The sequence below is a fragment of the Trachurus trachurus genome (assembly GCF_905171665.1).
Source record: "Trachurus trachurus genome assembly, chromosome: 13".
Taxonomy (NCBI): Eukaryota; Metazoa; Chordata; class Actinopteri; order Carangiformes; family Carangidae; genus Trachurus; species Trachurus trachurus.
Window position 1 is genome coordinate 12,293,224 of NC_139892.1, and position 60,948 is coordinate 12,354,171.

The 60,948-nt window shown below is 43.2% G+C and overlaps 2 protein-coding genes across 4 annotated transcripts; both read right to left on the bottom strand.

Annotated features, from left to right (window-relative positions):
- Nucleotides 1-19,807: 19,807 nt before the first annotated feature.
- Nucleotides 19,808-47,691, bottom strand: pax3b (paired box 3b). 3 transcript variants are annotated; one of them, XM_083984425.1, is made up of 9 exons: nucleotides 47,179-47,691; nucleotides 46,440-46,675; nucleotides 46,154-46,283; nucleotides 45,729-45,872; nucleotides 29,069-29,268; nucleotides 28,009-28,174; nucleotides 27,341-27,525; nucleotides 22,675-22,954; nucleotides 19,808-20,071 (listed from the first exon to the last, which is right to left on the bottom strand). In XM_083984425.1, exons 1-9 carry the CDS (start codon nucleotides 47,261-47,263, stop codon nucleotides 20,037-20,039), a joined length of 1,461 nt encoding a protein of 486 aa, XP_083840551.1. In that variant the 5' UTR covers nucleotides 47,264-47,691; the 3' UTR covers nucleotides 19,808-20,036. The 3 variants fall into 3 exon arrangements, with proteins under 3 accessions (XP_083840551.1, XP_083840550.1, XP_083840549.1); XM_083984424.1 differs by having other exon boundaries at nucleotides 27,341-27,531; XM_083984423.1 differs by having other exon boundaries at nucleotides 27,311-27,531.
- Nucleotides 47,692-55,322: 7,631 nt separating this feature from the next.
- rnf228 (ring finger protein 228) lies at nucleotides 55,323-56,096 on the bottom strand (the record flags this gene model as incomplete). The annotated part of the gene is made up of 1 exon (XM_083984667.1): nucleotides 55,323-56,096. The coding sequence occupies one exon, from the start codon at nucleotides 56,094-56,096 to the stop codon at nucleotides 55,323-55,325; it is 774 nt and encodes a 257-aa protein (XP_083840793.1).
- Nucleotides 56,097-60,948: the final 4,852 nt, after the last annotated feature.

Below are 60,948 nucleotides of genomic sequence, written 5' to 3' on the forward strand. Positions count from 1 at the left end.
TGGTAGCTGCACACCCGTGTTCACAGATACAGTAAAATGTAAAAAAAAAAAAAAAAAAACTCATAGAGTGTATTTTTGTGTGGCTGAACGGACCTTTTGATGTTATTTATAAATGATATTAAAACGCAGATAGCAGTACAGAACAGCGTCTGTTTGAGCCAACAACAGAGAGGTAACTGCAGGTCGAAGCCATTACTGGAGCTTCGAATTGAATCTCAGGCGGAGATTGTCGACGGTTTATAGAAATATTTTGTCCCTTTTCGACAGCCAGACAATTTGTGCATTCAGCCTTGTTCCCCCTCCTCTCTGTTTACGACTACATCACCTCTTCCACTTTCTGCTTAAGAGGCTGCCAAGACAAATCCGGCACATCTCGGGCTGCTCAAACTGTGCAGACCTCGGTGAAGTACCTTTTGCCCGATGCCACCACCACCACCACCACCACCCAGGCTCTCTATGAGCCTGCCAGCGTAGATGAAAACATCAGTGCTGCTCTTCTCAGGTTTTTCAAGAAGAAAAATGAAAGAGAGGGGTGAAAAAACACACACACAAAAAACAAAAAACTACAAAGCAGAAACGTCTTTTTAAGTCTGGTGTCGGGACACCGTCGTGAGCACGTCGCTGTGCTCCTCGCCGACATCAAACGGTTGGCACGGGGTTTGCCAACCAGCTGGTGCAGATGGCCGGACTCAAACGGGACATTTTAATGAGAAGCAGGTAGAGCATTAGCAGTCTGGGCAGGGGTTCAGCGCCCAGGAGGCCACAGCAACACACACACACATATATATATATATATATATATATATATACATGCAGTTCTAGCCAGCAGTATGTAGAGAGGAATGTGTATGTGTGTGTGTGTGTGCATGCTTTAAGGAGTGAGCAGTGGGAAATGGAAACCAAGACGGACCCTTGACAACTTACTTCATCCTACAGACATATTCCCATACTCACACACATGCACAGGCACAGGCACACACATGAATACATAATCAGCCCCACAGCCCAGTCAGGCAGTCCTACAGCATGTCAAAGTTAAAACAGCATAAGACAGGCTCATATCTCTGTTACAGTGCTGGGGGGTGGGGGTGGGGGGTGGGGGGAGGGGGGAGGAGGATTCTCCCACTCTGGGGTGTAAAGAGCGGGTTAATGGGTTCATCAGCTCCAGTTATCAGCAGGCTGCCACTGCCACCTAGTGGGCTGCACGGGCAAGACGCCACCCTGCTGTGACAGATGTAGAGAGGGATGTACTGTGTGTAAACAACAGAGGTGTAAGTGGGACGTGCGCGCTATCTGCTGGACACTGACGGTGTTAATGCGAGAAATGTTTAAGAAATTAGAGCTTGTTTTTCTGGGAGTCGCACACGCCATAAAGTCATCTCTAATCTCATCTTAAAGTTAAACAGCTCCATCACTACTAGTATGATTTTTTTTTCCCTCTCTCTACACTGACAGCTCCTTATATATCAGTCTCAGACGGCCATGAAAGGGGATAATAATATTCACTTCAGCACAATATCATGAATGATGATGATGAGATTAAAATAATGTTCAACTTTCCAGAACAGAAATGGAGAAATATCTCCACCCAGAGGCCTGTGCAGCGGCGCGGGCCAACAAAACCAAACAGCAGAGCCGAGGTTCAGATGAAGATTGATTCCGTCCAGGACGTCCAGCTGGAGAAGAGACAGAAATCACTCCTCTAAAGTCAAAGGTTTGACTGTTATTCTCTTAGTATAGAACATGTTACTGTTTACAGAAATCCTCTTAGGTCAGTGGATAAAAGTGTCTCAAGCTTTATCTTAACATGAAACCACCTGCAGTGTGCAAAATGTCATCAGGGTCAACTCAATTTAAGTGTGAGTTCACAGCCAGTACAAGCCAGAGGCATAGTTGGAAAGACAGGATATGATCGAGTTGCATTATGGGAATTGGTATATCCAGTGTTTTTAAAGCTTGACTCGGCCTTGAAGACTGAATATTCTGCCTTAGTCTGTTTTTATGTCTTAGATTTTGACTAGTTTTCTATGTCTCTTGTGAGTTTATGAAAGTATAATATCACCAGAGTCATAACTTGCGCATGTGAGCAGTTCATCTTAAAATTACAGAAGAGTTATAGGATTTTAATTTGATTGTAATTACATTATAGACACTCTCTCCACTCAGGACTGGTGTTGTAGACGTGATTACAGACTGGCAGGTTTCACTTGTGTGCGGCGTTTACACCAAGTGTCCAGCAGAGGTCTGTGTTCAGCAGTCTATATGTCCCACAGAGCACAGCAGCCTCTGCAGCAAGAAACAAGCCTCTGTGTGTTAGTGTTGCCTTCAGGTGTCCTTGTAATTTTCCAGCTCACAAATTTTAACGGGAACAAAATAACACTGCACATTTAGATGCAACACACAGCTCAATGCAGCAGTATGAACTGTGCCAATGCTATGTTGCAACCACTGATTTTATTGCGTGCTTTTATTAGCGGCTGGTGCCATATGCTCTTTAGGAAATACAACTCTGTAATGAAGATTCAGCGTTTTTTTTTTGTTTTTTTTTCCCCATCAGATTCAGATTATTGTCTGAATCTACACCAAAGTCAAATGACTTACTTAAATATCCTTTTTTCCCCTGAGAAAAACCACAAAAGCAAAATCTAAAATTCCTGGTTCAGCGCCTTAAATTAAAGTCAAATCAGGTTTTCTTTGGTGCAAATTAGCTCAGTACTTTTTGCGTTATCCTGCAAACAGACAAAATAAAGAGACACAAGTTAAAGCAGATATCAGCTTCACGGCCGTTTCGGCTAATGCTGCGTTCAAGGCAGGCTTTTGAAACCGTAAGTTACAGCTTCAAGTCACAACTACGACTTGGTAGCGTTCCAGGTAACCCGTAGCTCGTGTTTTTACCGTCCTGTTGTCTGTGAAAGTTCCCTATAACGGCCACTCGTAACTTCCGACCTGTGAACTCGTACCAGATCGAACTGGTATGACTTCACAGGAAGGAAAAACACAAAGTACGAGTTTCTTTGAACGCACCATGAGTTAGCAGCCCCCGCCCTTGTCAGGCATCAATTGGTCCTCGTGCTACGTCACCACATTCACGCGCATCCCTTGGCTGCACACACAGCCCTTCATGCCGTTCTCTCTCCTCATTGGATAACACTTGTATCCCACAAGGAAAATTTTCTCCTCGGGTTACAGCAGAGCAGAGTGACGGAGAGACTCGTGTTTAGGCTGAAATACTTCATGTAAGTGATTGCTGACGGAAAATAGGACTATTTAGGACTTATATTAACAAAAACATTCCACTGATATCTGCTTTAAAGTAAATATCCCTCTTTAATGAAGAAGTCTTGTATAATGAGTATGTAGTGCACAGTTTTTACAAAAATAAATCTTAAAAGAGCTAACTGACAGTGTAATGGAAACACACACAAACATAAACTACCAAAAATAATGTTAGATTATTATTATTATTATTATTATTATAAAAATCACTTTATAATGATGCAGATTCTGCAGAGCTAAAGAGCACAAAATGCTCTCCAAGAGGTATTTTGGTTCCTCCACATCACTGTAATAGCTTCTTATAAAACATTTTAATCCCTGAGAATTGGATTTATAACTTTAATCTGTGCTCTGAACTTCACATTTTAACATTTCCCACTGTCCTTGAATGCAGCACAACACAGAAATTCCTTATAAAACCCCAGAAAACAGAGTGACACCAGGATGTAATTTGAACAAACCTCAGCCAGTGAAAATTGTCTCAGCGATGTTGTTTGTGTTTCATTTGTTTGTAACGCGTCTTAAGTTTGCTGCAGATCTGAGCTCGACTTGAAATAACTTTTCAATTTCTGCGTCTGTTATGTTGTTACTGGTAATGAACCCCCCCACCCCTCTCTCTCTCGCAGTGTTTCATGAATCATCATCGCACTTGTTTAACAGACTTTAATCCGGTTTCATGTATTCTGGATATTTTGGTGGCTGAACATCTGCTCTGTGACTCATGTGAAAGCTTTCATTTACTATCTGTTCATAATTACCGCCCTTTGTTCTGCCTTCACAAGGATCGGATTTATTGGATATATGACACCACAAAAACCAAATCCCGCCACAGCAATTTGATAGATATCAATACGGCCGTATTTCAAAACGCTGTATTTCCTCTGGGAGACTATAATTAGCTGTCAAGTCACAGCGAATGAAGCCGTGGTGGTGGCACACTGCTCCGGACAGGCCCACAGAGGGCACTGCGTCAGAAATCATGGAAATGTTTATGAACTTGATCTTGAACAAGCCACAGATGTTTATCGATTATTATCATTTTTATTGAATACAAACTCTTGCCAGTGCAGTTTGTGTGTTTATTTTCAGGAAAAATGAGAAAGTGTGCAGATATGTGGAGACTCAAAGACCTCCCAAGGACAACACCTTCCAAATCTTATACTTATTTAAATATATATTGAGTATACATTACTGTTAGTGCTGGTTTGTTTGAACTGACTTGAGGAACCGGGTTGATTTTATTATGATAGCCAGACAAAGAATTTTTAAATATATATTAAAGCGATGAGTGTTTGCAGCATTTAATCATTTTATATTGATTAAAAATAAATTAAAAGGAATCTCTAAATAATCAGCATAATTTCTTATCGGTACTTTTTTTTTCTCTAAAGAGCAAAGTGTCAGCAAGCCCGTCACACAAACCTCGATAATTATCCAGAGTCCATAAACTGCAGCTTTTTTTTTCTTTTTCTTTTTCCCCTGGACCCGTCTCCTTTTGTGGCCTGTAAACTTGGATCATATGGGTTCACCATGGGTTGAAATCAGTCATAGTCTGTCTACCTTAAGTCAAGCAGACAGGGATGATGGGCTTTAGGAAACCATTCATTGCAGCAAACATACACTTTTCAGGCCCCATTGAGAAACTGACCTGCTGAAGTGATCTGAGGGCAGAGTATCTGTTGCAGCCACAGCTCACTGCGCCCTCGCGTCCTCTTTGTTGTTTTACTCCTCTTCTTCTTCTCCGTCTTTAAAGGCTTTAAGCTTCATGTGAACCGACTTGCCAGGTTATTACTGCTCAAAATAACACAGATTCTTCAGTTGATTTATTTTCATATTTCAAAAAGCACTAAAAAAAGTGTTTAAACGTAATACTTTTTTTTTCTTTTTTTTTTCCTTTTAAAGTTTGGACAAAATGGAAATCTGTTCAGACATCCTGCTTCTTTCTGCATGACATTATGATCATTGAAGACCACAATGGAAAACACTTGTCTAAGTAGTTGTCAAGCAACCTAAGCTTAAAGTTTCTGAACTAGCTCAGATGTTGTTATTAGAAACTGTTTGCCTCTGCTTGCCTTAGCTATTGTCGTGTATATTGGTGGATTACATGCATGTGCACGTTATGCACGTGCCTCAATCTAAACAGTTTTATGTTAAATGTTGCGTCCTTTGGCGTTTCTTACTTTATCCTGTGTTTCCCAGTATCTGCAGTGCACATAAGAGTGTTTGTTCCCATCTAGCCTCTCTCTATATATGTGTGTGTGTGTGTTCCTTCATCCCTGCCAGCGTTGAGCCAAGGGCCCATCTGGCTCCTATGAGGGCCGCTCCTTCACGGTGCCTCAGCCTGATTCATGGGCGCTGGACAGCCTCAGCTGCTATCCCACTTCCACCGTTTTACATCACATACCTCTCCAAAAGAGCCTGTGCTGCTGCTGTCTGCTGGTGCTGCTACATACCTCCCAGCCCCAACGCTGCTCTCCCACTGACAGACAAGACAAGCTCTGCAGCACGGACGCCATGTTTCTCCGCGTAGGTAGAATCCATTGTTGGCCCGTCGTTAATATCTGTGTCCGTCGTCCATTTGTTTTTACGAAATCCCTGCTTGTTCTTGGATCTGAGAGTTACTCCGCAAAGCCATCATTGTCTTGTCGTCTTGGGGATTACCAAATTTACCTCAAACACAACAAACCCTGAACGCCACACCCTTACCGAGGGACGTGTGTGTGCAAACTACAACCTACGACCTCCTTCCACCTCCTCCTCTGTGTGTTGATTTAGCGTTTTCTCCATCTTAATTCACTCTGCATTTAAATCTCTTTCTTTTCTCTTGTCTTTTCGACTTTCACACTCGCCAACATGACGTAACCGCAAATGCTCGGCTGCCAGTGCGTCCGCGAGACGCTCCCAGGCCAAAACCTCACTGCGTTGGCCGTGGCGCTCGGAGGCGATTCTGTTGCACAACCCCGGAGCCATGAGGCACTTATAGAGTCTCAGATATGCACCCATAGGAGCTGCCCTGTCATCGCACAGCAACACCACAGAGCCGCAGATGAAACGACCGAGGCGGATAAGTGGCATGAATTGCTGCCGATGTGACAGTGTGTCATATACACGGCCTGTAACACACTGTACAAAGACACGCACTGTCCCATCGTCAATGTGCATCATATTTGACTGAGCTAAAACTACTGCGACGTAAATCATATTTTTCCCCTCTCATTTTCTGCTGATTTAGTGACCGCACTTATACTTACTACTTACTCCTTGGCATAAATATAGATTAGAAGTTATTAATTCGTAGGAATATACACACCATCAACATGTAAAAGTGGGAATTTATGTTTGTTTAGCCAAAATTGGTCCAAGTGATTCCTGTCCTGTCTTATCATTATCCATGGAGTCCTTGTTAACTTTATAACAGATTCCTCTACAATGAAAAACCCCATGACCAGTTATTTTAAATCAAAACTGCCTTTTACTATTTATAGATTTAGTGTAATTATGGAAGTCTGTCAGTTTTACAACGTCTGCTCTCATTGTCAGACTCTAAAATTATGTGATGAGTTGGCAAAATATCCACATGGTCCTGCTTTTGTTTGAGTGTTATTATAGCCTACGGTTCCCATGATGCATTGTGTTTGGCTCTGAATTCCCCAGAAAGCATCTGTTTCTCTATTTTGAAAACAGTTACATAATGGATGTTTGTTGTGTGTCTTTATTCATGATGAGTCTCAGTTGAGTCATATGGTCGCTCTCAATACAACAGTGAAGGGTCTTGATGAAGAACCGGTATCCATGTCAACCACACCCCATAATCTCCGGACATAAAAGATGGATTGTTATATTTAAATACAAGTGCACTGGTCTGAATGGGGCTGCCAGTAAAAGCTGAATACTGGAGTTCATGGTGCAATCAGGCGGCTTTTTAATGATGCCAAACATTAACTGGGAGTGACGCTATCAAAAATACAAATAAAATGGAAGTGCCAAGTGGTTAATATGTTAATAAACAAGTTAAAAGTCAACGCTGGATGAACTTAGTCGAAAACAAAAGTTGAAGTATTCAAAAATATACTTTGTTAGGCGTGTAGAGATAAGGATCTTATTATCAATCTCATTATTGTATGTAGATATTTACACAACTATTTCAACAGAACTGGACACAAAATGTGCAAATGTCAGTGTTTTAGCTTCACAAAATAGAAATTCTTCCTTCTGCTAAAGCTCAAGAACTTTCAGGTGATTAAAGGGAAACTATGCAAGTCTGGTCGCTTCTCTTTCCTCTGTTTTGCTAACCCTCCGCCTGGCCATGTGCATTTGTTTACAACGAAGCCAGCAAAAAATCAATCTGTGGAGCGATGGATAACATTATATAACATATACAAAGTTATGACGTGCATATCTCTGTAGTCTTAAGAAAAGATTATCGGTTATGGAGCGCATTTGTGTCGCGGTGCGCGGAAAAGAGAGCTGGGACGGCAGCGCGGCAGTCAGGTACTACACTGATGTTGCAAGGTTGGTTTTCAGCCACAAGACGCCAGGCGGAAAGCAGAGAGCCTCCATTCTCACTCGTAACAAGTCACAAGTCAAGTAGTTAACTATCACAATCAATCCAGAGCTGTGGTAATAATGTAGCATAGCCGCAGGAGAAATCTTAGTTCCTTTTAAAACACATTGATATAAATGAGGAGACAGGGTAAAGATGAAATATAGTGAAGATGGAGAACAGGTGATGGGAAGTTCAACGCTGGTAGCTGAGGACCAGGCGCTGAGGTGGAAACAAGGTGGTGCAGGGTCCCAGGGCAGAAAAAGAGCAGTGGACCCGGAGGAGTGGAAGTGGCTGAGGATTTATGGAGGTCTTCATTGTGGAACTGGTTGCAGCTGGTGGAGTCCAGCTCCATGCAGCACACCTGTCTCCACTCACACACTTTTAACACACTCACACAGAAAGAGTGAGAGAGAGGCAACAGGTTAGACACGAATTACCTGCTGTTCTTCAGAAGAAAAACCCAGCATGTTTTCCTCTGCGTTTAAGTCTGAACTTGAAATATAAGGATTGATGTTTATATTTCTGGGAAGCCAGACCAGCAACCCTCTATTCACTCTGCCAGGCTACGTATGAATTATGGTCTTTAACATTTTTGGAAATGTGCTTATCTGCTTTTTTTTTTTTTTTTTTGCTGTGGGTTATACATATAGGCATGGGCCGGTATGAGATTCTGACAGTATGATAACCATAAGCAAAAATATCACGGTTTCACGGTATTGTGGTATTGGAATTACAGCTCTAAAACGTGTTGTTTTGAAATGTTTTGGTAAAAAGAAAAAACAAAAACTTTTTCACAGTGTTTTATGTAAATAATATATAGAATATTGAATCATTAGTAAATGTGGATCAAGTTAAAATAAATAATTTTATTCTTCTAAATAAAATCAAAATATTGCAGTCCTTTAAAGGAGGCTTTGTTTTGGGGAAATGGGTCCAGAGCAGGTAAACCTGAAAACGCCGACCAAGAGTTGAAGAGTTGTGAAATGAGGTTGTCACAGCCTCACCTCTCTAACCTGTAACCTGAGCCACATTGTGAGACATAACGTATTGACAACAACAACGACCAACTACTGTCGGGTCTGTTGGGCGCTGCTTCTGAAACACGTCCGTTAAATCGGCATCGATTGGCATATTTGGACCGGCCAGTCAACATTTAGTCGATAATGTTTTCGAGGTAATTTCATGCAAAACCACTGATGTGCGTTACCATCGGGGGCAGTTTTTCGGCAGGCAGTCTCTGCATGAATTTACCTCTAAAACAACTCTGTCTCGTAACGTTCCGTTATTATCTCAAGTGTGGTGAATGTGCAGGTCACAACTTGTCCACCAGAGCATTTTGCCATTGTTGGATTGTGTATTTGATGAGTTTGATGAGAGAAACCAACCAAGAAATCCCATTAACCTCTGTAGCGTAGCTCTGAACAGCACAAGGCTCTGCTCCGCCTTTCTAAAAATAGCTTGCACCGACAATTAAAGGTAACGAACCTACTGCTAAAACTGCAGGGATTATGGCAATGGGCCAACTTGCCAAAATGTTGAACTATCCCTTTAAGACTAACATTTTATATCGCATTCAATCTTGCGTCCATATTTTACAACCCTATTCTTCATAGATAAGATGTTTGTTTTCTTCACTAATACTATTACATTGTTAGGGCTAATTTGCACAACAGTGTCAAAGTTCAGCATCAATGGAATTTTTGTACCACTTTTTTTTTTTGGCCCTACCGCTTCGTAGGGCAATATTATTACTCCTAACACCTTGCCACTCTGCAAGGTGTAGGTAAAGGGAATGAGAAATTAGATTTGGCCTGCATGAATCTACAGCCTTAGGCTACTTAGATGAGCAAAGAGGCTACACAAAACTAAGTTAGCTGTTTTCAGCCTGTTTCCAGCCTTTATGCTAAGCTAAGCTAACCATCTGCTAACCTTAGCTGCATATTCAGCACATGGATATAACAGTCATATCAAATTTCTTATCTAAAGCTCAGCAGCAAAGTGAATTTGCAATAACATTACAATTACATCTGTCGTGTGCTTTGTTGATGCGCTCTGCAGTACGACTTTCATGCTCATGTGAATCCCAACAAATCCCCATCATAAAACCCATCACTTCCTGTTATCCAGTAGATTTCTCTCTCTCTGAAAAGACCAACCAGCAGAAAAAGAGCGACTGGGGAACGGGCTATTGACTGACTCTCAGTCATCTGTGGGAGATGAAGTAGAAAAACAGATATGAATTGTTGCTGCTTTTTTGCTTTAAACTGAAGTAAACCCACATGAGCCAGGTTTTTGCCGACACATGTCTCTCAGTTGCTCCAGATGACTGTCAGGAGAGATTAGACAGAAATACACCCCTGCTCAGAAAGTCTGTTTTAACTTGCAACCTTTTCAGCCTTTTCCTGTTTGTGTGCGCGCAATCAACGCTCAACAGTGTCACCTGGATGCTTCAGGATTGTTTGTGGCATGTTATTGTAGCGTGATATTAACACTGTTGCTGTAAGTCGCAGAAGGGGGGTGGGCAGTGCTGCGCTCAGGAGGCACTGAAGTCACCGTCTGGCTTCCGACACTTTCTTCGCCCACAACACAACACACACACACAGAGAGGACATGTGATTTACTCTGGGCAAAGGAAGCCAGTGAAAGTCTGCAGAGCGGCACAGCGCTCGCTTGCTCGCTCATATACTGTAGATGGGACTGGGAGTCACTTTGCTCTTGTTTTGCTAGCCGTCATTTCCTAGAAATTCCTGTCTGCCTTCGTTCCTCCAGCCGCTTTATCTCTGATCTGCGTCACTGTCTGCCAATTACTTTTTTTTTTTTTTTTTTGCTTGTACAGAGAAACACATGCAAGCTGCAACACACATACTGTAGCTTCCGCTGACACACATATAAAAGAAAAAACACTGTACATATTGTTGTCTGCAGTCCTCTACTCTCTCGCCCTCTCTGCTTCCTTCACGTCATCTCCCTCTCTCATCATGTGATTCCATAAAAAATGAATCAAGTCAGGCCTTCTGCCTTCTTCTGTTGGGTATTTTTGCTCGGCTCCACTGCTGTCAAAACAGTCTCTTGGCTGTGGTTTTTTACCCTTAAAGTGATACTCCTCGCGAAATCTGTCATTTCAAAAAAGGAGCTGTCAAAGGTCTGTAGTTACCTCCATCGCGCTGAACAGCAGCTGTGCTCCGTTTTTTTGGACTCGGGTCATGGCGTTCGGTTCCAGCAGTGGCGAGGTTTCACGATGGAAAAAATGGTATCAAAATATCTTCATCAAGCTAATCCTACATTATAAACTGTCTGTCCATATGCTCCGCTCCCAGTCAGGGCCGAATATGACTTAATTTGGAGACTGTGCTGCAGAACAGACGAGTGCGAGAGGGAACGCTGAGTTATTCAACAGCAGCTGTAATTAATATTCTTATAATAAAAAGAATAGTTTGATGCTGGAAAGTAAACGCTCAGCGCTGCCTTGCCAAGAGTTAAAGGAGGAGATTGATACCACCCACGTGTCTGTCTGCTCATAATGAAGCCACAGCCACCAGATGCTTAATTTAGCTTAGCATAAACATTGTGGAAACACTGGCTCTGTCCATATGGGGTCTGCAGGGTTGAGTAAGCCGGGCTGTTTCTTTGGCCAGACCAGCAGTTTCTTCATGTTTCCAGTGTTTATGCTAAAATAAACACACTGTTTCCCCCCCCCCACAAACGTGTTTCGTTAACACTGCACCACATGATTGTAGTGGACAGTCATAATGGACGCTTCCTAACTCGGCTGCTCATCTCGGCTCCACTTTAACTTCTTTCAGCTCATAGTTTTGGCCTTAGTTTCTGTATTGGGAGACTCTCACAGCAGATGGATAAGTAGAAAGGGAGATAGACTGATGTGTACGTCGATTTATTTAAAGATGGTGGTGCTGACAAATTTAACATATAATAACTCCTAAATGCAATTTACTTGTATCCCCACTATTCTTTAGGGGTGTGGGGGGAAAAAAAAAAAGATACAGCATAGTACAGCGATATTTCGCATACGGACACCAAATACCAAGTACCAATCTAAGCAGACAAAGAAGTTTATCTTATTAGAAAAAACTGTTTTCATTTGGAGGCATCACTTGCCGTTGAAAAAAGCTAAGAAAATTGTAATATATTGCAGCATATTGCAACATTTTTAATATCGCAATAATACCATATCGACACACAGGCATTGTGATAATATTGTATTGCAGGGCCTTTGGTGATTCCCATCCCCTAACTATTTTATGTTATGTTTTGTAATGGCTTGATCTATAGTTTGAATCAATACAGTCACAAACTAAACCATCTCTACTAACAGTTACCACTCAGATGGCGACGTCATGTTATTTATTTAGTTATTATTCCACCGTGAGGTTTTTGTGGGTTTCTGGAAAATATCAGTAATTGTTTTTGTTTAAAGCACAGTTGCCTATTGATAAACACTTGAAAAAGATGAAGAGATATTGAAGAAATACAAAAAGGGGTGATACATTTGCATTAAATATTTAAAAACGACCCTTGTGTTGTTATTATTAGCAGCTGTTTATTTGCCAGTCTTGGAGCAAACATTGTTAATTCAGCATCAAACCGTATTCCTTACTCACCTGGAGCGGTTTCCAGTCAACTTTAACCCTCTTCTTTATTACTTCATGTACAGTCCCAGCATGCTGCACGCTTTCTGGCTCACTAAAGCTGATGACATTTGCTAATTTACTCCATAGGTATATAACTTTGGTGTCAAATGACAATGACATTTTTTGATCTTGAATAGTTTCCAGCCAATTCAGTTGTTCCGTAAAAAGTGAAACTCTATATGCGATGTGACCTGTATGGCATCAAACAGCAGATGGACACAGTTAGCAACGAACCAGGGAACATATCAGCATGCTACTATACACAAAAAAAGCTTTTTCTAAGCTGTATTTCTAGTAGGAGTTGGTGGAGACAAAAAAAAAAAAAAACGGCCAAAAGAAAATGTTGGACTTCAGTCAGATGTCTGGAAACATGACTCTAATTGAATGACAATGTTGCTCCATGTCTGCTTCTGCTGGATGTGCTAGATAATCAGCTGTTTGTTTACAAGGTCCCCAGATCCACATCAAGGCTGATAGTTGTGTTTACAGCTCATTTCCACAGTCCCCAAGTGGCCCAGAAGTCAATTCATCCAGATTTAACCATAACGCGCTGGAGCGTATTGAGCGTATGAATGGACAGAGGAGAAATGGACCACTGGAAATTCTGCTGGTGCTGAAGTGAAAGAATTTTTTTCATGTTGGTTGGTTCATTTATTGGGACGATGGCAACTTCTTCCTGTTGGTGGCCACAGTATTTCTCCTTGTTCCTGTTTTAGTTCAAACAAAATAAATCATGATGAAACTTTATTGACTCCCACGGGGCAAATGCAGCTGCAAAGCAGTAAATACATTTGAGATCAAAAGGTATTAAACTTCCCCGACGGACGTAGAGATGCAGAGAACAAGACTAAAAGAGTCCAGTGTCTCTGAGGCTGTTTTTGAGGACAGCTGTGTCTTTTTAGTAAATGCTGTCAACGAACTAACATACACAATGACAATGTTTAACAGGTATGTTTACCACATGAATGCAGTTAAATTTAGCATGCTAAAATTGGCTTATTGAATAATAAATTAAAGTGCAACGGATGCTATCATTAGTTATTAAGTATTTGGTCATAAACCAAAAATATTGGTCATAAAAATATCTGTAAAATTGATTAAATCTAAGATTGTGACCTCATGATAATAAGGGAATTACCAAAATTATTAGCATTGATTTTCAGGGAAAAGTTTCAGTGATGATGGTTATCTTTGCTTTTCATTTACACTTACAAAACTATAAAATTAAGTGATTTTTACCAGGTCTTGTACCAAACAAACATGTCTCTTTATGTCACAATACTGTTGAGACACATTAAATTTGGCTGTATTGCAATTTCGATTAATTTTGCAGCCTTGATTTGAAGTCTACAAAATTTCATACCAAAAGTTTAGGGCTTTGATAATTCATTGACTAATTTAATGACCTGTTGGGGGCGCTAGAGGAAACGTCAGGGGATCTCCAAAGTCAACGGGCTTCGTCCTCTGTGGACCATGAATGTTTGCTAAATTTCATGTCAGTTCATCCGATACCTCGTTCAGTCCGGTCTCAAAGGTAGCAGCGCCGACCGCTTGACAAACCAACGTCGCCATCTTTACGAGAGGGGAAAGGGAAGAAGCCGAAGCCAGAGTAAATAAAGAACGACAAAAAATGTACAAGTCAGACCGAGAAATAAAACGAAACACATTTCTGTCGTCAGGCGGAAACACCGTAGCCCCTGAAACGTCAAACTTCCAGAGTCACCTGAGTATAAAACTGTGTGTGTTTTTAAAATAACCCAACATCCTTTTTTTTTTTAACTTCAGGGCTAATGGGTTTTGAAAGGTCCTCCAAAGCCCCAGAGTCGTCGAGTCGACTCGCAGGAAGCCGAGTGCGCTGAAGGAGAAACGTGTCGCCCACTGAACGCAGACGGTACGGAGACCAGATAGAGAATTTAACAAATGAGAGTGATGATGTGGGAGTGTATCGGTTTACAGTGGTGCATCATCTGTTGACTCACACACATTGATCCCCACATCCTCATCTGTCCGACCCCCCCCCCCCCAAACACACACCCTCAGATGCCCTCCCTCTCTCTCTCTCCTGTCGATGTGTTTTCCGTCCGGAGGTCCAGAGGTTAAGTTGTCCCCAGCATGTGTTAGTGCTCAGGTCAGCAGCAGCCGAGACCTGTGATGACAGAGTGTGTGAACGCTGGGGAGTGTCAGGGGTTAAATGTGTGTGTGAGTGTGTGTGTGTACAGGGGTAGACGGACACCCCGGCCCGAAACACTTCCTTCCACCTGGCGACCTCCTGTGCAGAGCGAGAGACGATACGAGAGCGGCGCAACGTCTTTAAACAGCGGAGGAAGAATTCATGTTAAAGTTAAACACAAAGTTAAATCACTAGAAATAAAGAAATAGTAAAACCAGTTAATGCTTGAAAGAAAAAAAACAGATGGTTTAGGATGAGTGGAGCAAAAACATTTTGATCCACTCATCCTAAATTTTGAGAAATCTGCAAAACAAAAAAGCGAATTAATTAATGTTAATACAGATGTTGCGATACAGATGCCAGCTTCAAAATGCATATACGCAAATAAATGCATCAACATCTTTAAGTATTTAACTAAGAAAAAACTGCAGTTGCTTGCAAATTATATGTAGTTTTGATGTTGCTGTTGCACAGTTTTATACAGTGAAAGATAGAGACTAAAGTTATTTTTCCAATGTGGCTGCACTTAAACATTTAATATTTATTCCTGCATTTATTTAGTTCTGAAGCTGCTGTTTTTCATTGTTCTGTTTACAACTTTATTTTTATACACTGATACACTGAGCTTTAACAGCTATTAAAAGGAAGTCAGTCATTGTTTTGTTTTTAAAGATTTATTTATTCGTGATGACTGTAAAACTAGATAATAAAAGAAGAATCTCTCTGCATTTGTACGTGAGCCAGCTCATAGAACAACAATACATCATATAAGTTTTAGTTTTAGTTGAATGCACCAGTGTCAGATCAGTGGCCGGCATCTGATTTAATAAAGAATATAGAATTAGGTTTCAAGCTGCACATTACTTTCTGTCACTTTAATGTAATTTCTAAATTAAAATGAGTGTTTCTTTAACCCTCCACTGATGCACAGAGGAGTGTGGGTCACATACAAGTCGGTCCTGTCGTAGATGTATTGATAGATTATAGGTGATAGGTGTGTTAATGCCGTCATGCATCTGTTTCTAAACTGCTGCTCACACTGTTCACGTCTCACACCTACAGACACACAAACGCATTCATGTACCGAAGGAATTCAGAGTTTTTCCATTTTATCTTCTTCACCCTGGACTGGAGGGTGAATGTGGAACATCTGGGGTGAACACACACACACACTCATACTCACACACACATTAACACACTGACACGCACACCACACACACTGTGCGTCAGACTCAAAGCTGTGTGTGTGATCCACTTACGCAGTGTGTTAACTACATAATCATTTTTAAGTTAATCACTTTGCATTTCAACAAACGAATCATAGCGCACATGGTAGAGACTTGGATGCAGATTCACACACACACTCTCTCACACACACACACACACACACACACACACACACACACACACACACACACACACACACACACACACACACACACACACACACACACATTAAACATGGTGGGTGAGAATGACAGAAGCAGCTGCTGGCATGATCTGGAGGTCATGTTGGATCACAACACTGAGGAAAAAAACAAATTCTTAAACCCAGGGGGTTGTCTTAGATTTGAGTTACTGGATCACATGGTTGTACAAGGCTGTGAGTGTTTCCTTCAGTGTGTGTGTTAGAAAAAAAATCTAAACCACAGATCAAGTTACTGTGTGTGTGCGTTTGTCTGTGTAATGAGGTTTTAGATTAAAAATGTTTTATTTCTTCCATTTATTTCACTCTGAAGTCTTAAACAAGCACAGCGCAGTGGGAGCACATCTGTCTCAGCAGGGGAGTCCTGAAAAACATCAGCTCACACTATACGCACAACATTGAAAAAGAAAACACAACAACTAATGAACACCTCGATAAATAATTGCACCGTAGCCCAGAGCCAACGATGGTGTTCACACAGGTGTCAAACACAGCAAGAAAAACTATAAACCGCTACAAAACAACATCTTTAAGATTGAAAAAATAACAAATGTTAATTGAAGACGTTTTTGAAAGGTTTAACAAATTGCATTTTTGTCTTTGGGACATTTTTTCCATGAAAAAAAGGTGCATTTAGAGGAAAAATCAGCTTATTTAATTTGGATTTATTTGAATATGGCCGTGTGTTGAGCGAACAGACCTGTTGGCAGCGCGGCGCCCAGGCGAAGGTCCAACAATCCGAAAATTTGTCATTATCTGGCAGTATGAAACGCCATTAAAATAGTTCCATTAACTAGACTCTGGGGTGTATTAAAGGAAATAATAGGCTTTTCAGTGCAGGGGGAGGCTTCATTAATAAAAGTAATGTCTCAGCTTTGGAGCGTTGCAGGTGTGATTTGTCTTCGTCTTTAATGGTATGGACTGATTAAGAAAGCAAACAGAGTGTGTGTGCATGTGTGCGCTGCGCTCAAATGAACCGACATGCAGCGTGTGTGTGTGTCTGCAGGAGTGTTTGTGCACACCACAGGTGATTAGAGCGCCATTGCTTGTACTTTTCCAGTGTGTGTGTGTGTGTTTGTTGGCGTGTGCGTGTCCCAGTGTCCCTCTCTCATTGGCTGAATAATTCAGGCTTAGCAAACAGAGCTGACAAGACTATGAGTGATCCTTCACGTTGTTATTGACTTAGACTTTATTTATAGAGTGTGTGGTCCGGGCTGCGCGAGCTACACACACACACACACACATTAACACACACACACACACATTAACACACACAGCGCCACCCTCACCGCGCCTCGCGAGCAGACACGATTAATCAGAAGAATGTTATAATTAGGGCTTAATACCCTCAGGCTACACACACACACACACACACAGAAACAACACTATATGTGAACATGAACATAATGTATGAATGCATGTGGTTCACAAACACACACACACACAGAGGGGGCCCTGTGTGTGTGTGTGTGTGTGTGTGTGTGTGTGTGTGTGTGTGTGTGTGTGTGTGTGTGTGTGTGTGTGTGTGTGTGTGTGTGTGTGTGTGTGTGTGTGTGTGTGTGTGTGTGTCTGTGTGTCTGTGTGTCTGTGTGTCTGTGTGTGTGTGTGGATGGGTTGCAGAGGGTGGAGTTTTTTTTTTTGTGCTGTTTGTCTAAAAAGCGCTTTAAGGCCTGTTCTCTTCATCTGAGAGGTTGTTAAACAAAAGTCAGTTTGTTACAGTAGCGGGGGTCAGCGGGGTATTAATACACACACCAATGCAGATGTCTGAGCATTTTTACAGCCATCCGTGAGAAAGCCTGTTGTGTTCTGTGTCAAATCTAATGTCTGGTGATCCCCATTTGGCCGGGCCTATTTTGGTTGGAGGGTTCACATGAGCGCCTTCAAAAAGTACATATTTGTCTCCGAGATTCTTCTATAGAGTGAATCACAGTCAGTTGCTTTCTTTTTTCTAAACTCACCACCAAAATAAAATACAAAGACTCTATTTAGTAATTACCAGTGGATGTGAATGAACACACACAGACACACACTTACACAAAAAAAGTGCATAAAACAGCAGCTATTTTCAGGGTTTTTATTTTTATTATAAATAGTAGAGATAATGCGCTCGTACACATGACGTTATGTCACATCGCTTTGTCAAATAATACAAAAAAATATATCAAAGGAATGAAAGGACTGGTTCGTTGTAACATAGACAGATGGACGACAACAAGAGCGCATATGGAGGCACTCTGTAATTTGATGGATAACGGGTTTTTTTTTTTTCGTTTTTTTTGTCACATGTTGAAAATATTTAGTTTTTTTTTTACTTAATGACACGGTTGTTGACATACAATATATTTGTGACAATAAATATGTCCAGAATGCAACAGAAAACTAAATCAAATTTTCCTGCCTTTTTTTTCTTTCTTCTTTTTTTACTTTATAAAATGGAAACACACAACAACAAACAAAAAAAAACAAACAAGAGAGAAAAAAGGTCCCCAAGCAACACAAAACAATACAAAATACAATTTTGGCTTTGTCATTCCTGGTTAATTTTCTGTTTACATAGTTTTTCCCTTGATTCATTCTTTTTTTTTTTTTGCTCGTGACACTGCTGCGCCGACTTAAGTCTTTACAAATGTGCTCCTCTCGGTTACTATTACAGCATTATTAACTATGTTTCCTATTTGTTTTGGACCCAAAAAGACCTTCAAAGGCACACGTGTTGCTGGCTGCACAGATCCAAACCAAATCCAGAGTGTGTGTGTGACTGAGTCGTGTTTCGTACAGACTTTTTTAGAGGCAGAAACAGTTTTAATGGTGAGGTCGACTCTGACAGATACATGATATTGCACTTCTGGTCAGCAGGGAGAGTGGCCGTCTTTAAGTCTCAACTCTCTCTGTCTCTCAAGTGTCTCTCGGTCGTGACTTGTGACCTGGTGGCTTTCACTCTCCAGGAGAGGATCTTTTTAAAGGTTTTTTTTTTTTTTAACCCTGTGATCGATCTTGCCTATCCCCCCGCCTTTAAAGCCACTCGGCCTCTCCTCTACTCTCTCATCTGTCACTTTCCCTAAAGTCGCCCCCTGACCTCCTCCGAGTCGCTCTCTGAAAGTACAAAAGGCCGAGATCCTCACCCTCACCGTCCGAAACATCAATGAGACACAGGGACAGAGAGAGGAGAGGAGGGAGGGGAGAGGAGGGGGGAGGGGGGGGGGGAGTCAGACAGACAGAGAGGGGGAGGAGGAGGAATGTTTGAATGAACTTTCTCTGCAGTACAGCTGTGGTGTACATTAGAGTTTCTTGATACCATAAAACCCACAGATTCGTTTGCTCACGTTTGTTTTCTTTCTCTCTGGAATTTCTCTCCATGTGTGGGATGCAGAGCGCTCAAATAAATGCAATAAAATCAACAAAGCCCTTTTTTCTCTTTCTCTCTCTCTCTCTCTCTCTCTCTCTCTCTCTCACCCCACTACGCAAGATACAGTTTGGGAGGATTAAGTTGGAAATACAAGGAATTTCATATGAAGATTATGTAAACACGTCCGGTGGTCTGCGACGAGGAGAGATCTGGGTTGTTGTTGTTTTTTTTCCATCCATGTGAAGTTTGGTCACTTTTTCTTTCTTTTTTTTTCTTCTTATTTTTATTTGGCCTTTGGTCACAACAACTCCGACCGAACCGACCACCACGTTATAAGCGCTGACACCTCTGCTGGTCATCTGCTATAGCGATGCAGCATGTTCACAGTCACACAGTATTTTTTTTTTTTTTTTTGGTCTGATATTCCTTCTTTGTGGTCCCTTCTTTAATTATTTATTTCTTGTCCATTTTCTCCACCAAAGAATCGATAAGTCCTGCAGTAGTGAACGTGTGTCCTGGTGCATGGTGGGAAAAAGTTTGGTCCGGAAAGATTTGAGCAGATTTTTTTTCTTCTTTTTTTTCTTTTTCTTCCACTGCTGTACACAAAAGTCTGAAGTTTCTGATCAGGTGATTTCAGGCCTCAGATAAGGAAGGGCACCTGGAGAGAAAAAAAAGAAAGAAAGAAAGAGTTAAAAAAAAAATAAAAAAAAACCGGGTGAGATATATGGCTGTAATAAATTTTAGGCCGATATTTTTTTAGCGTGCCACTCCGCTAACATATGGCTGTTGTTAGCATAGCATGTGCTAACAGCGGTTTGGGGTGTAAGGTCAGTGTAGAGAGCTGTGAGAACAGAAGTGTGAAGCAACTGCAGGTTAAAATACAGTGGGTGGGTGGGTGGGGGGGGAACACAAACTGGAACAATATGAGATCGGATATATGCATCACATGCAGCGTCTGCCACAGTAGATTCAATCCAATTTTTATTTATAAGCTGCAAAATCACAACACACATTGTCTCAAGGCGCTTTAAGCTTCCCATCGTGTCCCGACCGAGGGCTGTAGTGATGATTTGTACATCCACTGAGATCGTAAAGTCAAGTCTGCACAAACAAAAGACTCAAATTAACTGTTTCTATTTTCGCAAAAATTGAAAATCAATGCCAAATATTTTTAGTTTTTAGTTATTTAGAACTGACTTTCTCATTTCTCCTACAGTAAAACCTCCAAAATCAAGACACAATATAAAGAACATGACCTCAATTTCTTTAAGAACGCTGATTTTATGTGTGAATTTAAACAATGTAATTTAGTACATATCAATAAAATACTTGTCGGTTACCTACCAACACAAACATACACACAAAGTGAAGAAAAGGAAACTTAACAAGGTCATAACTTAAAGTATAATCAGCCTGTGCTTTAGTGTTTTTAAATAACTGACACTGCAGTCATGTGTATAATAGAGTTCATGTGGCAGTGTGGTTAGTTGTAATGTAATTTATTTTATTTAAAAAATATGACACATATGGTGATTTTAAGTTATATCATCCTATCCTGAACAATTAAAGGTCGCATGGTGTACATATGAAACAGAGTGTGAGGCGCTTTAGGCAAATTAGATATATTTCATATGACAGGTTATAACAGTTTATATAATATAACACACAATATTTCGCTTTTTTTTCTGGAGTGAGGGAAGTGGTTGGTGGCAGAGCTGAGGCTACGTGCTAAATGCTGCTAAAACTCGTGCTATGCGTCGATACACAGTGGACGATGTGGTTTATGTTTCTGCTTCCTGTGTGACTGCGACTGTACAGGTATTTAAAAAAACAAAACAGAAAAAGCACCAAGTACAGAGACTCTGACTGACAGGCGACCTCGGTAAACACCCTGCCCGCCCACGCCTGCTTAGCAACAGAGACATTACCTAAATAAAAACAAACAAGTGTTTAACGCTGTCATTACTGTGCGGCTGCGGCGCGGGCCCGGCTCCTCGCCGCTGCACTGGAACCTGGAGCGCTGCTGCTTCCACGCTGCCTCCCCAGCTGACCTCAGTGCGAGCACCTGTTTCTAATCGCTGCCCTGCCAGAGGCTATTAGGATCCGTCCACCCCCAGAAAGGACCTTTCCTCCGCCGCTCCAAACCCAACCGCACACCAGCTATCCAGTCGCACTGATTAATCACATCAAGATGGACTCGCTCGCTCGGCCTCGTAACGCTGCGGAGGTGTATGTGGGTGTGCGCGTGCCGCCCCGGTGGCGCGTGTGCACGCACGGTGCCACATGCTCGTGGTTTTTCATGTGTGTCGCCCTAATTCTTTATTCTGTCGACTTTGAGATATTTGACCGAGATATTTCATTAGACATTTGCTGCTCTCGGATATTAAGTTAGATATTCATTCGATACCTGCCGCCCCACGGAGCCTACACGCAGTCGGACTCGTTGGACCGTTGCCACGCTCTTTGAAGGGGGCCGCTCGTCTGGAGGTTGCCACGAGGTCAGTGGATGAACCTGATTGGTCAAACCCCCTGTGGACCAAAATTGGAAACGGTGGCCGCTGTAATCACGCTGGAGCGCAGAGCGATGCTGCTTCCAGAGTTGGACGTGGACTTGTTTGAAGTTGATTTTAACCCCCCTCCTGTAAAGTGACAGTAATGTGAAGTGAAAAGAGCCTTTCGCTGCCGGACAGGTAAGTATTCTCCGAGGGCGGCTGCACTTTACCCTGATGGGAGCTGACTCGGCACTATAACCCGACCGCAGCGCTCGGCATCGCTTCACAGATGGAATCAGATCTGCACAATTAACCCCAACACTTGAGACGGCGTGATTGGACCCGGAGAAATGTTCGCTCTCTTTAACAGGCAGCGCTGCAGCTACCTACTGTATGTGCTGTCAGCTGCATGTACGACTGCCCTTCTTTTTATATAGATATTTAGTTTTATTCCAGCGCCTGGACGACTAGAAAAGCCAGATAATCATAAACTGTATTGGCTGATTTGGTTCAGATGTTTTCATTTTAATTCTTTTCAGTGAAAGGCTGCAATAAAACAAGGCAGCAGTTTTAGGTTTTGGAATTGCTGAAGGTCAGAGATTAAAAAAACAATCCTGTGGCGTTATTGTTTTTATGGTCACACGATCTCCAAACCCTGAGACAATCAATCAATCAATCAATCAATCAAAAACACATGTGTACAGCTTTTGGAATATTTGTGTGGGTGCAGAAGTTGTAAATAAAAAAAGGTGGAGTCTATTGACCTTACTTTGTCCGTACTGGCCGTACTGGTAGGACGCCACGTGGTCGACGGTGTAGCCCGGCGAGCTGTAGGAGGGGGGGCAGTAGGACTGGGAGCTGGGCAGGGAGGGCAGGGCCGACATGGAGGGAACGCTGGTCAGACCCTCCAGGCCCTTGATGTGATCCATGCGCTGGCTGCAGCTGGCGGCCATGCCGGCCGGGGGCTCGAGGCCACCCGTCAGAGGGGAGATGGCGTAGTCGCTCTGGGGCTGGTGTGGCACGCCGCCCGGGTTCAGCAGACCCATCACCTGATCCGAAGAAGAAGAATGAGAAAAAGAAGAAGGAGAAGGAGAGAGAGAGAGAGAGAGAGGGAGATGAAGACCACGGAGAATTCGTCTATTGTTGGCAGGACCTGTGGCTAACACAGTTAACTTGTGTTAAGAATGAGCAAAGACAGCGTGTTGGTCACCGTCCATTTGTTTGCTCAAGCAGACATCATCAATTGAATAATGAGAAACAGGATGAATTTCATCATTGCAATGTGGGGTTTGTAACATCCCAGGCCCCAACCCAGACCCGCGGCTGTAAAACGTCTTATTTCTATTTCATTATCTTCTTTTTTTTTTTTTTAAGCGGTGGTGGAAAGCATCGATCTGTTATTATATAAACGGCAAACACAAATGGAAGCACTATAATAAAACTGTAGCACTTCAGTCAGTCTGCTCAACAATCACATTTTGATAGAATAAAAACTATTTAAGTGAGATGGACGGACTGAGAACTTGATCCTATTAGATAAAATAAGTTAAAGCTTTCTTTTGGGGACCTAATGTACAGTCACAGAATGGTAATAAATCGCAGTGTATCACAATTTGTTGGTACAATACTTGGGATATTGCAAAAATAGCCATGTTTGTATTGTAATAATATTGTATCGTGCATCCCCTGATGGATTAATCAGCTGATTTGAGCCTTTCTCAGTCATCTCAGTATCAACGTCTGCGTGAAGACTTTATGCCGTCAGACTTCGCAGGCGAGCTGCAAATTGTCTGGGTTTCATTTAGAAACAATGCCCCTGTATTGGTTGATCCACAGGAGAAAAATAATGTTTATTCAGTTTGTGGTTCTCTCATTTCTATAGGTTTGCTCCCACACAACACTGGAAGCCTTTCCAAGAGTTTCACCGCAGCGCTGCACTCGGGCTAGAGTGAGTAATAAAAGTTATTTATTGTTAAACAGTAAAATGTTGAGCCTCCACAACAGATTTACCACAAGTGTTTGAACCATATTTGAAAGAAAAAGCAAAAGCAAAAAAACTGTGTTTATTTAAATTAGGAATATTAGTCAATCAATTACTTATCAGAACTTCTTTTGGCATCGGCCCCAAAAATTTAGTCTGTGACGAGCGTTTATCGCACATTAAAACCTGTCATTTTTAAGCGCAGCAGCACAGGAGCGTATGTGATATGTATCAACACAGACAGCAAGACAAACACACACTCAGACACACATAGGAAATCCCCCTGTCGCGGACATCAAACGGCTGCCAGCGAGCCCCGTCGTCCCAGACAGAGATAGCACCAGAGAGGAAGAATTAAGCAATTTGTCTCAGATCCACAGCTCCGCTTATTCTAAAATTCCTTTTTGACGCCGCTCCAAAAACCCACGGCCGCAAGATAACAACTTATCTCCGAATGAGATATGTCGACACAGATAACACAAAGGGAAGGTCTGTGCGAGCTCGAAGCCGGCGTTCGGGCCTCAGCGTAGATTTGCAGCTTTGAGAAATCCGTTAGCTCGCCTTGACCTGGTCTTTATTAGCAACCAGATAATCGAATTTGGGGAGGAGGGTGGGTGAGGGGGGGGGGTATTCCTTTAGCCAGAAAAGAACGGAAAAGAGCCGTGGGGCAAAGTGTTTCAACTGGTTTCAAAACAGACGCAAGATACCGCAAGACCCCCACTCCCCCAGCTCACCTTTAACGCTCGCTCAGCTTACCTGTCTGTCATCAAAGTGCTCAGTAAAGCGTTAACAGGGAAGTGAGGCTGGCTTTGTCACTTAGAGAGTAACGCTAACTCAACCTGCTGCCTCCACATAGATATCTCTGTGTATATAGTGTGTATTTATATATATATATGCATCATATCCCAGGTCCTTCTCAGCACAGCAAAGGCCTCCAGGCTCCTCCAGTTGTCCTAATAAGAAGCAGGTACGCTGCTCTTTGGGTCCTCTCGGCCCTCTAAGTGACATATTATTCTACATCCACACACACACATGGTCCTGCTTAAATCATTTCCCAAGTAGGGGAGGTGAATGGAGGAGTCTATGTTGATTTGGAAGAGGGAGCTGTGTTTCCTCCCATGCCCAGTAACATTTTCCTAAAAAATTAACCTGCGTTTGGAAGGTTTTGTCAAAACACAGCGAAAGGAATTGAGAGAGAGAGAGAGAAGGAGAGAGAGCAGCAGCAGCGAGACGCCGAGGACACGTGCCCCTCAACGCCCTCAAATCTGAAGCTGTTTTCAAAAACGTGGGAGATCACGACCGCAGACATGAGGATGGTTTCAACCGATTTTTAACATTATAATCCTCTGAACACACACACGTTTAGACGATTCAACAAGACCGCGAGACGGGACCACACACACACCTGCCGGGCCGTGGTGACGATTTCACTACGGAGATTATCTAGGACACGAGATCTCACAGAAACTCACGCGACTTTGGGGGAAAAAAAACACTCTTTTACGCAGCAAAGAGCAGCACAGACTGTACGTATCTCGTCTGTGACCATTAGCTGCTATGTTTGTGAGCTGTAAAAACTACACACAACATCCGGTCGGTGACACTTCCTGTTCTGCTCGCTCTCTTTAGCTTGTTGCGGCTATTTCTGTCTGGAATCGTAAATGTCAAACATGTTTGATTTGAGATCGCGGCGGCTCAGAGTGGTAAAATAATCACATTATGAGGATTATTTGGACAAATTATCGTTTGTGACAAGCATCACATCTGACTGTGACACCCCGACCGTTAAGGGGGGGGATCAGTCTATCATGTAGCCAGCGTTTACCCATCATCCCTCTCTCTCCCTGCCTCTTCTGCTGGCCTGTCCGTCCACAGTGTTTCACATTGGAGCGCTGCCGTTGCCAGCGGCCTAAATCAGTGCGTCCAGGAGTTAGCAGGGAATGTAAGGAGGGGGTGAGGACGGACGGAGGGGTGAGGAGGTGGGGGCGACTTCTGAGAGACGGGACATTCCTCCTGCGCCGTATGAAATATATACAAATAAATTAGACGCTGTGCTTTCACATGGAGGAATGTGGAGGCAAACATTTTAAGAATGCAATCGCAAAAAGGCTTCCCTCAGGGCTGCAGTGTGGCATCGAGTGTGTCTGTGTGTGTGTGTATACATGACCATGACATCCAGTTGTGTTGTAACGTATAGAATAGTTTGCATTACACAGTGTATATCTGGCGTACATCGAGTTCCTCCGCTCTCACAGACTTGCACAACGAAACAGTGAGAAAATGTGTAAAATTCGTATTTTTAAATAATTAAAAACTACAGTAACCAGTCGGTGCAGCCTAAAACGGAAGGTTGAAAAGTTGACTTAGGCATGCTGCTCAACCATGTCATGTAATATTTGTGTAAAAGATGTTGCAAAATCCTTAACTGATCCTCAAAATGTCATGGAGTGGATCAATTATCTACACTGTGCATGTGTGTGCCTGTAATTATGCGAAACTTGGGCAGTGCACGCGCATCTGTAAGTATGTGTATATCCATGCACGTTGGCGTATTCGCGCCGCTGCGGCCTTCTCTCTGAGGAGTGGTGCCTGCGCCGGGGCTGAAATCTCATTTTCTGCCTGTTAGGACGTCTAACTGGTCTGTCTCCTCCGCCTGTGCCCTGCGTCTAGGTGCAGAGACCTTGGGACTTCATGCCTGGATAATTGGCTGTAATTGTCTTTTCACTTCTCATTTGTCACGCGCTCCATTGTCCCGCGTCCTTCTGGTGTCATCTCACTTTCTCCTCCTGCAACTGTGACCGAAACTACTAGTGTGTGTCATCTGCAGAGTTTATGGGCTTAAACTGGGTGAAAAATGTGTGTATATACTGTATGTGTGAACGTTACGTCCTCCACACCTGGGGTGAAACGTTATTTGAAAACGGTTTAAAAGAAAACAGATTGTGTTGATTTATCACGAGCTTATTGAGCTCTTGATTTACAGTGAAGCCGTGTGCCTTTGACAAGATAAATCACGCGAACCTCAACCGGCTTCAATCTTTGAAATCATGTCCAAATCTAATTCTGCCCAACTCCGATGTGGCAAGTAAAACTATTCTGGTCTGCAGAGCTACGTGCTCCCGAACACAGACCTCTCTCTGCCCAATTAGTGCACTGCAAAAAAAAAAAAGCTAACAAACCTAAAACGTCTGATTCAAATCAACTTAATGTTTTTATAATCAGCCCAGTGCCTGTTTTTGATTAAAATAAACGTGTTAAAGGATTAACTTCTTAGTGAATATTAGTATTTTTATTGAATCTAATCTCACAGTTTGAGCAGATTTCTCCTTAAACGTTCCTCTGAGTCTAAATTTACTAAAAAAGTGAGACTGAAAACGACTTGTTACTGTAAATGGCGCCTTGTATATCAGTGCTGCTGGTGAACTTGAACGCATCTCAGGCTGCAATGTCTTACCTGTGGGTTCATGGGGTTAGCCGGGCCCCCGGGGCCCACGAAGCCGTCCGAGTAGCCTGAGAAGGAGTGGCGTCCCGAGGCCAGGCAGTAGGCGGAGCCTCCTTCGCCCTGTCCCCCGGCGCCGGAGCCCTGGTGGCCCGAGGACGGAGGCAGAGGCTGGGGCCGGTGCACCGTGCTGGGGGGCTCTGACAGTACCAAAGGCATGATGGGAAGGGAAAAAAAGTTAGAGAAAGAAGTGGTTAGAGGCGGGATGTATATGGTTATGAGGCGTTGGTGCTGTGTTGAATTATCAGTTAAACAGGAGCAAAACAGCTGCGGTCCATATAAATATATTTGTAAACATGTCTATAACATGAAAAAACATCAATTTCATGTCATAATGTCTTTCCAGATGAATACAATGAACATCATAAACAAACAAACCTAAAATCTTTCATTAGTTTTTTTTGTGATTTTTCGAAAAACTTCAAATAAATTCTTACGCGTCAGTCTGTGGTGAATAATTTCCACCACAAATTTAAAACATTGAGTTTTCTGGGTGAAATGATAAATTGTCACTGAGCTCTGAACAAAGCTGTCTTTGATTTTTTTTTTTCCTTCAGAAATTATAATTTATTATTATTTATATTGATCCTCAGATCACTATCAACTCAACTCTCTCTATGTACCTTGTGCTATAGATGAGGGGGGGTAGGCGCTGTCAGAGAGCTGGTAGGGGGGGATGCTGGACATGGCCGACGGTGGGAAACCCCCCGGGATCAGGTGATTAAATGCCATCAGCTGATTGGCTCCCGCCTGCTTCCTCCATCTCGCCCGCCTGTTGCTGAACCACACCTGGAGGGAGGAGACGATGACAGCGTTCGATCAGCGTGTGTTTAGTTTACGTGTTCTTATTGGACTACAGAGTTTAACACACATATACACAGACAAATACACACGCATTTACATTTAACAAGGGAAAACTGACAAATATCTAAGCTAGAAAGCTAGAATTAAGGTCGGTAATGCATTAAAAGAAGAAGAAACGTGTGCGTGTGGTTGTGTGTGTGTGTCTGTCATGGCTGGTTGAGTGACATGCCGTGTCCATATGGTCGGAGCTCATGCTGGGCTCGCTTACACTTCCCATATGGAGCCTGTGGAGGAGAATTGACTGGACTCCAGATTAGTAAAAAGGAAAGTCCCGATTGGGCCCCTGAGAGCAGAGGATGAGAGGTGTGTGTGCTTGTGTGTGTGAGCTTGTGTGTGTGTTTGTGCTATTGTGTGGGAGCCAACTCAGACCAGCAGGTTGCCTCTAAATGGTCAGACAGTGAATAAAAGCACAAGGTTAATATTTAAAAATGTTTCATTTGAGTTAAAGGTGAATGAGTGAAGCTGTTGTCATGTTAACTTGACAGTCAACAACAGGTGTGTGTGTATGTGTGTGTACTTGTATAGCTATACATGTGAGGACCAGTTTGAGTTTTAAACCATCAGCGTGAGGACATTTTGGGAAAGTGAGGACATTTTGGCCAGTCCTCACTTTCTCAGACCCCTTCCAAGGGCTGTTTGAGGGTTAAGACTTTTTTAAAAAAGGTTTAAGTTAAGTTTGAGTTAGGTTAAGAGTGATGGTTAAGGTTAGGCATTTGTTTTGGATGGTTAAGGTTAGGGTAAGGGGCTAGGGAAAACATTATGTCAACGAGTGTCCTCCCAAAGATATCCAAACAAATGTGTGTGTGTGTCGTCTGGTACCTGCACCCTGGCCTCTGTCAGCTTGGCCCTCTGGGCGAGCTCCTCCCGGGTGTAGATGTCGGGGTAGTGTGTCCTCTCGAAGGCCCGCTCCAGCTCCTCCAGCTGCTCGGCCGTGAACGTGGTGCGACTGCGCCGCTGCTTCCTCTTCAGGGGCAGATCGGGCTCCGACTCCACGTCCGAACCCTCGTCCGAGTGACTCGCTGCTCGAACACGGACGAAAAAAGACACAAAAAAAAAGGAGGTGGAGGATGAGACTTGGTCAGAAGTTGATCAAACAGGCTCGAAATGCAGAAGTGTAGTTTTTATAACCAGGAAGTTACTCCGATTTGTTCTGTTTCAACGTAACCCTCTTATACAAAGGAGGTGTTTTCTTCTCTGCACACACACACACACACACACACACACACACACACACACACACACACACACACACACACACACACACACACACACACACACACACACACAGACAGTCAGTCTTCCTCATGGTCTTGTGGCCAAACAGACCTCCATTCAGGAGGAATATTCAGAGCCCATAAGGAATAATCCCACTGGACAAGATTCCAGGGCACCACAGGGGGAACGCCGGACTAAAAGCCACACAAAAGGCTAATTTGGATCCAGGGGCCATTCTTTAAGAGTGTGTGTGTCTGTGTGTGTGTGCGCAGATGCAAGTGTGACTACTTTCGTTGTGTGTGTGTGTGTGTGTGTGTGTGTGTGTGTGTGTGTGTGTGTGTGTGTGTGTGTGTGTGTGTGTGTGTGTGTGTGTGTGTGTGTGTGTGTGTGTGTGTGTGTGTAGATGGTAGGGTTTATATCCAGGAGCATTTGAAGAACAAAGTGTCTGTTCAGTCAGGTGGATTCCGGGATACGATGAGTTTATAATGAAGTAGAAATAGTTATTAAACTAATCGTGTTGTTGTGACCAGGCTCCACGTCCGTCTGTGTTCATGTTGTTTATTAAACCTCAGTAATGGAGCTGTAGACAGGTCATCCACTTTTACACACACATCGAGGAAATATATCATCACATATTAATTTATCTTAAATTTAAATTTTCTTATAAATGCTTCTGGTATGGCAGCTGTATAACTAGCATTTCACATAGTAGGCTACATAGATATTTTAAGAACAATTCTTGTGGTAAAAGGAAACATGCAAAACCAGTTTAAAGTTATTTTAATGCCATGAGGAATCATTTATGTTATTGCTACTTCAGAGCTGCCACAGTCAGAATCCAGAGCACAATGTGAATTAATGCCAGTGTACTTTCTATACTGTTGATACCATCCACCCTTTATCAGCTGCTTTGATTTGATTCAACATAAAAACATCTTAAGTTTTTTTTTACAAGTGAATCCTCACATTTGAGAAGCTGCAACTAAAGAATAATTACATTTTGTCTCAATTAATGACATTAACTGTTGATTTACCAGTCGATAAAGCATCTAATGTTTCAGTAGTAGCTAAACCAATGCCCTATATTTGAATTAGAGAGTATGTGTGTATAAGTTGTATTTTTGCCCCGTGCTATCCTAGTCTTGGCTGAGCCTCGGTGACATCATGAGCCTCGACAGCTTTTGTGTTTCTACTTTTCATCTCGCTCTCAGATCAGCATTAACACCATTGTGCTGCACGTCCCATAAACCAGCAGCTCGGGTTTTTAACTCAGCACTTCAAACACACCATTGGTGCCCCCCCACCGCCCCACCCCCCATCCTCCATCCCCACAAGTCTAAAAGTTCACCAAGGCCAGAGCGCCCACTTTTTTTGTGTTACACTTAATTAATTCCCCCTCGGCATTAGGGGGAAGTTTTGTGTGCAACACTGTATTAGTTCCCCCTCGCAAGCAACAATAAAATACAAGAGAATCCAAATAGCTCAGGGCCCCTCATGTGAAACTGATCCTCTCTGCCCCTTCGGCGGTTTTCTCCTCACAACACCAATAGCAGTGGGAGTCAACTTAACATGCATTAGGAGCAAATTGGTAAAGAAACATTCAAGCATGAGGTGGGCAATAAGTAAAATATTTTCAAAGGTGGGTGGGTGGGTGGGGGGGGGGGGGGGGGGCAGGCGGGCGGGAGTGAGAGAAATGGAGACATATAAGCCTTAAGCCTCTGCTGCAATATTTGCACTCGTAGATTGTTAGCTCTTAATCAAGATGTGTGAGTTTTAGCCGGACCGCACACGCAAATAAAAAAAATGGCTGCACATCAGATCAGATAGATGCAGGGAGCTGCAGTGTTTCAGCCGGTGTAGGGGAAGAAGGAATTCGGGGTGTGGAGCGCTGTGGAGGGGTTGGAGGGGGGAGTTTTTTGGGACAGGATGGCTGAAAAACAAGAGATGAGGCCTTTTTTTTTTTTTTTTTCTGTAGCCTCCCCCTCCGGTTCCTGCATGGAGGAGGGCTGCGAGGAATGCTTTCTCGCTCCCCCTGCGACTTTTTTAGCAGCGTGCACGTTCCTCAGCATTTCACAGGGATTTGGGCCCTGGGAAAGCTGAGGCGGCCGGGAAAATCCTTAATCACTTTGGAATTACCTATCGGTTATGACTGCTACCAGGGTTTCAGGACGTTTTTTTCAAAAGAAGCGACAGAGTGGCACCTCCTGAAGTCTCGGGGCGGCCCGGCGGTCTGGTGGTGATAAAGTCCTGGTTTCAGATCCTTCACGGAGGAACTCGGAGCAGGAGTGAGGCGGGGGGGGGGGGGGTTGGGGGGGGCTCATTTGCTCCAGTCCACTCCACTTGGATCGCTACATCACTTTACTGTTAAGATACAAGGAGATAAGACGATGGGCTGTGACGATAGCGACGTCGGTTCAGGCCGCTACACTGATCCTCAGCGGGATGGGATAAAAAATAAATAAAAGAAAATCGCCGCCGGCTTTTAGAAAACATCCAACTTGCACATTTTTCACTTTCACAAACTCGAACTTCGGCCTCGACAAACACACTTTTTTTTTTTTTTTTTTTTTGCACCACCCTCTTTAAACAAGCGCCACCTTCTCCTCCCTCCTCCTCACCCTCTCTTTGTCTCCCCTCTCTCTCCTTCTCTCCCTCTCCCTCTCTCTTTTCCACCCATATTTCTCTCTCTGACTCTCGGCTCTTTGTTGCTCCACAGAGCCGAGGTCTTTGCCGGCGATTTCCACGCTCCATCTGTGGAATCCGTCATGGCTCCCTCGGCCCTTCACAGTGGAGGGCTGTCACCTGCCCCATGGGGGAGCTGAGAGGGGAGGGAGGGAGTGGGGGGGCATAAAGAGGTTCTGCAGAGGGGTTTGGGGGTGGAGGAGGTGGGATAGATGGGGGGTGGGGGCACAGCCGGGGGGCATTCTACATCCCTCCCAAAAATAAAAAAATAAAAAAACCACACAGCCCCTTCCTCCAGAGGGAACTGTAAGAGCACCTGAGGGGGCAACGGGGGCTGTTGTTGTGGATGTAAATGTCCCTGTGGGGATAGAGAGTCTGTCTGGGCATCTGTGGTGGTTTTCGTTGTCGTTGTTGCTGTTGTCGTTGTTGCTCTTGTTGACGTCGTTGTCGTACATCCACAGTTTGTGAGTCCTTTTCTACGCAGGTGAAAGTTCCCAACAAGTCACAGACTCTAAAAGATTCACACTTCCTTTTTCTTTCTGTGACGACGGTTCAACGACACGACGTAGCTACATGTGTGTAACACGCTGTAACCGTCACTACAGAGCTGAGGTTGTGCACGGTCGGGGAGTTTCTGATTCCTACAACTCATACCATGCCACCAAAACACAACTTGCCATACCATTCAAAAAGTACTGCACAGGGAATCATTAATTGTGCTCACCTTTCTTGTTAATTTGTCCTAAACAGCCAACAGTGCGTATCACTGCTTACGTAACTGTTATATTAGTAAATCATAATTTTAAGGGTCTTTAAGGGGCATGTAATGCCTCCCTCCGACCCTCCCAGATCCCCAATTCTTCTCACCATCTTCCTTTTCTCCCGGTGTGTTGCGGCTGTCTTTCAACAAACTTCAGCCACTGAGGAACTTAAAGCTCTTTTGTGACGCGTCCAAAACTCCACGGGGGTCCACGATCAGTTTAAAGTGTTTATTGTAACAAGAATTAAAAAAGAGCCAACAAGCAGTTATAGCAAAAGGGGAAAATAATATGTGTCATTTCAATAAGTAATAATAATGATAATGGTGAGATGGTAAAGTGAAATGACGGTGAATTGACGGTCAACAAAAAATATGAGCTTCTAGTTCTCTCTCTCTCTTTGTGTTCAAAACTCCCGCCACCACACACAATAAATAAAAGAAAATAACCCCACCCTCTCAATGTGTCAACGCAATGACGTAAAACCTAAAGCAAAATGGCAGGCAAAAATATATTTTGGCTTCTACGCGGTGTATGGGACTACTTTATGCATGATTTATTGATTATGGATGAATATCAAAATGAAGCCCTAAGTTTGAGGGGGGCGTTTTTTTAAAGTCTGCTGATGTCATCAGCGTCTGTGTAAGAAACTGCCCGTTCATTTGCATCGTAGTGGAGGAGACCAGAGATTTCTGTTTCTGGTTATTTGTTCCACCATTTCAATCATTTCTTTTTTAGATGTGAATCTAAAATGTGAAGTGAAGTCTGTAAATACATTTGTTCAATGTTGAATAATTTAAGGTATTTCTATTGGGGGTGACAATTCATGTTTTTCAGAAATTGATCCCCTTGGGATTTGCATCCATGCCTAAGGGGTTAAAATAACTTTATTAGCAGCTTAAGTGTGTGTCAACATAGTTGTGCATTGTCAGCACTATACACCCTGGAAGTGAATATAAAAAACATAAATGACCATTCCCACCCAAATTGCAATATCTGCCTATATAAGACTGGATTTTACAATTAGTGAGAAAACCTTTAATTGTCCCGTTTAATTATTTGCTTTTCTCATTTTGTTGGAACGTGATTACAAGAAATCAGATTTTTCTTTCCTCGTCGTTACAAGAAGACGTCTAAAGATCAGTGACCTGTCATATCAATAGAGATCTACAAATAGTAATATAACCTTTAGTTCATGGCAAAATTCACAAAGAGATACTAATGAACATGTTCAGTATGTTCATCAGATCACAACATGCTCCATGTTAGCTCCAACATTAAACCTGTGACTTCCAGGTGATGAATCCAGCTCCTGATCGATAACGGCTTCTCTGACGTCCTTAACTTTGGAAATGAACCAATTAGGAAACTGCAACAACCTGAATTTCTTTAAGAACCAGAATCTAAAACAAAAACATTTTCTCTCGTTACTGAAGCATCAACCCACTGCCTCAGATTCAGCAGCATCGCTCCACCTCAGTCAAAGAGACAGGTGATGAGGAGGATTCACCTGGACGACAGGGAGCCACCTAATCACACCTGAAGCTCGCTAATTAACACACTAAAACACACACACATACACACACCCAAAGACTGCAGTCCTCCAAATACACACACACATGTGCCCAACACTGTGTTTTCCCCCGACTTTATGTACATTTTATATCCAGTTTAGCATCTACCAACCTGCAGCTCAACCAACTGTGGTCAATACTAATAAAAACACACATGAAATATAATGAAGCTTGATACCAAATCTGCATCTTAGCGTCGTATTAGCTCCTTTCCTGACAGGAGGAGACGGCAGCAACAGGAGCAGGAGGAGATGGAGAGATGAGGGTGAAACCTTTTTCCCTTTTACTTCCCAGACTTTTCTCCTTTTTTTTCTCTTTCCAGCCGTGTAAACCTGTGGTTTCAGAGTGCCCCGTTTGCCGTCATCGCCTCGCTATCCCTAAGATCTGATCACATCGATTTGGCACCGTCAAATAGCCTTAGCCAATCGAATTATCCACTCTAACCCTCCTATCGCTCCCTGCCTGTATACATATGCTATATCTTAAAATGCTGTATTTATGGCCCCTGTAAACACTTGACTTCTCTCTGTATACTTTTGCTCCACCTCGGCTTAAGAGGGAGCGAGTGTGTTGGGGGTGGTGGAGGGGTGAGGGGTGGCAGGGGCAGAGGCAGGCGGGGGGGGCAGCTGCTGCTGTAGACGTGGTCTTGGCTCTTGTCAGTTCATCGAAATATGAGAAAATATGAGCCTTAAAAGGGTAAAATTATCTGAGCAGGAGGAAAGAGCAGCCTCTGCAAGATCGCCCGGGAGCCGAGGAGCATTAAGCTGCAAAATAAGAGACGAGCAGTTGGAGGAAAAGGAGGGGTGGAGGGGTGAGGGGGGGTGGTGAGAAGGTGGGTGGGTTGGACGGGGTTAGAGGAGAAAGGAAAACTGTTTAATTTAACCAAACTGAAGCCCTGAGAGGCACACAGTGCACGGGACTCCAAGCCAAAACAACCTCTCCGGAGCCAAGAAAGCCCCAAAATGGCTCCCGCCGCGCAAACGCCATCCCAGGAAAAAGAGAAAAACCCAAGGAGGAGGAGAAGAAGGAATCGGCTGAAGCAGACTGTTGGAAAGAGTTTTTTTTTCTGTGTGGAAGGGGGGTGGGTTGGTGGAGAGTTGGATGGGGACACAAAGGCTTAAATATGTCCACTGAGACATGAGACAGTACACAAGTGTGTGAGAGAAAGGCGATGTGACAAAACTTGGATTTTGGGGGATCTTGGGGGAATTGACGGACCATATGTGGACTGTTTACACCCCTCCTCAGACATCCCAGTAACTCTCCTGGTTAATACTGAGGGTAAATCGAGGCTCTGACACATTTGCCCCCTCCCTCCCTCCTTTCTCTCCACCTACCCCTACACACACACAAAACAAAAGGCAGAGGAGACAAACGCAGCATTTATTTGGGCGGGCCGACCATGCTGCTCCTATTCAGCAGCCGGGGGACTAAGTGACTGGCCGACTGCATTAAACAGTATATAGAAGTCAAGGCAGGCAGATGCTGGGCCGAATAATGGCTTTACTGACAGCTTATGGACCCATCTGCGACTCTTTCTGCTGGGTTAAGAAAAAGATGGTGTGCGTGTGTGTGTGTGAGGGAGGGGATGACGGAGGAGGTTGAACCCACTTGACTTGCTAAGGAGGAGTTTCAACCTTCACAGCTGCCCTGTATATGAGAGTGTGCCAGAGCTGCGACTGTGTGTGTTGTGTGAAAATACAAAAAAAAAAAAGCAATGATGTGCGTCACCACACAAGATTAAACTGTCGTTAATCACAGTCTCGTTTCAGCGCAAAAAAAGTTAAAAAAATGACCTGACAAGAAAAAGAACAAATGCGTTGGATGCGGTCGTCAAGGAGGAGGAGGAGGAGGGGGGTGAAGCAGGAAATTATCACCTGTCATTTGTAGCTATACGTGTGTTTCTAATCCTGTTTCCTGTTGTAGCACCACAGGGGGAAAGTCGACCCTCCGCAGCCCCCTGACACACACACACACACACACACACACACACACACACACACACACACATACATACACTACTACTTCTTCTCCTCCTGTCTTTTAACTCTCAGTGGGGAGCTGGTTGGAGATCTAACAAGGTGAGCAGCCAGCAGGTTCACTGACAGGGAGGAAGTCTGACAGCTTCATCATCTCCACCCCGCTGTCAGGCTGCAGCTACTGCTGCTGCTAATCATCCACTCATGTGACACAAACTACTACACACTCCGTTTCCCCTCAACTTTACCCAAAAAAAAAAAAAAACGATAATGAACTTAAAGGAATAGTTTACCAAAAAATGAAATATTTTATTCCTCACTGTGCATCTAGAGACCCGGGAGGGAGTTCGTAGTCCAACGAAATCCTTATATGAGAGTAATAGCGGCCAACACAAAAAAGTCTATAAAACTACACAAAAACCATTTAATATTTCTCCATACCGCTCGTTTGCTGCAATCCAAGTGTCCTAACAGTCCTGTATTGAATGTATCTCACGGTCATGCGATTAATCGATTAATCGCACCAGGCAAATTCAATACAGGACTGTTTAGGCTGTAAAAATGTCCTAAATGACGTTGTTTCGAGTAAACTCTGGACTATATCCCTTCAGGACACTTGGATTGCAGTGGACGAGGAGTAAGGAGGAATATTAAATGGTTTTGTGTAGTTTTATGGATGTTTTTGTGTCGGGCGCTATTACTCTCATATAAGGATTTCTTGGACTACAAATCCCCCCCCTGGGTCTCCAAGATGCACTTTGAGGAATAAAAAACTAGTCCGGAGTATTCATCAGCATGAGTGTGAGTCAATAATGACTGAATGAATTTCATTTTTTGGTGAACTATTCCTTTAATTTCTATAAGGGAAAATGCAGCTCAAAGTGCTTTAAAAGAAACAAGAACATCAGGACGACAGAGCAGATACTGGTGGTCAGAAACTACTGATACTTGTAAAAGCAAATGTAAGATATAAAAAGCCATAAAAAAAGAAATCTCAAATAAAAGTGGAACTCATTAAAAGCAGAACCATAAAAATAAGATTTGAGCTGCTTCTTGAACACATTAACAGCGGCCGGTCGTCTGACATGTGGTGAGAGCGTGATCCAAGATCTGCTGCAGCTCCACTAAACTTTGAGAGTAGAGTGACCCGAGCAAACGGATCAGAAATCTGAAAGATAGGAAGGTGCTAAAACCTTTTTATTTTCATATTTTTGGCTTAAAGAGTCAATTACATTTCAATTTTGAAATCTTATCAGTCGGTGTAAAAACACTAATGTAATTCACTTTCATCACCTAGCTTTGATTAAGACTCTTGCTGAAGAGTTTTTGCTGTTCGTCAGTGTTTTTCTTAGTAAAGACATTAGAGTGATCCAAGCGTGAAAACACAAATGCATGAGTCAGTTTGTTAGCGTCTTGTGAAGATCTGCTGCAGGCTCTGACTCTCGTCGGTGATGTTGCTAATATGACGAATAAAGTCGAGTTCAGTGTGAAGTGTGACACGTCCTCCCTCTGCACATCTGTACCAATTATATCACAACTTCTGTTTTGTCTTCATTTGATATTTAATATTAAACTCATCCTCAAACAAAATAAGTAAAGAACCCGATCCAGCACGGTTTCATTTATGGTTTTCAGTGTAATATAAGTCATGTCGAGGCCTGTAATGTCGTGTTATAATGCTGCATTCATGTTACAGGGCTGAGGGCGGATCTGTGTTTCCGACCTTCAGCTCTCAGGTGGTGAATGAATGAATGAGTGAGGAACGGTTTGGCAGTGAATCCCTGTTTGAACAAGGAAATACCTGTAATCAGGTTCTACACAGTCAAACAAAGTTTTTTTTTTTTTTTTTAATTAATTAACTTAAAGGGATAGTTCAACATTTTGGCAAATTGGCCCATTGCCATAATCCCTGTAGTCATAGCAGTAGGTTCGTTACCTTTAATTGTCGGTGCAAGCTATTTTTAGAACGGCGGAGCAGAGCCGCGAACTGCTCAGAGCTACGCTACAGATGAGATTTCTTGGTTTCCCTCATCAAACTCATCAAATACACAATCCAACAACTCCAAAATGCTCTGGTGAATAAGTTGTGACCTGCACATTCACCACGCTATGAGATAATAATGCAAGGTTACGAGACAGAGTTGATTTCTAGGCAAATACAGAGACTGCTTGCCGAAAAACTGCCCCTGAAGGCAACGTGCATCAGCTGTTTTGCATGAATTTACTTCTGAAACAACTCTGTCTCGTAACGTTCTGTTATTATCTCATAGTGTGGTGAATGTGCAGGTCACAACTTGTCCACCAGAGCGTTTTGGAGTTGTTGGATTGTGTATTTGATGAGTTTGATGAGGGAAACCAAGAAATCCCATTAGCCTCCGTAGCGTAGCTCTGAGCAGCTCGCGGCTCTGCTCCGCTGTTCTAAAAATAGCTTGCACCGACAATTAAAGGTAACAAACTTACTGCTGTGACTATAGGGATTATGGCAATGGGCCAATTTGCCAAAATGTTGAATTATCCCTTTAAATCTCTTTTCCCAGCCCGACACACACACACACACACAAAAAAAAAGCTTGTGGTCTAATTAGTTAACAAAGCTCTGTGAAGAGAGTCAGGCTTCATCAGTCAGCTGATTGACAGCTGCCTGTCCCGTCCCGTCCCCGTGGCATCAGAGCACCGTGCTGCATTTACTGGCCTCTGGCTGGCCTCTGTAAACTTTGACACTCGACCCCTCACCCCCCCTGAGTAACACGCACAATGACGTCCACAGACATTAGAAGCTGTCGAGCTCCCAAACACACGAATATACGAGACGAAAACACACTCTCACACGCACACATTCTTCCTTACTTTCACACAAACACACTCATGCACATTAAAAAACAACCTCTCTCTCTCTCTGCCCCCCCCCCCCCCAGCTGTTGTGCCTATAGTGCATACTTGCAGCAGATAAAGAGGGGCCTTATTCTAAGGCGAGCCATTCTACTTGACCTTCTCTGGGCCTTTTCACTCTTTCACTCCCTTCAAACCGTCTTTGGGGCTCTCGCTCGCTCTCGGCTCAATGTGACTAGTCCATCACGGGTGAAGGCTGGGGCGCTACAGCGGGTCTTGAAGGGGGGAATACCCCAAATACCCCCCCTCCTCAACTCTCAACTCCACCATACACACACATGCACACATGCCCCCCTCCCTCTCAGACATCACCCTGACTTCAAAGTTGGTGTGCATTCATTAATTGCCCTTTGAATTGATATCAGAGGGTCACAATAAGAGTGTGAAAGGAAAAAGAGGCTTTAATGAAGCATAGAGCAGCCATTCATTTGCAGATAACTATGTTTTCATGCTTGAATAGTCATCATGCATGGGCTTATTAGAAAAAACTCACGAGAGAGCGAGCGAGAGAGAGGGGGAGGAGGAGGAGGGGGAGGAGTGGATGGGACAGAGGGACGGAGAGAGCCCCGGGGTAAGAGGAGAGTGATTTGGTGCTCACCACTTGGCCCTCGTGTCCCCCTTTGCCCTCGTGCCCAGAGAGACTCACTGAGCGACACATTCATGCTTTGAGCGGACAGACAGAGCACTCTTGCTTCAGGCCGTTTAATAGCCAATAGCTATTAAAGGATCCATCGAGAGCTTATTGGTGCCGTCCTTTGTCGGAGCTGATGAGACAGAAACTGTCGGAGCTGCAGCTTCCACTGTTATTTTCATTCATCTCGTCCATCTGTTGAACTTCTTTTTTTTATTTTTTATTCATGACTTAAAGGAGCAAAACCTAAAAATGTTGACCGATAAATGCAACCAAATCCTAAAATTACATGTTTTAATCCTTTCTGGTGATCAACTAATCACTAATCAATTAAAAAGTTTCTTTAAGTGTGGAAACAGCAGAATATATGAGTTTAACCTTCACTTTCTGCTACCATCTCTTGTGTTGGGGTCGGTTTTGACCCGAGTCTTAAATCAGCTGTAAAACACACTAAAAACAATTATTTATTATCCCATTTGTTTCTAAACTCTTGGTTATGTTGTTAGGCTTCCTTATCCATGAAAAGGTCGGTTTTGCACTCGTGATTTCAATTTTTAACTTTAATTACTGTTTTTATCGTTATAACTGGGGAGAAACCGACCCTAACAACACAAATGTCAAGTTTGTGATTTTTTTTATTTTTTTTATTCTGTTTAAATAGAGGCTCCTGACAAAGTCAAAAGGTCTTGATGCAGTAAACAAAAACTATGTGGTACTTTTATGCATTAAAAACCTAAAAACAGGTCGGTGCCGGCCCGAACACAAGAGGAAGGTTAAATCAAAATATGCAAACTGTAAATTATATAAAATGTCACTTTTGCATATTTTTATGTCTGAAAAATTTGGATATTAAAATTTCTCAGACAACAGCTGAAGTAGAAAAGTCAGTCTGGACTCAGACGCCTCTGTAAACACCATCATCCCACTAAACACACTGCTCCTCCTGTGCTCTCCACCCATTCTCTTCCTCCTCCTCCTCCTCCTCCTCCTCCTCCTCTTCCTCCAGCCGCTCACTGGCAGCACTCCAGTTGTGTGTGCCCACATATTACATTTGCAGCACGCCATCCTTCACCCCGAGTGGCAGAGCAGCCCCCGAGTTTCCTTCATTCACGGGCATTATTTACACAAACAAAGTCCTGCTCCGTTTCTGTGACAAAGCCAAACTAAATCTTTATGGCTCTTTCATGTATTGTCTCGCTCACGGTTCCCTTTTGTCCCCCGGCTATTGGCCCGGGCCCTGGATACAATGAGCCCGGGAGAATGGAGGCAGATTGAAGGAATGCACCTCAATAAACCTAATTATGACATGATGACTGCGCTCACCATGGTAGGGGTTTTTCAAAGATCCCGGGCTTATTCAATTAGCCCTTTCCAGGATCCCCTTTCACCAAATAAAGTTATCCCTTTGACTGTTTGCATTGCAGAGTGGAATGTGTGTGTGTGTCTGTGCGCGCGCACACACACACACACACACACACACACACACACACACACACACACGTGGCTGGCCTAAATGGAAATGTATCGGCCCTCAACAAGGCTCCTCTGTATTATCTGGTTAATTTCACCTAACGAAGTATGGACTCTAAAAGATACACTGTGAAAATGTGAAGCAGGAGGGAGGAGGAGGAGGAAGGGGGGAGGCAGGGAGGTGGGTGGGGGGCAGCAGCAGGGACACCGTGACTGTTTTAATCATTAACTTTGTCTCCAGGGTTAATTACTCTGACGCTGGGAGTTTGGGCCGGCCCAGTAACAACAGGCCTGGAGGGTGCTGCAGCGTTACAGCCAAATATATAAATATCTCCCAGAAAGTGGAGAAGAGAGGGGTGGGGTATGAGGGATGGATGGATGGGTGGTTGGGTGGGGGGTGGATGGAGTATGGATTTCTAACTTATATTTTAACTTATTGCGCTGGGATTTGAGAGAAAATGTGGTTTAATTTACTCGTCAAGACAGAATAAGCCTGGTATTATTACATAGGTCATTCAATATTCAATTAAGTGGACAGCAGAGTTTTTACTGAACACTTTAATGCTCTAAAGCCTCCATTCACAAAAGCTGTGACTAATCAGAAAAGTCAGCAACAGGTAATAAAAAACAGGGCCGAAAATGTGGTTTTGTATTTTCTATTATTGATCTGATAAGGCGCTGTTTTGATAGTTTGGTGTTAATTCATTTGCTGACAGGCTCTATACCATCTAAAATATCAGATGTGCTGCTTTGACGAAAGTTGGAAATGTGACATAATATATTTGTCACCAATGCTTCAACAAAGGTTAATAATGAATTTAATTAGAAACTTAGTGGGATTGCAGTGACTTTTCCTTTGTGCGCTCCGGAGGAGGAGGAGGAGGATGCGGCCCAGATATGAAACGAGCTGTGCGCCGCAGGCTGCGAGAAACAGAGGAGGAAGAATAGGAAACAGAGGGAGAGGGGCGGTGTTGCCTCTCCAGATGAAAGTGAGATGAAATAAAGGAGTCGATTTAATCTGCTTGAAGAGATTTGGAGGAGCAAGTGGTGGAGGAGGAGGAGGAGCAGGGAGGGAGGGAGGGAGGGTGAGAGACAGAGAGAGAGGGGGTGAGTTTTGGGAGTTGTGCGCATGCAGCGCAGGACGGGTGGTGGTGGTGGCCGCCGGGGCCCCCATTGTGAGGCTGCATGCGCTCCGGGCCAGACCGGGGCTCTCCGGGGAGAACATTGGTCCCCATTCACCAAAAACACTCTTTAATACACTCCCTCCGTCATTAAATGTGACATAGCACAATATCGACATCATTTAGAAGACATTATTAATGTTGGAGGGGTTGGGGAGGGGACTGGCGACTCATCAAAGCAACAGTGATGGAGCTGCAGCAGGATGCGCTCATATAATAGCTCGTGTTGACTAATTACAGTCTGAATATTATGACAGACGCGACCATTGAACTCCATCAATCGGACAATGTCGTTTATTTTTTATTTTTTCTAATTTTAAATCAGTGACGATAATAAAAAAGGACGCGGAGGAAATTACTGAAGTCAGAAAAACCAAGATCAGCGCGTAAAGCTATTTTTACATCACATATTACAGAGGCGAAATTACAGCGTCTATCTGGGACCTGAGAGTTTATTATTGACTTGTCAAGTTTTATGTTTTACGGACACTCTCTCTCTCCCTTCTTCATAAATATGCGTGCGCGCTCCCGAGCCTGACTGGCACAGATCTGTAACTTTCTGCGCATCTTTAAACCTGCAGTGTCTTTTTTTTTTAAGCGTTTAGTGCACTTTTTTTTCTTCTTCCGCGTGTGCACAGGCCTTTTTGGGGTGGAGGTTGAGAGGGAGAGGGGGGGCGAGCACGCATCCTCCAGCAATACGTGAGTGGATTTCAGAGGCCTCCATTGTCAGTGTGAATGGCAGTCGCGTTCTTTGGCCGACCCCGAAAGGAAACATTTTGTAGGTGAAAACGGCCATTTTCTCTCGGTGAACGGTGCCGGAGCAGCTCGCTGAATAATTCATCCTTCATTGCGGCCTCATAATGTGTTTTGTTGGGCTTTTCTTTTTCTTTTTCTTTTCTTTTTTCTGTGGAGGAGCTCTACTCTACCTCTCCACTTCTCCTCCTTTTTTCTCCGGTCTGAATTATAAACAGGCCCTGCCTCCTCCTCCTCCTTCTTCTCCTTCTTCTTCTCCTTCTTCATCTACTCCATCTATACTTCTCCTTCTTCTATCAGCCGCGGCCCAAAGCTGTTTCCAAGCTGGCCTTTTGTCCGCGCGCAGCCCAAGCGTGAGCCCCAAATAGACTCTCGCGCCTTTGTCTCCCAAGTTCATCCCCGAGCGTCCCGTTGTGCGCGCGAGGCGTGTCTTTGTGAGGAGATGGAAACCGTTGAACAAATGTTTGATCAACTCATCTGGGGGACATTTTGTCTCCTCACACTGGTCCTTTATCCCCCCTAACACACACACACCAACACCTCCACTTTTTTTTTTCTCCTGATGGGACACATGTTGACACCTCGCTGCATAAAGTGCTTAAAAAAAGAAAGTGGAAAGAGAAGAGATGGAGTCTGTAGATGCTCAGGTGGATCCATGTTATTAATTTATTATCTCATTATAGGCAATAAAAGGCTGTTTACATTTCTAAATTAGTCATATTTATGTAGTTAAACTGAGTTAATTGCCTCATCTACTTTCCAGGAATTAGCCATGGCCCGTTTCAATTTCTCTGAACTGCACTTTAATGTATAATTAACTTTTCTCGTGTGGAAAAGAGAGGGGGAGAGGGAGGGAAAAAACATTTAATTTGGTTTTATTTGAATAAAAAAAAAATGGATGACACGCAAATTATCATCCTCATCATCATCAGTTTGGTTTTTCTCGCGTCTAAATTCGCACCGACTGGTGTTAACTCAGCTCATTTGGAGAAGAAGAAAAAAAAAAAAGTTGAGCTGTTTGAGTTAAAACGAGCGAGTTGAGCGTGACCGACGTTGAAATGGGTCTAATTGGTTCTAATGGAGCTGCAGAGAAACTGAGCCCGAGACCGCTCGCAAATCTCCAATTATAGAGGGAAATATGTTTTACTCTCTGGACTGTGACACTTGCTTCACACGGTTTTCACCATGAAGGTTTTGAGGCCTGAGCCAACACTGTAAAACACCCACAAAAAATACTATAAATATGATTTAAATCACTTTAGAAAACTAGAAAAGAAACAACTTAAAGTTTTAATTTCCCCCCTGAGTCCTGCAGGTGGTCACTTCTTTTTCTTTTCTTTTTTTTCTTTTTTTTTTTTTTACAGTGTGGACATCACCGTTTCAACCACTAATAAAAATTGATTTGTTGCATAAAAATAATGATTAAACCATAAAACAAACAACGCGCGCAGAGTGACGTGCAAGAGGGACTATATTCTCACGCGCGATGCACTTAAACGTGGCGGATGAATTTTTAATGCTGCGTTAAAGTTTTAATGTTTTCTCTTTAAATGATTGCACCCTAATATTGCAGAGTTGCTGAAACACGGCCATTCAACCAAACTGCTTTTAAACCACTGCTGCACACACACACACACACACACACACACACACACACACACACACACACACACACACGCACACATACACACAGTTAAACACACACATGCACACACACACACACACACACACACACACACACACACACATATGCACACATATGCACACATACAAATACACACACTTAAACGTACACACACACACACACAAACATGCACACACACTTTCCCGCACAGAGCCATCACCTGCTGCTTGATTTACGGTATGGCCTCATGGGAAAGGCATTAGCAGGAGAGATATGGTCGATAAAGAATTCCTCACAAAGGACGACACACACACACACACTCAGCCCCCACCTCACCCTCACCCCTTCACCATCCAACAACTTTACAACATGCTTAAAAACTTCACGTGCAACTTTACTTTGCTTTAAACTCTGCTCCAAACCAATCAACACGTCGCAGCCGCAGCTTCTCGGGAAACGACACACACTGAAGATGAAGAACAGATAATAAACGACCTGTTCCCTCTCCACACACAGCTGCAGCTCTAACACACACGTTAGCAGCTGAACGCTAAATAAAAAAAATAGGCCTATACCAGATAAAAACCTCTGACTCCACCGAGCTCTGTCTGTAATCTGTGTGTGTATGTGTGAGTGTGTGTGTTAACAACATGCAGCCAACTTGTTCTGTGCAACAGGAACAAACACTCTGACAGAGATAGATGGATAGATAGCTGCACTCACATCTGTCTCCCAGGATGCCCTCGATGCTGTGTTTGGCCCTGCGCTCGTGCTCCTCCAGCTCCTTCTTCTCCATCTCCTCCTCATCCTCCTCTTCGTCGCCTTTTCCCCCGAACTTACTCCGCATGATGCGACTGATGGAGCTCACTGCAAAGGTGGAGCCACAAACTGCTCATCAGTTAAAAATAAAACAATAATATATTTATATATATTTACAGGCAACATAAAAAAATATATGTATATATTTATGCATAATATATATATATAAAGGTCGTTAAAAATTAGGAATTAGAAATATTTTCCAGATTTGTATTAGAGAAAGTTTTCCTTACTTTACTATTTTAACATGTGGAATAATAATAATGATATTATTAATGATAATGATTATTATAATAATAATAATTTGGTTCATTTCTGCCCTTCTTTACCTGAAGGCACGGTGTTGCGGTCACATATCCCATCCTTCAGTAACTTATCCCGAATCTCCCAGCTAAACATACCCGGGTTTTCCCGCTTGTATTCTTCAATTCTCTTCTCTACGTCCGGCGTCGTTCCCTGCTACAGAGGTCAGAAAAAGGTTCAGTGTTTATTCACCCGGGGGCACCATGATTGCATACACAGTCTATTATAAAAAATAGAATAAAAACAATAATACAAAAGCTGAATATCAACAGGTTATCATGTGCTATAAGTCTTCATCTCCGTGGTCCTCACCTTGGGTTTGCTGCCTCCGATGGCTCCGGGTCTGATGGAGCCGGTCTCCTGGTACCGGCACAGGATCTTGGACACGCAGCCGTGCGAGACCCGGAGCTGCCGGGAGATGACGCACGGCCTGATGCCGTGGTGGGCCATCTCCACGATCTTGTGTCGGATGTGGTTGGGCAGCGGTCTGCCGTTTATGAAAACTCCTCCGAGCTGGTTGACGCGGCCTTGACCCAGCGGGGTTGACACTGCGTTTGATCAGAGTTATAATATATGAGAGGATCCACACACACCGAGGCTTAACTGAGCTCAATGCACTGATAAAAACAACACATCAAGTTTTATTTTGACGCTGCAAAAAATGGCTGACAGTAAATATTTAGTTTATTAAAACTGTAAATAATATGCTACTTCATAAAATTAGCCTCTTAAAATATTATAATTATGTATAAAAATGCAAAATATATTATTACACACAACTGCACACAAGTTCACTAAAAGTTGATCAAATTCAACAACATTTTTTTGTAGGAAAAAAGTAAAATAAGTCACAAAAGTATGGATAAAAATAACAAGTAAATTACTATAAATGTCACTTTTGCTGCCAGGAAACTAATTGTTTACAAAGAAGAGTTTGTATTTATGAGTTCATGTTTGGGACAAGACAAGTAGGATATGAAAAGTTGTTTAGAAGCAACAGTGACTTTTTTCTAACTTTCACTAAAAAGCCTCTTAACGTGTGGTGCTTTACCTTCCAGTGGGAAGCCACTGCGGGGGTAGTTCTGAGCCAGCGTGGGTCGCATCATCCTGGGTATTGACCCCGCCAACGCAGTCATACCTCCACCACCACGACCCCGGTGCCTGCTGGGATCTCTCTCCTCCTGGCTGGGGAGGGGAGGGGGGGGGGGCAGGCTGTCGCTGTGGCTGCTGTTACTCCTCCAACACCCGGATTCAACCGTTAATAATAATGATAATAACAATAATGATGATAATAAAAAATCCTCCCTGGGTTACAGTCGCAGCCTCGGGTTGTGGGTGATAGCCGCGCCCGGGGAGCAGCCTTCACTATCCGGCCACGACCCTCCGAGCAGCACAGATATGACGACAAAAGAAGAAGGAAAAGTCAGTCAGATGTGTTGTTGGACGCGCATGGGGAGTCGGTTCCTCTCTCTGTGTCTGTGTCTCTGTCTGTCTCCTCGGGTTTAGTCGCCTGGGTTCGCGGCTGCTGCAGCTGAGCTTCGAAAATAATGTTGTTGTTGTTTGTTGACACCGGTTCAAAGTGAAGGGAGAGCGTCAAAAGTAGCGGAGCTCTTCTCTCGACCCAGGCAGCGCTCCCGGCTCTGATTGGCCGAGCGCGCACACCCGGCACGCAGCTGGGCGCGGTGATTGGACGAGGCCGAAAACTTTCCTCCAATGAGCGCCGTCACTGCAGCTCCCGTCCGGACAGGACAGGACAGGACAGGGGCAGGGGAGCTGCACGGTGGAGGCACTGAGTGTGTGTTGTTAGTGTGTGAAACCAGTCTCCAAACCCGTTCATGTGATGAAGGAACTGGGGGGAAAAAGTGGAATAAACGATGAATAATTATTTAGTTAATGTGATGAATTAACAGCAGGTCTGCACAGAAGCACACAGTGTGGTGGTAGCTACACGTGTGAGCGTTTCCACCTACATTAATGTCAAATTTATCATCTTTAATTCCTACTTTTTAAAGATTAACATAATAAATAGTCTGTGGAAAGTAGGTTACATTGACTTTTAGTGTGGAATTACAAATATAAACTCAACTTTTTTAATGTAACTCAGTGCAAATGAGAATAAAAATGCAGCTTATACATTATATGATATTTTAGCATCGCATACCAGCACCAAAATGATGACAAACAACAAAAACAAGTCTCAACAAAATCTGACAACTTTTTTGATTAAAATATAATTATTACAGTTGCACTGTTTTGCATTAGGATTATTTTTCATTGTTTTATATTTTACCAAAACCTCCAAACATAATATAATTTAAAGCAAGGTAAAGAATAGGCTACATCCAGATATATTCAGCCACATAGAAACAGTAGCTGTATAATTTACCTTATTTACTTTCAATGCTTTACTTCATCCTTTCCTCCCTCGCTGATAAAAACAAAAACACATCCATCACTCAGATCCAGTCTGGCACTAATCTGTGCGTATAAAACAACGTCTCCAAACTGTCCAAGTGCGTGCTATCGCGCGCGACCCCTAATTTGTTTCCACCCCACGGCCTCGTATATGACACAAATGGTGCTAAAGTGTGTGCACCTCAAGGAATTTATTGTAGAGGTTTTTTTTTTTTTTTGTCAGGGCTGAGCACCAAGCCAGCCGAGGACAGTCTGGAGGGGTGGTGGGGGGCTGGCAGGGGGTGGTGGGGGGCGTGCGCCACAGCAGGATACGACGCCAGGGCGGCCGTAAAGCACCAGTCCTGTCTAGCTCCTCCACCGGCCACCGTAGAGAGAAAGGTGCGTGTTCATGTCCCAAAACAATAAAAATAAATCCAATAATCAGCATTTAGTATATCACAGATAACGAGAGTTAGAGCAGCAGCCGCATCTCTGTGTCCCTCCGCGCGGGGTCACAGCATCCTTTAGTCCCTCTAATCAATCACTGAGGCAAAGGTTCCGCTCCTGCGCTTTGAACCGGGACAAAAGCTGTCCATCAACCCGGAGAGAAGACAATCCCGTCCTCTGCGCCATTTGAGCCAAAGTGGATCCTCGGACCGGTGCGACGCAGCAGAGGAGCTTCCTCTTTTTTCTTTTTTTTTCTCTTTTTTTTTTATTGGGAAAAAAGTTTGTTGAATTAAATTTGCAGCCATGAAGAACCTCCTGATTCAAATTTAGTTTTTGTCATTAATTTAATTTCACTCATGGATGTTGTTGGACACATGGCGGCACCACGGGAACTGGGTCAGCCAGCCCCATCTTCATGTCAATCAAGCGCGGTTTAAACCTCGTGTAACCAATGTGCAACCAAGGTTAAACATAAAAAAAAAACAGCTGTAAAGTGGTAAACATCTGTATTTGTCAAAACAGAAACCCTGAAACTTTTCTTGTGGCTCATGCAAAACTAAAAGCGTATAAAAGCCCCCCCAGCACCTGATCTGCCCCTTTCATCTCCCACTCACCCTGCTCACCTACTGTAGCTGTAACAACGGGGGTCACTGTCATTCACCTTTTATTTAAGAAAAGAGAGGATACCCCCACCGCAGGTTATAAGTAGGTTTCAATTAACATTCACCTCTGATGAAACGCACTTCAAATGTTGTCTTTACTGTCAGAAAGAAGAACGCAGGCGGACAATGAAGGACGCTGGGTTTAAAATAAGCAGCGGGACCGGGGGGTCTTTCACCTGCTAAGGAGGATGAGGATGTCATCATAGGCGTCATTTACGCTGGGGACGCTGGGGACATGTCCCCACCACTTTTTGTCAAGAACAATTTTGTCCCCACCACAAAATTAACTTAACATTATCCTAATGAAGAATGACGTTGATAAACTATGACAAAATAGGCAGCTGAAACAGTGTGCACGGCGCAGAGCTTCTGCCGGAGCGAACTCGCAACAATGTAGCTTCGATTAAAGAGTTCTAGCCCAGAGCGGCGCGCTGCGCGCGTCCTCGCAGGCGCTTGGCTGGTTACACAGGGAGCTGCTTCTCTCTCTCCGCGCCGGTAAAACATCAACCACTCGTCTGTACTCGGTTTTCCACACACACAGGTCTGTCTCTAGCTCTGTATGTATGGATGTGTGTGTGTGTCTCCTGTGCAGACGCAACTGACAAATATTTATAGACGGACAAGCAACAACTTCATTACCGGCGGTAATCATCATTTTATTTTGAAAATCGCCTTTTCTGTGCCCGACTTCCTGTCTATATGCTTAATGTTTGGGTGCAAAGTCACTGTTAACGAAATCAACATCTAATCTGTCCCTTCAAAATAAAGTTTGTAACGTGTCTGTTTGGAGCAGCTGCTGACAGTGACAGTTCCTCATCACTAAGAATCTAAAAAAAAAAATAAAAAAAAGCTCGTCCTGCCGCATCAGGTCCAGGGTCCAGGCTTAAACACTTAAACACTGGTCGGACCTGGTCGGGTCTTTGCACATTTATTTGCTCAAACTTGGAGCCAGACCCGGTCCACTAGGAGACCAGAGTCTGGTTGAGAACGGTAGTCTTTGACGGTCTGGGAAACGGTGTCAGCCAGGTGCGGTAAGTGCGGTGCGGCGGGGGTAATTGTCCCCACCACTTTTCAAAGTAAACTGACGCCCTTGGATGTCATTATCATCCTCCGGGCTGCGAGATTATTATCATGCGCATTGAATGAACCCTGCGAGTTGCCATAACAGCGCTTCAAAGGCTGCAGGGAAATGTGAGTTTGTTTTAAACAGATTTTTACATTTGTAATAAACCAGATGAGCTTCATTATTACCGTGTTGTGTGTGGGTGTATGTGTGTGTGTCTGTGTGTGGGTTAGCCCCTATAAATCACACAACACAAGTAAGTGCTGCACGGCTTTTTACAGGATGAATATGTGAAGCGGTTTGAGTAAAAGTTGAGTTATTATAGACAATAAAAGCTGCGAGTTATTTCACTTTCTCACATTTGGAGGAGGGGGGAAAAAAACATCAGTTTTTACGCACGCGAACGTGACGATTGGGGAGTGTCAGTGATCTTAGTGAAACTGGATATTACAGCCCAAACAAAAAAAAAGAAAGAAACTGGGGTTGGGGTGGTGGTGGTGTGTGTGTGTGTGGGGGGGGGGGGGGGGGGGGGGAGCAAATGGAAAACAGAGAGTGAGGCATGATGCATACCGCGGCCCTTTCTTTTAAAAGGCGACACTGAATCTCCGTGTCCAATCCATTACCGGGGGGATGAAATTCAAAGTCAAGAAATCTCGCTTGATGAGAAATAAATTAGTTGCATCACATGCTCTGCTCTGCTCCGCGTGGAGGGGCCCAGCCTTCACAAACAACACACAACACATATTTTGTCAAATCAATTAGTTTCCAATGCGCCAGTGATGATGCTGCTGCTGCAGCCTCATAATTAACAGGCTGCACTAATAAGGGTGATGATGATGACGTGGTCACATGCTGCGTCATGGACTTTTAGACTTAACTGTTTTTGTGCTTTATTTCAATATTTTACCAAAGATATTCTAATATATTCACACTTTATTGGAGTAACCTACTTTATTTAGACCGTTTTCATAAAGTAAAATGCCTTTATACGTCTTCCTGTGGAGACAGTATAGGCCTTTAGACTAACTATTATACTACTTAGTATTACTTAGTATACTATTGTGTATTTATGATACCACCTCTACACTATATAGAGATGTATTACTTTTTAAAAAACTTTTATCAAAGCTTAAAATCTGGCATCCTTCTTGTTTAATGTATCTCATCATCATTTTTAAATGCTACTGTGGCCTATTTTATACAGTTAGATTAATATGCTACAAGTATTTCATATAATAACATAAATAGTTAATTAAAAATACAATAATCATAGCTGGATGTGAATAAATGAGAAGGAAAAACATAAATACATAAGTCTTGACTAAAAACAGTGGAGTGTTTTTTTTTTTTTAGTTCAACTTACAGAAACTGTAAAAGCAGCTCGTTATAACAGACCTAAATATCTAATGAGAGGCATTAAATTCATTGGCTTTAGCACCGTAACAACGTGTCATCTGATTTTGTTTGTTGTCATGGCTAATTTGTAAACACATATTTGCCTCCAACTATTTTCCAGTAGCCTAATCAGTGTAACTGTGGCTAATTGAAAAATACAGCCAAGGCCCTCCATACAATAGGCTTTAGTGTTGATGCTGCCACACTCGAACCGACCAATCAGAGAGCAGGGATTTATTTACATGGAGAGAAGAAGTAGAAGGAGGTAGCCTATACATATATTCCTTTATATGTGTGTGTTTGTGTTTATGGAGCAAGGAAGCTTTGGTCAATACATGATGTGGAGTGTGTGCGTGTGTAAAGGCCTCAATAGTGACCAGTGATTAGACGGTGAATGGTCAACACTGGGTTTTATCTAATCTGTGTGTGTGTGTGTGAGGAAAAGCTCGTTGCTGAATGGCCTAATTGATATAAAAGTAAATGGGAGCTTTGTGAAAACCACATAAACACATATGACAAATCTCCGCCTGTGATATTAACAGCACATCAGCACATCCAGCCCCGTATTGAAAAATGTATTTACTTTTAATCAAGCCTTCAGCCGCTGCCACCACCACCAGAAGTTTACACAACTCAGACCTACATGAGAAATGCAACCAGGCTGAACGAGTGGGCTGGGATTTCCCTTTTTTTTATTTTTATTTAATAGCATGTAGCATCCTTTGTCTTCCAGTAGGGGGCATATTTGATGCACAGCAGGATGCTAACTGTGTCAAGCTGGCCCATATTCAATTTATATTACCAGTCATTATGTAAGAGGGAGCAAGCATGGTGATGGTGATGAGGATGATGATGAGGATGAGGCTCGGTCTCTATGGCTACCAGCTGTGATGCTCCAGGAGAGATAATGACAGCGCTGGGTCTCATCACGTTTGTCTTTATTACTGAAATGTGTTGTATGTTTGTAAAACAGCACATAAAGAAGAAAGAACAGTTTCTCTGTGCAAATACATTTTGGTAACTTCATCATCAACAACAACCACAGATTCTCATTTAAAAACCAAACAACATTGTTTTTATGTTTTGTTTTTGTCTAGGTCCTCTGAAATAAATACAATATGCTCACTTTTTTTCAGTCAAAGGTAAATACCCCGTTACTTGTGTCAAATAAGGGGGGAAAGTGCATTGTTTAGAAGTTAGGAGAGGGAGGGAGGGAGGGGTAAAGGTTGAGCAGGATGATTGAAGCAAGCATTGGAGGTTGAGGGGAGCTCATGTTGAACTGTTATATTCTGCTTTTTGTTTTCCCCCCTCCTTTCTTATAGTGCAATGAGGTAGGGACATATCAAAGTTAAACTCTGCATGGTGTCCGAATCTTCTTCTTCACTAAATCTTTTTTTAGAGAAGGTCCCAGAGGAGTGCAAAAAAAAAAATCGCAAATCTCAGTTTGATAGTCTTTATACTCTGTGTCTGACTTTGTTTTTTGCCACATTCAAGAATTACCAATAAATAAATGGTCTAGATTGTACATACACAGGATTGACCAGCCGTTCACAGTTCATATCAGAATAAGAAGTATATAGGCCTTGAGTTGTAGCTTGTTTAGTCTGGAGCTAATCCCAACCTTTCCCATATAAAGTGAATTATATTAGCACAGTTCAGTGATTGCATTGCGTTAACAAAGGACTTGTATGTAGAAGGTGCTGCTTTTCTGATTCTGATCTGCTTTTCCAGAGGTAATAATTATCCTTATCCTTATCATTATCATTACGACTCCTGATGATCTCTGAGGAACCAGAGTGGAGGTTTGTCTTTCTGTATTTTTTCTCACCATGGCGGTCTGATTGATCCCACACCACGTGGCTCTGAGAGAAACAGGAAGTACGTAGCTGAAACTTGGACCTGTTCGAACACTTTAACGGACACACATGTGTCTTCTTTAACCTTCCTCCAAAGCCAGGTGCAAGAAAAAAAAAGAAAGGAAAGCTGGAAACCCTGTTTTTCACTACCGATATGTAGATAATGTGACAGGAGGAGGAGGAGGAGGAGGAAATCCCTGCCGACACCCCCCGGCTGGGTGCTGTCAGTGGTGGGAGCCCCCGTGCATGATTACAGTGAAGTTTTTTTTTTTTGCTTGGTTCAGCAATGAGGTGAGGCACAGGAGTCAGGAGACACTACATCATCCCTTACCATTAAAAAACAAAAACAAAAGAAGGAAACACAACATAAAAACGAAAGAAGCCTTGACCTCTCAGTAGCCTAACATGCACAAAAGTTTAGCCAAACACAGGTTTTTCTTAAAAAATCACAAGCCAGCTTTTTTGTGTGTGTCATGTTTTCCCTTTGCCTTGGAAGAGGTGCAGTAATGAAAACAGTGCCATCCTGTATAAGATAAGTTAAAGCACGAGGGTTCAGGAGAGGTACCAATCACCACCAACACCACCGCCTCCACCTCTCTGTGTGTGGACTATTTACAGTTTGGATGTCTTTTTTTTGTTTTGTTTTGTTGTATTTTTTTGCAACAGGGACAAACGAGCCTCCATCACAAACCAAAACATCCACCACCTAGGAGTGAACATAGCTATAACGCCAGATATCTGTACAATACGATACGTGTGTGTATGTGTATGTGTGTGTGTGTTGAGATATAAGAGTGAATCATCATCATCATCATGGACAGTTATCATACAGTGAGTGGCATAGTGGGATATGCATATCATTTAGCAGGACAAGGGGGAGACGGGGGAGGAGGAGGGAGGAGGGTGTCAAACCCTGGAAATGAAACACTTCACATTCAGTCATCAAACCAGCTGCATCTCAGACCAACACCAAGGAGGGAGGAGAGGAGAGGAGAGGAGAGGAGGAGGGTTGGGTTGAGTCTGAAGTTCACTCCTCAAGACGCCCATCAGCTGGGCTCTGTTCTGCAAATTCAAGTGCATATAATAACTTATAAGGGGGGGTGAAAACAAAAAGAAAAACAAGATTATCATCAAGGATCATGTCGGCCTATTGCTCCAAACAACATGAAGGCCTGTGGGTGTTTGCTATACTGATCAAAAAGGCCGTTCTGGACGAGATTTATTCCTATAGAAAAAGTAAAGGGAGCAGGAGTTATCAGTTGTCAGTATTATGTACAGAACCACCACACAGCCACAGCACAACATCTCCATCAATAGTCTGAGCCTCCAGCAGCAGCCTCCCTTCCCTCCCTGCATCCCCTCCTGCAGCCTATATCTATCAGGCGTTTCTCCGGGAGTTACTGGTGGCGGAGGCGCGGCCTGTCTCATGGTCCGGTCTGTATTTGAGCCAGCAGATGAGCCATGTGACGACCACCGAGAACATGGCCAGGATGCTGGCCACCGACAGGCAGATGGGTCCGGCCGGCGACGGAGGAATGCTGTGGCTGTGCACGAAGATCAGGCCCATGAAGAGCAACACCAGCATGGACAGGAAGGAGAAGATCACGCAGACGCAGCCGGTGGTCAGGGCGACCCTCTTGCAGCTCTGACAGCTGTCGTAGCGCACCGAGTCCTGGGAGAGGGTCGTGGCCGTGGACACCGTGGTGGACGGGGTCGCCTGGCTCTGGCTCTGGCTGGTGGACGTCCCAGACGCCTCCTCCCGGCGGAGGGCGACCAGGGCTGGGTGCAGCGGCGGAGGGTACGGCGGCAGCGCGTCCTGAGGCAGGGGGTCCGAGTCGATGTAGAGCGGAAAATCCTCCGTCACCTTGGTGTTGTTGGGCAGGTTTTGTATCCGATAATCCGGCACCGGCGTCCGGTGGCGACAGACGGGGCAGCTGATGCGCCATGGCCGCTCCTCCCGGAGGTGAAGCGTGTTCAGGCACTCCTCGCAAAACGTGTGCAGGCACTCGAGGATCTTAGGAGCCCGGCGGTCAAGGTCGAAGTAATTGTAGCAGATTTTGCACTCGTACTCCTCGTAGGGAAACGAGGCCTCGCCGGGGGGTTCCGCTCCGTTTGATGCCAGATCTACCTCTGCCATGTCATCTTTCGCCATTCACATTCTCCGGTGAACACAAAGGGAGCTGGCGGACAGATGCTGATGACGGTGCACGTCTCTCCTCCTCTCCCCCTCCTCTCCTCCCCGCTCATTGAAACGCCATCATCATCATTCCCGCAGATATTTGTGTGGATGTTTTCATGTTTAATCCCCCCTCGGCGTCCTTTATGCTGCTGCTGCTGCTGCTGCTGCTGCTGCTGCTGCTGCTAAACGATCGGGATCCCGTTTAAATATTAAAAAGCTCGCATTTCGTGTCAGGCTGTGTGGGAATAGATGATGTAATGGTGGTGACTCCGATGCGAGGGCTCATCCAACCAGAGCATCCCACAAAACACAGAGAGAGAGAGATGGAGAGAGAAGGGGAGAGAGAGGCGGCGATGTGTCGCCTTAAAGTCCCGTTAGAGAGAGAGAGAGAGAGAGAGAGAGAGAGAGTTGTTGTTTTCTGTGCAGGAAGCAGCGATGATGACAGCCAAGCTCGCGCGCAATCACGTAGCCCGACATCACGCCGGAGACAATAGGATGCGCTAATTTGGTCAAACGGTGGGCGTCAATTCACTGTTTCCTGTAACAAAGAGCAGCTGAACTCACACAATGTACCCAGTAAACTTTACAAACACACACACACAAATACACACTTATATAGGCCTACTGTCACAGCCTTTAATCCAGGATGTGCTTGTACAAACCAGGGGGGGGGGGGGGGGGGGGTCTGATGAGGAGGAACAGATCTGGCTTTACTTTATTTGTTTATTTGGGACAGTGCACATTAATGGTAATAAAAGCATGTAATTGTACCGGATTGTAGCAAAAGTGCTAATTTCCATCCGGAGTCCCATGACGTTAAAACAGATCAATGACAATACACATAATAATGTAGACAACATAAGGACAACAAGAGGACTCAAACACGTTCCATGGTTAGGGGGACCATAGGAGTTTCTGGGAGATGAAGTGCAAAAAGAATTCATCACTGACGGCTAAATGAAGAACAGTGACAGTGATGTGCATCCTAAGATTAGAAAGCTGTCTTTAAGAACATATTCTGATAATACCAGTGAATGCTGAACATGTATGAATGGAAACCTTCAACAGGAGGTCAGAAGCAGCTCATACAATTCCAGGAAAGATGGTTGACACTTAATGACAGTTGTTACACCTTTTACCTTTAAGGTAAAAGGTGTAACAACTGTCCCCACCCCTGTCAGCCATTGTTTGACCAGCTGTACCACCATGGTGGTTTAAAATAAACATTGATGAAATTACTCATATTTTACCTAAGAACCTGCTCTTTCATCATATTCATCTTACCTAATTCAAACTTCAACGGTATCGATAGACCTGGTCCAAAATATTAGTTTTTGACCTAAAAAAGTGTTTTTTGGCTGTAAAACCTACACACTTATTGACACAGCCATGCAAATTCACATGCAATGTCAAGGAATGAGTGGGTACACATGATATTGATCACATAACTCTAATGTTATCCCTTATTGGTGAAAGTGATGCTGATACAACCATCCCTTTGTTACAACCATCCCCGGTCTCGCCTAACAGTTAAGTGTAGTATGTATTGTTGGAGTTAAATTGAGCCAAAAGTCACATAAACTATCATGTAAACCAGGGGTCTCAAACTCAAATGAGCTGGGGGCCACTGCTGGCACTGTCATGCAGTGGAGGGCCACTTCAATGTTCGAGACAAGTATAAAAAAAAAAAATCACAAATATTTCTGAAAACGGGGTTTGTTTTTCAAATATTGTATGATAAATAGGGCTGTCAAATTATTTAAAATTTTAATCGCGATTCATCTCAAAATTTCCTGAGTTAATTGCAATTAATCCATCTCTTTCTTTTTTGCTTGAAATAACAGCAATATGAATGGAAAGCATAAGAAACATCCAGATCTGGGTGTTTCTTATGCTTTCCATTCATGGTATTTAAAAATCAGTTGTCAGAGAGAGAGAGCAGCCTCATTTTGTGATAAGAAGATCAAGTTCTCTAGTGTAGGAACTTGAGGAGAAAAAACATATGCAGGTTTTCTGTAAGACTATATCTGTAAGACAATAAGTGTGTAGGTTTTACAGCCAAAAACTAATATTTTGGACCAAGCCTAAATTTTGACATGATATTGATACCGTTGAAGTTTGAATTAGGACTTAGGTAACTTGTATAAGATGAAAGAACAGGTTCTTAGGTAAAATATGAGTAATTTCATCAAAGTTTATTTTAAACCACCATGGTGGTACAGCTAGTCAAACAATGGCTGACAGGGGTGGGGATGGTTGTTACACCTTTTACCTTTGTTGTTTTATTACTCTAAGTGTCATTAAGTGTCACCGTCTTTCCTGGAATTGTATGATCTGCTTCTGACCTCCTGTTGAAGATTACCATTCATACATGTTCAGCATTCACTGGTATTATCAGAATATGATATCATACTGAACCATAGGAAGATGCTTTTAGTGTTGGAACATTCATGTTTTTTTGGTTTGGTCTCAGTTTTTAGTTTTTAATCTCACTGTTACAATTTACCCCAGGTTGTGTTACAACCTACCCTCGTAGTGGGGTAGGTTAAAAACTTCGCAAAAAGTATTGCGAGATCTCGCAAAAACAATGTTTCCCTCCATGTCCCTTTAGGGGCTCCATACTCAGACACACATCCACATGTATATATACGCTAAAATTTGTTCTATAAGGGTCTGACCGGGTCGGACTGCTTGTCAGACGTATATGTCTATGGTCAGAAACCCCGGACCAAGGATGGCGGCACTATTGACATACGCTGAGAAGCAGAAGGCGGCATCTAGTCAGTATGTATATCTATGGTCGCGCACAACCACAACAACAGCAACAACAGCAACAACAACATCCTCCTACAAATGCACGATCGTCGGTGTGACGTGCAGACCGCAGTGGGACGACTCCTCAGTCCATTAGTTTCATGTCTCAGACCGGATCATGTAAATCCAACTGCAGAAATATCCGGGGGACAGGAGCGTCGCGGTAATCAAAGTAACTCACACACACACACACATCTGTGAGGTCACTGTCTTTGGTCACGTCTGGAGAGAAGCAACTTCTCTGTTTCCCCAAACTACGGAGCGGCCCGAGGTTAGCACGTTAATCGCGCGTTAAAAAAAAATAGTGCCGTTAAAAGCATTTTGCCTTACTTTTTATGTCAAGATGCGGGACGGATGTAGGGCGGCCGTGGGCCAGAAGTGGCCCCCGGGCCGGGAGTTTGAGACCCCTGATTGTAAACTGCATCACATGACCCGTTTATAAAAGTGTGAACTGGTTCAAAGTTAACTAGAGTTAGACTTCATTTAATCTGCTGATAGACTGTCATTTCTGCTTTTCAGCTGTAAACGACCCTCCGTTGTTAATTAATAAAGTGAGTTTCACATTAATGTCTTTATGGGTTTTTACAGTGGTGACCGACCTGTGAAGAGTTAACACATTAGAGCTGATTGAAGTCTTTCATATACAGTAACAGGACCAGGGAAAGAGACTGTGTGCGATGCTCTGTGATCTGCAGGAGCTACATCTATATTAAGGAGGAGGAGGAAACTACAGGTATAATACAAAAATACCAATGAAGTTACAGCTTCTGGACATAATGGTTTATTATGTGAATAATATGTGACAAATTAAAGGAAAACCCAACATGACGTGTTTTGTTTGAGGGATGACTTTCCTCTCACCTGGTGTTTTGATGGTGATGATGATGATGATGATGATAATGATTATGATGATGGTGATGATGGTGGAGGAGAGTACTCATTAACAGGCGATTCACATTTCAGTTACCTCATACACCTACTTTGGACAGGGACACTGTGATTCTGTATCCTCCTATGTTATTTCCCCTGTTTCCATATAAGTGATGTAAGATGTGAAGAGACGAGTGCATTAAAGTTTTTCTTTCATAGCAGGGAAGAAATGAAACCATAGGGCTGCATAATTCATCATAATGTAATGCAAGTGCAATATTTAGGTCTCAGAAGCTGTATATTTTGTGATAAATGTGTCACAAAATTGTGTATTACTGTAATCATTATAGAGCCTCTGCTTTAAATGGGGTTGTGTATTGTCATAGAGAATAATTCACATAATAATAACGGCTGCAAAATTAAAGGTGAAATGTGTCATAACATTGCTGTGCATTGTTAGAAGTGTAAGTGTCATTATTAATACACTTATATAAGTGTAAAAGGGATATTTTTTGGAAGTGAAAATGAACCATTCACAATGAATCCCAATATCTGCCCATGTTATTGCATTATGATGTTTTTACATATCCCGCAGCACTAATAAACACACACTATCATGTAACCTAGTGCATGCATGCATGAATCACTGTTACCTTGCATTTCATTTCCCTACACCCAGATATTAACAGTGCTCATGGCTCTGCAGCACAATGACAAGAACAGAATAAATTGTTGCTGTTGTTTTTGTCAGTCATCTGGGTGTTTGCTGCTTTGGCTTCAGATCACAGCGCTGACAGATTAAGATGAAAATGATTAATGAGAAGGTGAAGCCAACATTTCTGATTTGTGCCCAGAAAAACACTGAATGGCCTGCAGGTAAAACTCCTTCACCTTATGTCGTAATCTTACCGTGTTTCTATATTTTCATCTTTATTTCTATTTTTTATTGTTTTTAAAACCTTATTTCTCTGGGTGATGTAAAGAGACAAGGTCCACAGAGACCTAAGCAATAAATCTGTCTCCCCTCCTCGCTATACATCAGTCTGTGTGTTTTTTTACCATCACTATGACCGATATTTCGGTACTTAAAACACTTTTTCACACAAAACACACAATTCCCAAAACAGTTAATTTCATGCTC

Excerpts from the sequence above, each read along its gene's own strand:
- pax3b (XM_083984423.1), bottom strand. The coding sequence starts at position 47,263 with ATGACTGCGTTGGCGGGGTCAATACCCAGGATGATGCGACCCACGCTG. Across the intron at positions 46,676-47,178 it reads CAGTGGCTTCCCACTGGAAG|TGTCAACCCCGCTGGGTCAA; the intron begins GTAAAGCACCAC and ends GATCAAACGCAG. Across the intron at positions 45,873-46,153 it reads CCGCAACACCGTGCCTTCAG|TGAGCTCCATCAGTCGCATC; the intron begins GTAAAGAAGGGC and ends CCACCTTTGCAG.